Source organism: Lithobates pipiens, unplaced genomic scaffold, assembly GCF_037356315.1.
Source record: "Lithobates pipiens isolate NorthernLeopardFrog02 unplaced genomic scaffold, aLitPip1_a1.2 Scaffold_22, whole genome shotgun sequence".
Lineage (NCBI taxonomy): Eukaryota > Metazoa > Chordata > Amphibia > Anura > Ranidae > Lithobates > Lithobates pipiens.
The window spans coordinates 301,113,104-301,183,721 of record NW_027507784.1 but is presented as its reverse complement, the minus strand read 5'-3'; the positions used below and the strand labels follow the sequence as shown (position 1 = coordinate 301,183,721).

The window sequence follows — 70,618 nt, the reverse complement described above, 5'->3', positions numbered from 1 at the left end:
GGGGGTCGAAGTAAGACCACAGAATTGCATATATAGCAACCAATCAAAATTAATCTTTTAAAGTGGGTCTAAAATCATTAAATGAAGATTTACTATCTTATAGAAGAGGTTAATTTGTGTCTGGGTTGTGCATTGTGACATTAATGCAGACTTATAAAGTCCACCTTTTAAAGTGGTTCTGCACCAAAAAAAAAAATATTAAAAGCCAGCAGCTACTAATATTGCAGCTGCTGACTTTTAATAAAATGACACTTACCTGTCCCAGGGTCTAGCGAAGTCGGCGGCAGATGACGAGCGATCGCTTGTCTCGCTGCTGCCCCCGCCGCCATCCTCTGTCAGGGAATCGGGAAGTGAAGCATCGCGGCTTCACTGCCCGGTTCCCTACTGCGCATGCGCAAGTCGCGCTGCGCGTCTCTTCTGGTCCCCCGCTGTGTCCTGGGAACTGTGTGTTTCCCAGAACACAACGGGGGGAGGGCGGGGGTCTGCGGTGGTCTGCCCGGAAGTGGGTGCAGATACCTGGATTATCAAGGTAACTGCACCCCCTCCCCCCTGAAAGGTGCCGATTGTGGCACCGGAGGAGGGGAGGGATCAGATTAGCGGAACTTCCCCTTTAGGGTGAAGAACCGCTTTAAAGGGTTTGTTCACCTAAATACTCTGTGCAGTCCATGAAAACGATTCCATCATTTTGACCTAATCTGATTTTGAAGAGGTCTATCTATGCTCCTCTCATATCTGTAGGCCATTTGTGTGTGCAGTGAGGCCCACCCCAATCACTTCTGATAGCTTTCAAAGCTTTGTCCTTTCCACTCTCTAATACAGACCAGCTTTTAGGAACGAGCGCCCTTGGCAGTACAGAATGGGGCACTGTTTTTCTTCCGAGCCCCACACATGCACAATGTGCTCTCAGCTGAGAAAATGAGCTCAGTGACTGCGACAAGCGAGGTAAAGTTGTAGCTGTTGATTTCATCTGGGGCGACGAGATGCGCTCAACAGGACGATGTTCGCTCCTGTACCACTAGGTGTCACCCATCCTAACGGCTGGTCTGTCCTAGAGAAGAAGACGGGGCGGAGCTGTGAAGATCGGCGGCAGGCTTCATTGTGCACAAATGGCCCACAGGTATGGGAGGGGCATAAATTGATATTTTTTTTTTTTACATTGGATTAGTTTAAAGTTATAGATTAATTTTCCTGGACTGCATAGTACAAGGTGAACTTGTGCTTTAAATGTCAGGAATTGTAACTAAAATACATTTAGAGCTTGAATAATGTGTTTAAAGTGGTATTAAACCCGAAAAACAAAAATGTACCATGTTGCAGCTTACCAATCAATACATGTTGTTGTGGCTGCTTTAGTTTTCTGTTTTTAGGCTTTTTCCCCTCCCAGTAACACACCTCTTCTATTAGAGTCCCCCCACTCTGGATGAAGGCGAGCAGGGGCAGCATTGTTATTCTGGGGGGGCAGTGTTAGATGTACTAGCAGATTTAGATACACTAACAGATTGATGCTTAACTCCAGCTAATACTTTATAAGCAGTTAATGCAAACGTTTTTTTTTCCCTTTTGGGATATAGGTTTTATATAAATAAAGGCTGGCCATTGTAAGTGCCCCTGTCAGTGGTAAATGGCTTGTCTTCAGCATTGTAAAGGCAGAAGGTTTTTTTTTTATCTTAATGCTTTCTATGCATTAACCACTTAAACCCCAGAAGGATTTGCCCCCTTAATGACAGGCCATTTTTTGCGATACAGCACTGCGTCTGTTTAACTGACAATTGCGCGGTCCTGCGCCGCTGTACCCAAACAAAATTGACATCCTTTTTTCCCACAAATAGAGCTTTCTTTTGGTGGTATTTTATCACTCCTGCGGTTTTTATTTTTTGCGATATAAACAAAAAGAGACCGACAATTTTGAGAAAAAATATTTTTTTCTTTTTGCTATAATAAATATCCCCCTCCCCAAAATAAAAAAACTGTATTTCTTCCTCAGTTTAGGCCGATATAGACTGCGGCGGAACTGATCGGACATGGTTGACACTTTTTGGGGCTAGTGACATTTATCCAGCGATCAGAGCTAAACAATAGCTACTGATTACTAGTAAAAATGTCACTGGCAGGGAAGGGGTTAACACTAGGGGGCAATCTAGGGGTTAAATGTGTGTCCTAGGGAGTGATTCTAACTGTGGGGGGGGGGGGTCAGACTGCCTGGAGGAGGAGACATATCGCTGTTCATACTTAGTATGAACAACAGATCTGTCTCCTCTCTCCTGACCGAACGATGGTCTGTCTGTTTGCATTGGCTCCGTCATCGCGCGCACCCCCTAGTGGTCTTAAAGCAGCCAACCTATAGCTACAGCGATTTGCCCAGGAGAGCCAACCTGCCACAGTATAACTGCGGCGGCTGGTTGTCTAGTGATTAAGATAAAAAGCCTTCTGTCTGTCCAACGATGTCCACGAATCCTTCGGCCATCCATGACCCTCCTCCTGGTTGGCTGAGACACAGCAGCAACGCCATTGGCTCCCACAGGTGTCAATCAAAGTCAGTTAGCCAATCAGGAGAGAGGGGGTGGGGCCGAATGGCAGCTCTGTGTCTGAATGGATATACAGAGCTGCAGCTTGGCTACGGTGCCCCCATAGCAAGCTGCTTGTTGTGGGGGCATTCGACAGGAGGGAGGGGCCAGGAGCACCGAAGAGGGACCTGAGAAGAGGAGGATCTGGGCTGCTCTGTGCAAAATCACTGCACAGAGCAGGTTAAAAAAATAAATAAATAAAAAAAAAACTTAAACAGAGACTTTACAATCACTTTAACCCTGTAACTGCTACATCTGCAGAAAAGCTTGTTCTGTTGAAAAACGGTTTACCTGGCAAGATCACCAGGTGAAAATAAGTGATTTGATCCAGGTTTCATTACCGGAATTCTTGTACATTATATTTATTAATAATTGTGGTGTGTTATAAACAAGCAATATACAAGTTTATTTTTTTATTTTTTTCATCAGGTTTTAAGTGATGAAATGAAACGCAAGCAATACGATGCATATGGTACTGCTGATTTTGCAGCAGGTGCCAGCGGAGGTGGACAGCAGTATTGGAGGGGCGGACCCACCGTAGATCCAGAAGAACTTTTCCGCAGGATCTTTGGAGAATTTACTGGCGGCAGCGGCGGCACTTCATTTGGTGATTTCAGCAATATTTTTGAACAACCCCAGGAGGTGAGTTTAGCTCTTTGGGCTGTAGATGAATTACCTACTCTGATGTGTTGTAGAGTTTTCTAACATGCTGCTGTAAAGGGCAGGGCATTGTATAAACCAGGTAATGTACAGTTCTGCAGAAAACTGAGATTCTGGTTTTACATACATGCTTGCAATTTAAATAACACACCGGTATTGTATACATCTTGGGGAATACAGTGGCTGAAGGATTATGAGAACTTCTGGTTAACACAACTGCTGTGACTGTAATTCTGTACTAGTATTGATCACACATGAGCAACTAAGCACTGCAATTTTACCTGGTCACATACAAGTTATTAGGCACTGCAGCTATACTACATTATGAGAGTCGTGAATAATGAGGGGGTCTGGTTTTACACTTTGGTTATTCATTTGAGTAGTAACCTGTCACTGCTATATATTGTGGTTTTATTGAATTTCTTCTATTATAGGAAAGTCATGTAGAATACATTTTCCTTTGTACAGTTAATTTGTATTTACCTTTTTCACTTCTTTTTGTCACGCAGTACATCATGGACCTCACCTTCATCCAGGCAGCCAAGGGAATCAACAAAGAGATATCAATTAACATCACAGACACTTGTCCAAGGTGCGATGGAAAAGGAAATGAGCCTGGCACAAAACTTCAGCACTGCCACTATTGCAATGGCACCGGCATGGTATGAACAGCAGATTGCAGTATTTATCACATGACCTCTTAAAAGCCCTTAGAGGAGAAACTGAAAAATTGAAGGAAAAATCCATTTTAGTTAGTGTTAAGCGTTTTTAAACTATTCAAAAGATTCTCTGATCAACTATGGGTTTAGTAAAGTAACAGTAAAATGTATGTTGCCTGCTTTGAGCCATAGCTTGTATGATTGAAACTGGTGATTGTGTAAACTTTAACTGTAAATTTCTCCATCAGCTTTTGCATTCTGTAAACAGGCTTTTTAGATCAAATAAACCATACCAAAGGGGCCTGAAGCTCCACCTGCTGGATCAAAATGAGATTGCAAAATGTCCATGTATATCATATTTACCTTTTTAACCACTTCCCGACCAGCGCACGACGATGTACGTCGACAGAATGGCACGGGCAGGCATATTGGCGTACAGGTACGTCCAATATTCAATGCCGCCCTGCCATCGGGAGCGCGCTGCTGGCGGCGCGCTCCCGCGCTGGTCGGGACCCCCGTGAGTCCGGTCGCGGGACCCGCGGACTCGATCGCCGCGGGCATCCCCGCGATCGTCTCACGGAGCGACCGAATGGAGGAAATGCCGTGTAAACAGCATTTCTCCATTCTGCCTAGCAACTAGTCCCAAGCCCAACCCCCCCACAGTTAGTAACACACCCCTAGGAACACTTAACCCCTACACTGCCACCCACTGGTTAACCCCTTCACTGCCAGTGTCATTTACACAGGAATCAATACATTTATATAGCAGTGATTACTGTATAAATGACAGGTCCCAAAAATGTGTCAAAAATGTCCGATGGGTCCCCCACAATGTTGCAGTCACAATAAAAATCGCTGATCTCTGCCATTACTAGTAAAAAAAAAAAATAATAAAAAATTATTAATAAAAATGCTATAAAACTATCCCTATTTTGTAAACGCTACAACCTTTGCGCAAACCAATCAATAATCGCTTATTGCGATTTTTTTTTTTTTTTTTTTTTTTTTTTTTACCAAAAATATGTAGAAGAATACGTATCGGCCTAAACTGAGGGAAAAAAATGTTTTTTTATATATTTTTGGGGGATATTTATTATAACAAAAAGTAAAAAATAATGAGTTTTTTTCAAAATTGTTGCTCTATTTTTGTTTATAGCGCAAAAAATAAAAACCGCAGGGGTGATCAAATACCACCAAAAGAGAGCTCTATTTGTGGGAAAAAAAGGACGTCAATTTTGTTTGGGAGCCACGTCGCACGACCGCGCAATTGTCAGTTAAAGCGACGCAGTGCCGAATCGCAAAAAGTGGTCTGGTCTTTGACCAGCAAAATGGTCCGGTCTGCAAGTGGTTAAAGTGGTTGTAAAGGCAGGTTTTTTTTAATCCTTATGCATTAAGATAAAAAGCCTTCTGTGTGCAGCAGCCCCAATAAGCCCCCCTAATACTTTCCTGAGCCCATCTAGATCCAGGGATGTTGCTGGAGTGCCTTGGCTGCCTGGGACTCCCCTCCTCATTGGCTGAGACAGCAGTGTGGCACCATTGACTCTTGCTGCTTTCAATCAAAGTCAGTCAGACAATGAGGAGAGAAAAGGGATGGGACCAGGTTGCGGCTCCATGTCTGAATGGACACAGGGAGCAGTGGCTCGGCTCAGGTGCCCCCATAGCAAGCTGCTTGCTAAGGGGGCATTCAACAGGAGGGAGGGGCCAGGAGCACCGAAGAGGGACCCAAGAAGAGGAGGATCTGAATAAAGTGAGGGAAAATCTGTTCTGTATGACCAATTTTATTCTGGCACTTGTAGTGCAGCTAGAAATGAATTACATTAACAATACTGTCTTTTTTTTTTTTTTTTTTTTTGTAGGAGACAATTAACACTGGCCCATTTGTCATGAGATCAACCTGTCGACGATGTGCCGGAAAGGGATCCACAATGACGAATCCATGTCTGTCCTGCAGGGGTAGTGGACAGACCAAACAGAAGAAGACAGTGACTGTGCCAGTTCCTGCTGGTTAGTGATATGACAATAGACCTCTTCAGTATAAGGGACTTGACAGAAAGCAGAATGATAGTGTGAGAAAACAAAGATGGAAGCTGTTGTTCTCTGACTGGGCTAAACCCTTATATAAGGATGGGGACATCACTCACAATCAAGCAGCTAAATTTAGAATTGCTACCCTGTGTCTAATATGCAGCCCAGGAGTTGGGGAGTCTAATGTAAAGCCAAACTTCATACACAACTTGTTGGCCATTATTAGTCCAGTATATGAAAACCGTGGCTTCTGTGGCGTAGGGCTTCCTTTATGGAACTTGTGCTATGTAAACCAGTAGTTTTGGATCAAGAGTTGTCCCAAGGACAAAAAAAAATTATTTGCATGGCCAAAACGAGGAACCAACTCCTTATCAAGAAAGTGATTAAAAGTGAGATTGGCTTATACCTTCTGTTTTCAGTTTTTTTCTATGTAAGTTTCACAGTGTGTTACCAGTATACAGACTTAATATATGCATTATTTCTGCCATTCAGGTGTGGAGGATGGGCAGACTGTTCGAATGCCAGTGGGGAAGAGAGAAATTTTCATTACGTTTCGGGTAGGTGCACTGCACTGGACTGGTTATTTAGACTGTATTTTGTAGTGACCGTATCTGTTTTGCACTTAAGAGAATATGTGATGGGCACTATAGCCAGCCATAGAGATGTCGACTATTGGCTAGTTATTCCATCCATCTATGGCCAGGCTGGTTGTACTGAAGTCAATTCCTCGACTGACCTTGGTACTTTCAGCCTGTCGGATTTTTTTTAATGCGATTACTGTGGAGGCTAGGAAAGGCTCCCTGCCAGCAGAACACAATAGCGCTGCGTGAGGGATTCCCACCCATCAACACTGACTGTGTTGATGGGTGGCAATGTTAATGGGTGGGAGTGTTTAAAATCAAGTGATTCTCTTTCCTGCAATCTGTGGTTGCATCCTATTTGCATTGCTTAAAGTGGAATTTCACTTTCTCAATCAACATTGACTAATTTTAATCCTTATGCTGCTAGCATCAGTAAATGGGAAAATCTATCCTATTTATTTATTTGTTTTAAACTTTTTTTTTTTTTTTTTTTTTAACCTTTTTTCAGTTGTTTCCTGGTTTCCAGGGCTAGGCAAATGTTTTCATACATCCCTGGAGTATCCTCCCTGCAGGCAGGCAGTATACATCCCTGCCTGCATGTCTGGGCTAAGGGCAGATGGATTCCAGGAAGTAAATGCTACATGAAACATCTGCCCTCACTTAAGAAGGCAATGGCCAGAAATGCTAGGGGGGTGTTTTTCAAAATGATTTGTCAGCAAAGTAAAGCATGGAGACATGGTTGGATGAGTGAGTTTGCTTTGAATATAGGAAAATAATTGAATAGCATTTTCGGTTTGTAGTGCTCAGATGCAGTGTAGGTCCGCATTAACACCCCTTTCACACCAGGGCGTTTTGCAGGCGCTATAGCGTTAGAAATGGCGCCTGCAATCCACCCTAAAGAAGCTGCACCATTGTGTGTAGTGTGAAAGCCCCGAGGGCTTTCACACTACACCGGTGCGCTGGCAGGACGTCAGAAAAAAGTCCTGCCAGCAGCTTCTTTGGAGCGGTGAAGGAGCTGTGTGTTTACCGCTCCTCCACCGCTGCTCCCCATTGAAATCAATGGGGCAGCGCTGTAATGCAGCCGGCAAAACGCCGCTATTGCGGCATATTGCCGGCGGTTTTGACCCTTTCGCGACCGCTAGCGGGGGGTAAAAGCACCCCGCTAGTGGCCAAAATGCACCGCAAATCCGGCGGTAAAACGCCGCTAAAAATAGCGGCGTTTTACCGCTGACGCAAAGGCCGGTGTGGTGTGAAAGGGGTCTAAGAAATTCCCGACCTTTAGCTTCAGCTCTGATATTTGGTCAGCAGAGGGCAGTAGTTCACATTGCAATTCTCTTTGCTTGCATAGTCTTGCATCATACTTCATATGCTTCGTTGAGCAACACAGAGTACCAAGTCCACCGAAGAGCTATTCTGTGCCAGTTTTTCAATCCAGTATTGAGAAATAACCGTTCCTGTAAAATTTTCCAAACAGTGATACATCAAACTGATCTAGTAATTGCATAGTTATGTAATATATATAGAAGTATAAGACAGCATGTTAACAGTTGGTGCCAGCAAAACTTTTAACACAATAACTAAAGGGAAAAAGTATAGAACAGTGAAAATTATGACCAACGCCAATGCCTTACAGTAACTGGAATGTGCCATAAGTTACAACAGAAACTTTGGGGGGGAGGGGGTAAAGGTCAGAAGAAACTTGCATAATATAATGGAATGTTGGTACAGTATTGACCCTTCAGTTACAAAATTTGGACACAGGAAAGACATTGATTTAGAATACAGTGAGGGGAAAAAGTAATTTGATCCTCTGCTGATTTTGTATGTTTGCCCACTGACAAATAAATGATCAGTCTATAATGGTAGGTTTATTTCAACAGTGAGAGACAAAATAACAAAAATATTCAGAAAAACACATTTCAAAAAAGTTATAAATTGATTTGCATTTTAATAAGTGAAATAAGTATTTGATCCCCTATCATTTAGCAAGATTTCTGGCTCTCAGGTGTCTTCTATACAGGTACCTAGATGAGATTAGGGGCAATCTCTTAAAGAGAGTGCTCCTAATCTCAGCTTGTTACCTGTATAAAAGACACCTGTCCAAAGAAGCAATCAGTCAATCGAATTCCAATCTCCCCACCATGGCCAAGACCAAAGAGATGTCCAAGGATGCCGGGGACAAGATTGTAGATCTACACAAGGCTGGAATGGTGAGAGGGTGACAGCAGTTGTTGCAATTATTCCCAAATGGAAGAAACGCAAAATAACAGTTAATCTCCCTTGGTCTGGGGCTCCATGCAAGATCTCACCTCGTGGCGCTTCAGTGATCATGAGAACAGTGAAGAATCAGCCCAGAACTACACGGGAGAATTTTGTCAATGATCTCAAGGCAGCTGGGACCATAGTCACCAAGAAAACAATTGGTAACACACCACGCCGTGAAGGACTGATATCCTGCAGCGCCCGCAAGGCCCCCCTGCTCAAGAAAGCACATGTACAGGCCCCATTGAAGTTTGCTAATGAACCTCTGACTGATTCAGAGGAGAACTGGTGAAAGTGTTGTGGTCAGATGAGACCAAAATCAAGCTCTTTGGCATCAACTCAACTTGCCGTGTTTGAAGGAGGAGTGCTGTCTATGACCCCAAGAACACCATCCCCACCATCAAACATGGAGGTGGAAACATTATGCTTTCGGGGTGTTTTTCTGCCAAGGGGACAGGACAACTTCACTGCATCAAAGGGACGATGGACGGGGCCATGTACTGTCAAATCTTGGGTGAGAACCTCCTTCCTCCAGCCAGGGTTTTTGAAAATGGGTAATAGATGGGTATTCCAGCATGACAATGACCCAAAACACACAGCCAAGGCGTGGCTCAAGAAGAAGCACATTTAGGTCCCGGTGTGGCCTAGCCCGTCTCCAGACCTTAATCCCCTAGAAAATGTGGATGGAGCTGAAGGTCCGAGTTACCAAACGTCAGCCTCGAAACCTTAACTTGGAGAGGATCTGCAAAGAGGAGTGGGACAAAATCCCTCCTGAGATGTGTGCAAACATGGTGACCACCTACAAGAAACTTCTGACCTCTGTGATTGCCAACAAGGGTTTTGCCACCAAGTACTAAGTCATGTTTTGTGAAGGTGTCAAATGCTTATTTCACTCATTAAAACGCAAATCAATTTATAACTTTTTTGAAATGCGTTTTTCTGGATATTTTTGAATTCTGTCTCTCACTGTTAAAATAAACCTACCATTAAAATTATAGACTGATCATTACTACGTAGGCAAATGTAGAAGATCAAATACTTTTTTTTCCCCCTCACTGTAGATGAACCTGGGCACTTATTACTTGCATTAGGATAATAAAAAAAGAAAGAGCTAATTCAGGGTTACAATAGAAGGAGCTTGAGTAGGCAAGTCTATCCTTATTGCCCACATTTTCTGGAATTTTTAAGAACATCCTTTTGTAAATGAGTTCCCTTTCCTGGAGTAGGTAATTGAGGTTTGTCATTGGTAACATGCGGGTTCAATTTGAGACGGACACTTTTGGTTGATTTATTTTTTGGACAATAAATAAAATCTTTTCAGAATTGACAGCTCGTTCTGCTTAAAATACCCATCTTGCAATCAAATTGGTAGGACATATGGAAAACCGCTTTTATGGGTGTAACATGTTCAGAAGTGTTCCTTTTTAACTTTCAAAAGAACAACGTTACAGGATGTGATTGGAGCAGCATATATTACTAATAATGTCAGTTTGATGTGTGTTCTGCACACTAAAACCTATAGCTGTGCCTTTGTGAATATTCTAAAATGAGGCAAGCTTCTTTCTCTGCTACAATGGCTTGATGCCGCTCTGCATTCACACCTTTTATGCCAAATAAGACCCCGTTTTACCCCCGCTAGCGGCCGAGAAAGGGTTAAAACCGCCAGCAATAGGCCACAATAGTGGCGTTTTGCCGGTGGTATTACAGCGCTGCCCCATTGATTTAAATGGGGAGCAGCGGTGGAGGAGCGGTAAACACACCGTTCCAAAGAAGCTTCTGGCAGGACTTTTCCCTGACGTCCTGCCAGCGCACCACCTCGGGCCTTCACGCTACAGACAATGGTGCAGCTTTTTTAGGGCGGATTGCAGGCGCTATAGCGCCTGGAAAACGCCCTGGTGTGAAAGGGATCTAAAGGATGTCCTGCAGCAAGTGGCATCACTTTTGTAGCACTTTCTTTTTTTTGTGTTCCATCCTTCTGTTGGAATTGAAGTCAACAACTGATTAGGGACACTGCAGCATGGAATATGATGCCATTCCTTTGGGACCATCAAAATAAATGCTAATTGGATGAATTGTATGTAAGCAAAAGTACAAAATGAGGTCCACTTTAAAGCCAGCCATAGATGAGATCATTTTCTTTCCTTCTGAAAGAAAATCACACAATTTCCCGTCAACACAGGCAGTGTTGATGGGGGAGCTCCTGCTGCAGAGCCATTAATTTCCCCTGGCGTGTGGGGCACGGGGAGCCATCCCTGCTTGGAGAACAGTGATTTATTGCTAGTGGCTATAGGCGCTGGCAGTGGCAGCCTGTGCATTGTGGGCACATGGCGCCGCCCTATCCATGCGCCCAGCCCCTTTCAGGATGCATGTACTCCTATGGCAGGGGTGTATTTTTTTTTTTTTTTTTTTCTTTAAGCACCTGATTAGAACCAGAGGATCTAATAGGCTTCAAAAAAAGGTAGGCTCGGGGTGCAGAGAGTGCACCCTGATCCCACCCAATTGTGTGACCATAGCGAATGAATATTCGCTATTTTCACACGGCTTTGCCTCTCCGCCAGTCTGGAGGCAGGTCAGTGAGACCTGTTTCCTGATTGGCCAGAGTGCCAGGCTTCCCTAAGTGATGCTCAGCACTTTGGCTGAAGTGGGATAGAGTGGAGGAAGCTGAAAAGAGGACAGGACATGCCGGAGAAGAGGACACCTTGGGCACAGTGGCAGCGTTTTATGGGATACCTGCCGCCACTGGCAATAATCCGCATGTAAAAATCCCAGCATTCTGGGTGTATGCAAGTCGATCGATGGATATACTTGGGTACAATCAGCCTGCCCATTCATGGTTCGAATCTTGGCCAGTCCTTGCTGAACGGGCCCAGATTCAGACAATGTCCGGCTTAAATGTGTTTAAAATGAATGGATTGTTGAATGGCAAAGGGTGAGATCTTGCATATACTGTGTACATCCTGGGCATTTGCCAGGACACCACAGCTGCACAGAAATTCATTTTTTAGACTAACACAGATACTTATAGGCACCATATGGTGCTTTTTCTCCAGCAGTTTTGTTAGACGGGTCCACTTTAGTTTTAGAATGAACTGTACAGTTTAACTTCGGCAGCAGCAAACCAATATTTACATGGGTTGAAAATTAAAAAACAGCTCTAAGCGCATTGAAAAGTCAACAGGTTTCTTGTACGTGCTTTCTTCCTTTCTTCTGTAAATTGAGACTTTAACATTTTATCACCTGATTTATCTGGGTGTACTCCGTTCAACCAGCAGATATAATCCCTATATCTTGGCCTGTCCTGCTGCCTTCTTCCAAATGGGTATAATTTACTATTAATATACAATATTTTTACAGGTGCAGAAAAGTCCGATCTTCAGACGGGATGGAGCAGACCTCCACTCAGACCTGTTTGTTACGATCGCACAAGCTGTCCTTGGAGGCACTTCCAGAACACAAGGCCTTTATGAATCCATCAATGTTGTTGTAAGTTTTTCCCTATTCAGCTGTTGGGTTTAAATACTGTTAACTTAAATTTCTTCTTGATCCGAAATTTGGCTATATGTGTGTAATTGTGGTTATCATTTGCATATTTTCAGATCCCAGCTGGTACACAGCCAGATCAGAGAATTAGAATCAGCGGCAAAGGCATACCGAGAGTGAACAGTTATGGCTTTGGAGATCACTATATTCACATTAAGCTCAAGATTCCAAGGTCAGTGGGTCAGGGATGGGGCTATAACAATCTTAACCACTTCCCACCCGTCCAATGCATATATACGGCTGGGTGGGAGCCGTCTACTTCTGATAGGACGTTCAGAAACGTCCTTCAGAAGGAACGGGATCGCGCGCGCGCAGCGGCGCTATCCCGATGTGCTCGTGTCACCCGGACACGGCGCATCTCAGATCGGCAGGAGGGCTCTGTGATTGGCCCTCCTGATCACATGACGGCCGTGTCCAATCACGGCCGTCATGTGATGTAAACAAACAGCCGGTTGCTAGGCAATCGGCTCCTCCTCTCCTCACACAGAAGTCATCGCTGAGGAGAGGAGAGCAGAACGCTGCAGCCGGCTGATGATCAGTGAGTATGAGCTGCTTTTTACAGCTTTTTACTCACTGATCATCAGTCTAGTGTAAACACACAACACACCACACAGTATAAATACAATGTCCCCACACAATGTCCCCAAAACACACATGTCCCCAATAATAAAAACATGTCCCCCACATATGTCCCACTAAAATCACATGTCCCAATGATTATCTGCACACATATGTACATGATCACCTGCACACATATGTGCATGATCATTTGCGTACATATGTCCCTGATCACACAAACCAATTATTATACACTTAACGGAATTTTTTTTACCAAAAACATGTAGCAGAATACATTTTGGCTTACATTTATGACAAAATTTGATTTTATTGGATTTCTTTTAAAATAGAAAAAAGAAAATATTGTTTTTTTTTCCAAATTTCCGCTTTTTTTGCGCTTATATCGCAAAAAATAAAAAACGGAGTCGTGAATAAATACAACCAAAATAAAGCTCTATTTGTGCGAACAAAATGATAAAAATGTAATTTGGGTACAGTGTAGCATGACCGCGCAATTGTCACTGAAAGCACTAGAGCGATGAAAGCTGAAAATTGGGCTGGGAAGGAAGGGGGCGAAAGTGCCCTGTATTGAAGTGGTTAAAGTAAAACTGAAGCTTCCACAATGGCAGATGATAATTTGATCTAATGTTAAAGTGTGTGCAGTATACTTGCACATTATGGCATGCTTATGTTTTCTACCTTGTTGTTCTGTTTCCAAAGCTGACATCCCTACCCAGTCATCTTCCAGGTCCGTTGTCTTTCTCCATCTTGATTGGCCAGTTCAGGATAACTTAACCCCCTCTCGTGCACATAGGAGTTAATGCGGCATTAAAGTGATTGTAAAGGCTTTTTAAAAAAAATAAGAAACCTGTTATACTTGCCTCCTCTGTGCAGTTGGTTTTGCACAGAGCAGCCTGGATCCTCATCTTCTTGGGTCCCTCTTTACTGCTCCTTGTCCCTTCCTCCTGTGAGTGCCCCTCAGCCAGCAACTTGCTACAGGGGACACCCAAGCCGAGTCAGCGCTCCGTGTATGCATTCAGACACGGAGCCCCGACCTGGCCCTGCCCCCTCTCCCCCAATTGGCTGACTGACTTTGATTAATAGACAGCCGCGGGAGCCAGTAGCGCCACTGCTCTGTCTCAGCCAATCAGAAGGAGTGTACCGATGGCTGAGGGGATCGTGGACATCGCTGGAGACAGAAGGAGCTCGGGTATTTAATTGGGGGGGCGGGGGCTGCTACACACAGAAGTTTTTTTATCTTAATGCATAGAATGCATTAAGATAAAAAAAAAAAACCTTCTGCCTTTACAACTAAACCTAAATAAAAAAATATAATCTATTGCAGCTTAGTAAGCCATTCAACTTGGTGGCTGCATTTGTTTTTGTTTATTTTGGCTTTTTTTCTCTCTGATTTCATCTGATGATCTGCCCAGTGACACAACTCTGGGGGAATGAGAACAGGAGAGACAGCAGACGGCAGCATTTTCAGTCTGGGAGGGAGGGGAGTATTAAAGGTATTTTCAGACATAGAACCACTAACAATATGTTAGTGTGTGTGTGTGTGTGTGTGTGTGTGTGTGTGTGTGTGTATGTATATATATGTATATATGTATATGTATATATATATATATATATATATATATATATATATATATATATTAGTAATGGCGATCTGGGATTTTTATCGAGACTGCGACATTATGGCAGGCTTATTTTTGGGACGATTGACAATTATACAGCGATCAGTGCTATAAAAATTCACTGATTACTTTATAAGTGTCACTGCCAGGGGAGGGGTTAACACTAGGGGACGATCAAGTAGTTAACTGTGTTCCCTATCTGTGTGTGTTCTAACTGTGGGGGATAGGACTGACTAAGAGAGAGTGGTTCTCAGCTTGTAGGAGCTCACAATCTCTCTCTCCTCACAGAACTGGGATGTATGTGTCTACACACACACACATGTCCCTGTTTTTCCTCTCGTGGCCAGCGGTCATTGCGACCGCCGGTCACGAGCATCGGCACCCCCCGCTGTGCAGCAGGCGTGCGCACGCCTGGTATCCCGCTTAAAGGGACCGACTTATAGCTACGACGGTTCGGGATTGTGACGACCTGCCGCTGTATAATGATGGCAGCTGGTCGGCATGCGCTTAAACATACAAAAATTGACCACGCAGGGGCAGGACAAAGTGGTTCCTGTGTACAAAAAATAGCATTTAAAGCATAAGAAAAAAAAAAAAAAACTGATAATCTTAACTACTACCCCATCAAGTGGAATGGGGCCTCATCGTGTACGTCAAGGCTCAACCAGTATTGAAGGAGAGAAAGGGTAAAGTGACAGTACTATGACTTTCTATCAATTTTTTCATTTACAACACTTTTTACTTCTGCTTTAATCCAACCTTAAAAATCACGTAAACTTTTAAAAATAGATTCCATTTGCATGGATACTTGGTTTTTCTAAGAACCAGGTGTTTCCGACGTACCTTCAGGCTGAAGACAGTGGGGTTCATTTACTAAAACTGGAAAGTGCAGAGTCTGGTGCCGCTGTGCATGGGAACCGATCGGCTTGTAACTTCAGCTTGTTTAATGTTTGACAACAAAAAAAATGGAAATTGATTGGTTCTCATGCACAGCTGCACCAGATTTTACACTCTGCAGTCTTTGTAAATCAATGACAGAATGTTTACATCTTCTTCCAGCAACTGCTTCTGACCACCACTAGAGGGAACTCAGAGGAAGACAAGACATGGACTGCTCATGTTTCCTACTAGAATATAACCCCCTCTGTGTCTAGCAACCCCCCCTCCATTCCATAGCTCTCCCTCTGTCTTATCTCACTAACTCTTCTCTTATCTTTATTGCCATTGATTTGTATGTGTTTTTTTTTTTTTGTTGTTTTTTTTCTTTTTTTTTCTCTTCTTTCCCTCCAGAGGTTTTTTTGTTTTGTTTTTTGTTTTGTTTTTTTTACATTCTGCTTAAAAATTTGTAAATCAGTACTGCTTGGACCTTGAAGAAGGGGACATACCTGAAAGCTTGTCCTAAAAAATTGTATGTTAGTGCAAATAAAAAAAACTATCACGGACAGTACTCAATTTTCTCTGTCACAATTGCACTAATACGGCTACAATCACATTAAGTACTACTAGAATATAAAATCCATCTCTTGTCTTCTCTTTAGCTCCCTCTAGTGCTGCAGGAGAATAAGTAACATCGACCTTGAAAATATCCTGAAACCATCATATTTGACAAAAAGTTGCCTCACTGTACTGATCTTTGATTAACATTTCTTTCCTAATCCATAGAAAACTGTCAGACAGACAGCGGACGCTGATGCAGAGCTTTGCTGAGGATGAAGTGGACGTGGAAGGCACAGTGAATGGCTTAACCAACACAACAACGGGTAAAGTGAAGCTATATGAATCTTGACGGTTTTTGGAATCTCGAGTACTGATGGAATGTTTTAAAATGCTGTGGAACTCAAAATGTACCCACAATTTTGGTTAAATCTTTTTACATTCTGCCCTATAAACTGCCTATGATTATGGGTGTGTTTTTGTTACTAATATCATCATTTTCCTTTAAGCTATCCATATGGCTTTCAAAAAAAAGCTCCTTGCAGCTATGAAGGGCAAGCAGGTGTTTTATCCATACCTTTGGCAGATTTCAGCCCTACCTCAATACTTAAAAGCCTGGAAGTTTTGAAAAAGTTTTAGAAAAAAGCTGACACTTCTGATAGCGCTGAAGCGTGCTTAATGCCTCCTGGTCCCCATAGGTTCTTATTCATCCATCACTTTGATGGGCTGTCCCATTGGACAAAAATGTTGGATGTGGAAGGTGAGAGACAAGTTTCAGCACTAAGAAGAACTAGAAGAACTAGAGCTGTATCCAGTGTCTGGCATTTGGACAGAGTTGGGGTGCTGAAATCTCTGGGTGCCTGTATGTCATACCTGCTGGAAGATTTATCTTTTTTTATATTATCATAGTGTGAGAAATGGTTAGGAGTGGCAAGTCTTGTATTCTAAATAAAACAATGTTTTACTTAGCAACCACATTCATTTTTCTGATTGCTAAATGTGCATTGGAAAAAAATTGAAATCTGAGCAGTAGACTTAGAGTGTCTGAAATTAGAACTGTTTGTATTACTGTACAGCCATCACATCTTGTCAGTTCCGCAGTGCACAATAAAATTCAGATTTATGGGTAGGGTAATGCAGAGATCTTCTATTAGTATATAAGTGCTAGTTTGCATTGACTCGCATTGTACTGGGCTTATACCTGTTCTACTCTTTCTGCCCACTAGGCAGTACCCGACAGAACTCTGCAGCTGGGAAGGAGAGTCCTGAGGCTGAGCAGGCAGGGGAAAACGAGGAGGGATTCCTAAGCAAACTAAAGAAAATGTTTAGTTCATGACGGTAGGAGCGCCCTGTTTGTTTCGATGCACAAGGCCAGTTCTCCTTTATCTTACTATATTTTAATCTGCTCCTCGTCTTTGATTAATGAACTTGTATTTTGTTCTAAATTGGCACCATGTGGGGAAACCCATCTAGTGTATGGGGGTACACTACAGATATATGTAATATTTTATGCTCCTGGTTTTATTCAATGCCTGACTACTTGTCAGTGATGTTCTCTCTTACCAGCTGCAGCTTTAGTTAGTGCCCATTGGAAAGGGATAAAATCTTTCTAAGATATTTGTGTAGTGTATCATGTCAATTTCTCCTGATCTTCATCTGTACACTGCCATTGTGTCATTCTTGCAACTTGTGTAGTTTTTGGAAGTTGAGCAGGCAATAAAGTGAGGCAACGTTTGACTCTGGGTTATAACCTCAGCTGTGATGCTTTAAAACCCCACTACAGGCTGATGTTAAATGTACGCATGCAGATGCTTGTGTTAGTATGGTGATCTGTAAGTTGTGGTATTTATTTATTTTTGTTCAGCCCGCTGGATTGAACAAAAAAACTTGGTGTGTACCCCGCATAAGAGCAGGCACCACCTTTTGGAAATGTCTTTCTTCCTTGATTGAGCATTGAGGGGATAGGATGTTGCTTATTGTAGTCTGGATGTGACTTGTTGGCTGCCATTTCCATGTCTGTTATCACATTCTACACTGATCAGTATGGTGGATGAAGCTTTCATCTGCAGTTTGGATAAGTACCATAGACTGCTGATTGCTGCTGGAGTGAAGACCGATGCTGTATATTATGCCAGGATTTCGTTTTCTAATCAATGGGGTCTGTTTAACAAAAAAAAAGTGAAAAAAAAAAAAAAGTTTTTAGTTGTGGTATACCCTGATTTCATATAGTCATTACTGTGAAAAAAAATTGTAATGGCTGGCGTAAATGTCCAATAATCCTTGCTGCTTCCAGATTTGAAAGGAAACCTATAGAGCGAAAATATGGAGGCTTCCATTGCTTTACCCCCTCTGAAAGTACTTGTTCCCTGTCTGTCTCTGGCCTCCATACTTTGAGTCACTTACCAGGAAAAAGCATCAATCTATTGAAGTCAAAGAAAAATTAGCATTGGATGATCTTGGGAAAATTCGCACTTCTCTATGATAGTCAAGCTTGAGGTTTTCAAGTGCCGGAAAGCAACCTGTAATTAAACTTGCTTGTTTTCTGATAAGCTTGATTTTATCAATATTACAGCTAGCACACACTGTGCAGGATCAACATAAATCTTCCCCATTGACCTTTACTAAGGGTTTCTTTTTGGAATCTTTGGTCAATCTCTATACTACCAATACTCTACTACTAATACTTGTTCTGGGTCAGTGACTTAGAACTGAAGACAGAATGAAAATAACTATATATATATATATATATATATATAATATATATATACACATACACACACACACACACACACAATATTTTATATATATATAATATTGTGTGTGTGTGTGTATATATATGTATGTGTGTGTGTGTATAGATATAGAGAGAGAGAGATAACATACTTGCCTTTCTTGCTGATGATACTCCACCACAATGATAGGAAATTGTTTGCCAAAGTCTGCACTGAAACTGATACTTCTGGGAATGTCAGGCTCTGTGGTCCCCCGCAGCTCCCACTGGCTCCTCCTGTGGACCAGATCACCACCGGATCCTTTAAAGGAGGGAGGTCAAAGGGAAGAATTGGTGGGAGATGTTGGCAGCCATCAAGATTGACTCTCTGGGTTTCCCTTCAGACTTCTGGAAAAGATTTCTTAGCATCGGAGTAGGGTGCATTGGTGTGGGCCAAGGCGGGTAATATTTTCTCAGTGTATAAAGTTATTACTAATAAATATACCTACTATGCCGACTAAATCCAATTTTTATCTGTGTGCTGCAGGAAAGAGATCAACTGGAAACTAGAAATGAGAAAAAATGTGGACTCTACTTAATATGGAGAAATGTCACTACGTTAAGATACTGAAAACATCTTCTCTGACTGAAGCCCTTGGTTTACTGTAGCTACCCCTGGCAATACATAACACCACATAAGACTGTAAATGAAGGAGACTTTCAAGGACCGCCCAAGTTTTTTTTTTTTTTTTTTCTTCCTTTTAAATATTTCTTTTGAAATTCTGTAGTGCAATTTATTTGTCTCAATTTGTCACACAAGCTGTAAAGATTGTTACCCAATGAAAATACATGGAAGTTTGTCCCCCTTTTTTCCAGAAGCTCTTTCTGCACTCAGTTATAGTATATTTGACTTTATATTCTATGCCGTGCATCCTCTCATGGGGGGCTTACTTGTTGTCACAGCCAATGGTACATACAGTAAAATAAGTAATTGTGAGAATATCAAATGTGCATAGACACCTTAGCTTATAAAGGTTTTGTGTTCTAGGACAGCGTTTCCCAACTCTTGGAAACCACCAGCAGCACATGATCTACATACTTTAGTTGGGAGGATAGGTGTATTTTAGCTTCATTTGTCAATGTCTAATGGGAGAAGTGCCTGTCTGTGTTGCTTATAGCAGCCAATCGGATCCTTCATTTGAATAATCAAGTAAAGTACTGAAGTAAAGAGAAAACAGTGGTTTCAAATGTGCCATATTAATTTTTACCTAAATCGGAACTTCAACTAAAATGGGAAATTCCACTTATCCTCCTCCTCCTCCTCCTCCCCCATTTCCTCCTTGGCCATTATTATATGTTTTTTTTTTTTTTTTTTCCTGGGAGCAGTTACCTATTTCTAACAGGTACCCGCTCACACTTCCACTTTTCTTGCCTAGACAATAAGAGTGAAAGTTTGGCCCCCTCCTTGACTGCAAACTTCTGTGACATGTCCAGGAGGCTGCGGGACCAGTTTGCGAGTGCAACACATCTCATACATGCACAGTGGGAATCTGGTTGTAAAACAGCAGAAAGTCAAAGCTGGGTTCCCACAGCAAAGATGGTGGCACCAGGGACCCTCAGACCAGTGAAGAACCAGCTCGAGTACAGAAAGCAGTGGCTGGTAAGTGCATGTTTAATAAAAATCAGCAGCTATTATATGCTGTAAACTGCCATTATCTTCACAAATAAAAAGTTTTATTGTTGTAAAAAAAAAAAAAAAATCAGCAGCTACAGTATAGGTAGCTGCTGACTTTTTTTTTTTTTTTTTTTTTTTTTATAAATGAAGTTGCTCTTTTTTGGACAAGGCATTAAAAAAGTACAAAGACTTTGGCAAACCTAATGATTACTGAGAGCTATCAATTTGTGATCCGTATATGTTGACTGCGCCAAGAAACATATGTTAAAAAAAAAAAAATACATTATAGCTTAATGCACAGGAAGGCCTCTACTTTGCTTTCTGCTGCTCTGTATTGAATGTATAGTAGCAGACCTTGTTTCAGTGGGTCATGCTGAGAGTACACCTAGAGATAACCTACCAATAGAGGCAGCCCCTGTTTGGTTCTTCCCCATGGATCCTGCTGAACGCACACCTAAAGATAACCTATGTTGTAGCATGAGAGGTATTTTTCCTATCAAAGAAGTAACTCCTGTAGAATGCTAGAAGCTTTCGGCAGTGCTCAATCCCTGGAAAAGATGTCAGGTTTCATGCCAATTCAGATTTCAAGTATTTTATTTTTTTTTATTTTATTTTTTTAGTGCAGATATTAAAATGTGCAAAAGAAACAAATTGTGGTTATGACTAGTCTCTTACACTCTTTTGTACAAGTAAAGGTGCCTTCGTATGTCTGAGGGGATCTGAGCTGAGGACCTGTTTAGGAAGCACTGTTACAGAGCAAGGGTGCAGACATTAACCACTTCAATACAGGGCACTTAAACACCTTCCTGCCCAGACCAATTTTGAGCTTTCAGCGCTGTCGCACTTTGAATGACTATTGCGCGGTCATGCTACACTGTACCCAAATGAAATTTTTATCATTTTTTCCCCACAAATAGAGCTTTCTTTTGGTGGTATTTGATCACCTCTACGGTTTTTATTTTTTTCCCTACAAATAAATACCGTTTCAGTTTCAAAACTTTGTAAATAAGTACATTTTCTCCTTTACTGATGGGCACTGATGGGGCTACACTGATGGGCACTGATAAGGTGGCACTGATGGGCACCAATGAAGTGGCACTGATGAGGTGGCATTGATGGACACTGATAGGCGGCACGGATGGACACTGATAGGTGGCACAAATTGGCACTGATAGCTGTCACGGATTGGCATGGATGGGCGGCACAGATGGGCATGGATAGGCGGCACAGATGGGCACGGGTGGGCACTCATAGGCGGCACAGGTGGGCACTCATAGGCGGCACAGGTGGGCACTCATAGGCGGCATTGGTGTTATACTGTACTAATGGATGCCAATCAGTGCCAAACAATAATGCATGCCAATCAGTGATGCCCATTGTGGGCTCTGATTGGCATCCATTATGGGCACTGATTGGCATCCATTGTGCTGACCATTGGCATCCCTGGTGGTCTAGGGAGGATTACCTGTTCCCTGGTGGTCTGGTGGCGTCCCTGGTGGTCCAGTGTGGGCATCCTCGGGGGGGGGGGTAATCGATCAGCACAGACCCCCCCTGTCAGAGGAGCAGCCGATCGGCTCTCCTCTACTTGCGTCTGACAGACGCGAGTGAGGAAAAGCCGATCACCGGCTCTTCCCATTTACACTGTGATCAGCCGTGATTGGAAACGGCTGATCACGTGGTAAAGAGTCTCTGTAGGAGACTCTTTACCGAGATCGTAGTTGCCGGGTGTCAGACTGACACCCCGCAACAACGATCGCCGCGATGCGCGCCCCCGGGGGCACGCAGCGGCTCATAATCCTGAGGACGTCATATGACGTCCGGTCAGGATTATGAAACCACTTTGCCGCCGTCTATTTGTAATAGGGCGGGCGGCAAGTGGTTAAAGTATATATCAACCCAATCACTAATGTCATAGAAGCTTTAACATGACAATGTAATTTTCAAAATTTTTTATAAGAATTTTGCTTTTGAGTTGTCGCTCTGTTGCGTGCACCCCTGCTGGAGACTACACATGTCCATGCTGACGCACATTTTCAAAGGCGTGGTTCACTGTTATCGGGAAGCTAATTACGAGCGATGGTGTGCGGCAAAGCTGGAGAGCGCACATGTGAGACAAAAAAAGACTGAAGGAAATCGGCAACACTGAGATGGGAGGGGATAAAAGAGTAAAAACATGTATTTTATAATAAAAATAAAATAAAACATGACAGTGCGCAGAGTGATTGCAATGTCATCCATTGAGGGTGCACTGCTACCTAAAGGCACCCAAACCCTTGCCTAATCCGTATATTAAAAGTCAAACTACAAATGTTTTATTAACATTTACCGGTATATTATTTAGGTATTTGTACTTTGTGACTGGGAAACGATGGCTATGCAGTTTGTAATAATATGAAGGTCTGATGGAAAATAATAGTTTTCATGCTCAAATTATTAGCATTACACCAGGTGTAAGCATACACCTGGAGAAAAAAAAAAGTGGGCGCTATTTTCAGCTGCGTCCAATAACATTTGAAAGTTATCACATAATTGGAAAGGCAAAAAAAAAAGACATACTTAGCCAAGTGTTAAAGCTTTGTGAATTGAACTTATTGTATGCTCCCTGTTGTCAGGCTGTTTTAAAAAAAAAAAAAAAAAAAAAAATCCCAGTTTTAAACCCTAACTTTCAGCGACATGGCTTTCCAAAAACATGTCTACAATACAACTTGCAGTATTCATTTTTATCGCAATGAATATTCTACAATGTGAAGAACAGAGATATTGGTTTAATTTGACAAAAAAAAAAGGATAAATGGGTAAACCTACTAAATGGCCTTCTTGCACACTTTAGGAAATGCCATAATTTGTTGCATTCATTGTCTGTAATATTTTCTTTATGCACATGAAGTTTGTTTTGCTGCTGATTAAGATTTAAATACCTTATAAAACCTCTGCCACTCAGTAATTTCTTGTGTGATTTTATATATATATATATATATATATATATATATATATATATATATATATATATATATATATATATATAAATATAATTTAATTTTTTTCTATTTTAGACAATCCATCATTCAAAAAATGGTTTTGCTGTTTTACTTACAACATAAGTATTGTCTGTTTTAAAACTCAAACAAGTATATTACTATATGGTCAAAGAGGACTTGAATTCTATTCATAACACATATTTACATATGCATAATATCTAGATTTATAATATAGCTACAATAAAATGTGCTAGTGCTACTTGATACCTTTTTGCATTCCTTGCTGTTCTTGTATAAATAGTATTGTGGAGCTGCTCTGTCACTGTTCTAGAGCAGGACACACAAACCGCTTTGTGTGATCTCTGAATTCTGTGCTGTAATTCACATTATAGGCGGCGACCAACATTTTACCGCTTTGTAAAATGTCTGTCCCATTCACACAGCAGTACCGCTTTGCGTTGCAGCGTACAGGTAAGTATAACATGTTTGTTATTTTAATAAAACAAAAAAATCTAGACTTGTCAATCCAGTCTAAGGCTGGGTTCACACCGCTGCGGGGGGAGAACCGGATGTGATTCGCACAGCAAATCACATCCGATCTCCGTAGCACTGCGAGTTCAGCCATACAGATAGTATGGCTGAACTCGCAGCTGTCCCGCAGCAAACTCGCACAGGACCCTTTTTTGGGTCCGCAACGGAATCGGATCGCATGGGGGTTCACACCATGCGATCCGATTCCTGTGCGAGTCGGCAGATCGCACTGCGATATGCCGACAGATCTGGGGGTGTCATTAACATAACATTGACACCCCCAGCCGTCCGCATAGGGCAGTGTGAACTGCCGGCGGGAGGTGAGCGATGCGGGAAAACGCCGCGGATTCGCGGCGTTCCCGCATCGCAATAGTGTGAACCTAGCCTAATGGACCAAATCATGGCATTATTTGTTTTGAGGGCAGAGACCACTAGCTTGCTCTCGTGCCTCCTCATAAAAAAATTTGTCTTTACCCAGGGCCTTGTTGGCTTTTGAGTTATTAGGTTGCAGGCAGGTGCTGTCTGAACTGCAGGTGGTGCTCAACTGCAGCAGCAATGTAAAGGGAGAGGAAGCCTTGAGGAACCTGGTTCCTCTATGGTTTCCTGGGTCACTCTGGCAGCGATCAGATTAGATGCTGGCTGCCCATGTGCATCTGGTGGCTATCTTAAGTGTGCTTTATGCCATTGGTTAGGGAAAGGTACCCTATCTGTGCAGGACTGTACTAGTGATAGGGAACGGTTTATAACAAAGCGGACAACCGTAGGGTTACATCTTTCTGGATACCTTCCTGATTGGGCACGAGATGGCCAGGATCCATTCTGCCCCCCTCTCAACAGATGCTATTGGTTCGGTTGGAACCTGCTTCTCCTGGTTATTGGAACTGTGAATACACCCAGCTGAGTAGCTGTCCCACTGGGTTTGTTGTGACCTGTTGCTGTATTACTTCAATACAAGATTTCCCTTGCACCTGACTTTGTACTATTGCCGCTGCACCCCACCTGCAAGCTACTTGGGGCTCTGATCTTGAGTTGCTACAGTCTTTGAGCTTGCCCCTGGGAAGTCACAGCCCACTGCTATTGGTGGCAAATTAAGAGACCATTTTGATTCTTACTGATGCAATACACACCACTCTAAAATTAGAGAATCAGCCTGTTTTTTTTACCAGTGCATTTTTCCAGTCTTGGGTCACTTAGACACACTAAGACTGCAAGGACTTTTCCATTGTACCCACCTATGGAAGAATCTTGACCAGCTGTTTGCTTCCCCAAGTGCTTATTAATTTGGGCAGAATAATGTACAAAAGTAGTCTACCTCCACTGTGGGGCTGTCTCCTTTTAATCTGCATAGCCTGTAAGGGACATCTCTTTGGATCTACTCTGATACCATTATCATGTATGCTACTAGTAGCAAGAGCATCCATCCTCTGTGGAAGAAGTCTAAAGAACAGACTGCAAAGTCTTAATAAAAATTGTCTCTTCCATTCCTCCGCTACCATGCCCTCCACATTATGACCCCAAAGCTTGGCTCCCAGTCCATGAGCAAGGTCTGAGGCTCCAAACTCTGTCAAATCCTCACACAATCCTTCCTTGGCAGAAAGGTGTGCCTCCTCATTCCAGAGTTGGGGATATTTGGAATCCACTAGATCTGTCTTTGCTTTCTTTGACCGAAGAGACTTTCTGGCTTCTGTGAAAATAATATACAAATGTACCTATATACACTAATGGAAGTGTACCTACATGTCCCAATTTTCCAGCACATCTTTTCCTAGGCTTTGCTGTGGAGTCCCTACACCAGTGGCTCTCAACCCCGTCCTCAAATACTACAGGCCATGCTTTCAGGTTTTCCTTAATCTTGCACAGGTGCTTTAAATCAAAGTCAATGGCTTGGTATTTTGGACCGCTATTTTATCCAAGAGAAATTCACAAAACAAGGCTTGTTGGTACTTGAGGACAGGGTTGCGAAACCACTGCCCTACACTACCAGTTTATGGCCCTGTCGTTTGGTCTTTCATCTACGCCACAGGTGTTTACCAAGGTGCTGGTCCCAGTATTGGCCCTACTGCACTCTCATAGCATCCCCATTTTAATATACTTAGATGATTTCCTGTTGAGGGAACAGTTGGCGCAGGTTCTGTTGGAAAAAGTAGCTTTGACTGTCCAGACTTTCCCCTGGTTTGGATAGATCCTGTGCCCCTCAGTAGACGCCAACATTTTTTACAGTGAGTATTAAAAATAAATCCTATTTTGCTAGTTACACACAGACTCTGCTTCCTACTTTGCAGTACTACATGACACGTGTGCTTTCTAACAACTGATAATGCACTTATTGGATGATATCTCAACAGTTAGAGGTAAATATGTATTTTATTTGTTTTCATCACATAAGGCAATACAACCATAGGTTATACCCAATTAACACTGAGTGGACAATGAGAGTGCATATCATGCAAGCAAGTAAACAGATTACTGAGTAAGCATTATGTGATAAAACAGACAAGGTATAAGATCGTGTATGGTTAAAGGAAGAGGGGAGAGGAAAATATAATCTAGAAAGAGAAAGAATGAAAGGAATCAAGGCCTAGAGCTGCCCCATGGCTAGACAATGATGAGGTAGAGATACATTTTTTAATACTTAGGAATATATTCTAATAGATTGATTATAACATGTCTTTCAGTGCAGTAGAGGTAGAGCAGTCAAGCCACACAAGCTATAAGGTTTTGAACTTCTCGATATCTCAATAGTTAAAGGACAACTATTGTGTCATAACTTATTCATTTTGTGTAGAATAGAATATAGATGGTTGATATTGCCTTCAGCTGCTCCTTGCATATTCTCTGTGTCCCCATTGCAGGCTAAGATTATGTAGACCAGCTTGTTCCCTTTTTGGAGCATGCCCAGTTTCAGTCTCCTTCTAAGCTCTTCATTTATTGCTTTTTCTGTGCAGCCCCCGTGACTATAGAGCAGTGGTCTCCAGACCGTGGCCCTTTGCTTGCTTTTATCTGGCCCTTGGGGCACTATTTCATCTACTAATACTAACAATGGTAAATATAGCTGAGACCAATAAGTGGGGCACAATTCCTCATGCTGACACAAAAGATGGGGCAGTTCCACCCAATGACATCAGTAATGGGGTACGATTTTGCCCACTGACCCCAACGATGGCGTACAATGCCTCCCACTCATATCAAAGATGGGGCGTTGTTTTTTCCTGTGACATCAGGACCTTTTCTATTCCCAAAGGTCACAGTCTGGCCCCTCTAAAGTCTGAAGGACAGTGAGCTGGCCCCCTGTTTAGAAAGTTTGGAGACCCTTGCTATAGGCTTGTGCAATTCGTTTCGTAACGAATCGAAATTCGGCCGAATTTTGCATCGAATAAAAAAATAACAAATTACAACGAATACGAAAGAAATATAACGAATGAATTCGAATGAATTGGACATGATTCGAAATTATTTCAACCCCATTCGAAATTATTTCAACATGATTCGACATTATTTCAACCGCTCTCGAAAATATTTTGTGACCCGATTTTAGGGCCATGTATCTCGGGGTCACTTGGTGCTAGAAACTTCAAATTTGGATATGTTGTATTGCTAGTATAATTTTGCATACCAAATTTGGGGTTTCTAGCTATAAGTGACCCCGAGATATGTGGCCCCAAAATCGGGTCGCAAAATGTTATTAGTTATTAGAGCAGAGAATGGTATGCAAACACAATAGTACTAGCACTACAATATATCCAAATTTGGAGTTTCTAGCACCAAGTGACCCCGAGACACATGGCCCTAAAGTCGGGTCACAAAATATTTTCGAATGTGGTTGAAATAATGTCGAATCATGTTGAAATCATTTAGAATCCGGTAGAAATATTTTCGAATTTCGTTGAAATATTTTCGAATGTGGCCGATTTTTCGAATTCAATAGAAAACTAAACAAAATCCGAAAACTAATTTAAGGAAGTTAACGAATATAACTAAACGAAATTAATGAATTAACGAATTAAAACTAAACAAATTTTTTCCTTTTGCACATGTCTACCTTGCTATAGATTCACACATATGGGCTTCTACACAGTGGTAAATTACACTCACCCCCCCTTCCCTCCTTCCTCCTCCTCCATGTCCTCATATTGCTAAACACTATGAGGACAAGTTATAGTATGCTGATTGGTTACATTCACTAAGTAACTCCCAAAAAAGCTTAGTTTTGGTATAAATCATTATTAAATATATCAAATGTAATACCTGTAAAGTAAAAAAAAAAAAAAGCCTGGAAGCTAGTGTCCGTCATCTCTGACTCTGCCTACACCTTATTAATTCACAAAAAAACACAACTGATGTTCAATAAAGATTTCTAAGGAGCGATAAAACTGTTATTTGATATTTAAAATCGAATTTGAATTGCTCTTCTGAAACAGTTTTTTAGTCATGTGACTGGCACAGCACCAATCAGGGCTGTGCAGACAGACTCAGAGAGCATACATCAGCAGCGTAATAGAAGCCCCTTTAAGGATCTTTCCCTGCAGATGCCACAGAACAAGGAAAGATCATGTGACTAAACAGTGCTGCAGGAATAAGGTACTTAGGATAGGATTTAAAAAAAAAAAAACACAGTGCCATGATATGCAGTATCTCACAAAAGTGAGTACACCCCTCACATTTTTGTAAATATTTTATTATATCTTTTCATGTGACAACACTGAAAAAATTACACTTTGCTACAATGTAAAGTATTGAGTGTACAGCTTGTATAACAGTGTAAATTTTCTGTCCCCTCAAAATAACTCAACACGCAGTCATTATTCTCTAAACCGCTGGCAACAAAAGTGAGTGCACCCCTAAGTGAAAATGTCCAAATTGGGCCCAAAGTGTCATTATTTTGTGTGGCCACCATTATTTTCCAGCACTGCCTTAATTCTCTTGGGCATGGAGTTCACTAGAGCTTCACAGATTGTCACCGGAGTCCTCTTTCACTCCTCCGTGACGACATCACAGAGCTGGTAGATGTAGAGCAACAATTCTTTTTTTCAGATCCTCAGAGAGTTCTTTGTTCTCCCCATTCACACCTGAGACCATGTAACACTAATGAGTCACATGACACCGGGGAGGTAAAATGGCTAATTGGGCCCCATTTGGACATTTTCACTTAGGGGGTGTACTCACTTTTGTTGCCAGCAGTTTAGACATTAATGGCTGTGTGTTGAGTTATTTTGAGGGGACAGCAAATTTACACTGTTATACAAGCTGTACACTCACTACTTTACATTGTAGCAAAGTGCTATTTCTTCAGTGTTGTCACATGAAAAGATATAATAAAATATTTACAAAAATGTGAGGGGTACACTGTTTACTATACTATCACTGTAATGTCAGATCCAGCCATTTTTGGATAGTGGTTACAAAGGAAAGGTCAGCTGAATTTGTTATGTTTATGCAGCCAGTTATAAATTGTCTAAAACAATTTCAAGGCCCTGCGATTGCAGTACATTTGAGATCCGTATAAAAAATGTATTTCAAATTTATTTTTATTTTTTGAAATACACGTGTTTTGTATTTCAGGCCATAGAAAAGCAAGAAGTATGCATTTTTGAAATGCGCTAAAGACTATTTTGCTATACTCAAACCCAGAAAAATCAAAGATAAAACCATTAAATATGATAGAACTGACTTTTCCTTGCAATTTATGGGTGGTTTGATTGTATCCCAGGCAGACCAGTACTGTGGTAAGGCACCTCAAGAGGACCAGCCTCTCCATATACTTAATACTGTAAGCCAGGGGTGTCCAAACTTTTTTCAAAGAGGGCCGGATTTGATGAAGTGAACATGCGCGAGGGCCGACCATTTTGCCTGACATTCTTTGAATCGTTAAAATTCGGTCTAAGTGTGTTTGTTCAAGCTCTAATACACTGCCCAACAAGAATTCTCTTGCCTTTGTGGCTGTGTGTGGGAAGAAATGAGCTTGGGCGTATTTGTACATACTGTATTAATTGGCGTATAACACACACCTACACTTTAAGAGGGAAGTTTCAGGAAAAAAAAAAAGTTGAAATAAAGAACTGTGAAGCAAAATAATGGTCAGTGCCCACCAATGCAGCCTAATCAGTGCACATCTGCAGACCCACCTTTGCCAGGAACACACCCACCACAGCCAGGAATGCACTCACCATAGCCAAGAATGCCCCCACCATAGCAAGGAATGCCCCACCATAGCCAGGAATGCCCCCACCATAGCAAGGAATGCCCCCACCATAGCCAAGAATGCCCCCACCATAGCCAGGAATGCCCCCACCATAGTCAGGAATTCCCCCACCATAGCCAGGAATGCAGCACCATTGCCAGGGACGCAGCACCATTGCCAGGGACGCAGCACCATTGCCAGGGACGCAGCATCATTGCCAGGAATGCCTCCCCAAATGCCTCACCATTGCCAGGAATGCCTCCCCAAATGCCTCACCATTGCCAGGAATGCAGCACCATTGCCAGGGACGCAGCACCATTGCCAGGGATGCAGCACCATTGCCAGGGACGCAGCACCATTGCCTGGGACGCAGCACCATTGCCAGGAATGCCTCACCATTGCCAGGAATGCCTCCCCAAATGCCTCACCATTGCCAGGAATGCAGCACCATTGCCAGGAATGCAGCACCATTGCCAGGAATGACTCACCATTGCCAGGAATGCAGCACCATTGCCAGGAATGCAGGACCATTGCCAGGAATGACTCACCATTGCCAGGAACGCAGCACCATTGCCAGGGACGCAGCACCATTGCCAGGGACGCAGCACCATTGCCAGGGACGCAGCCCTGGGACGCAGCACCATTGCCAGGAATGCCTCCCCAAATGCCTCACCATTGCCAGGAATGCCTCCCCAAATGCCTCACCATTGCCAGGAATGCAGCACCATTGCCAGGAACGCAGCACCATTGCCAGGAACGCAGCACCATTGCCAGGAACGCAGCACCATTGCCAGGAATGCACTGACGAGCGCCAAAGGAGAATCTCCTGTTTACACGGCGGCTTCTTTAATAGAAAGTCCCGCCTCCTTTGATGGACAGAACAGTCGTCCAATGGCAGTGCAGAAGAAGGACTTCCTATTACAGAGGCCGCCCGTAAACAGGAAATTCTCCTGTGTACGGCGCTCGGTCCTGTCCTCCCTGTACCTTCCGAAGCATATATATCTTTTGTGGCCCCGGCGCTGGGAGATCGTCGGGGGCCACAAAAGATATGTATGTCCAAATAACCAGGCGGGCCGTTCAAAACCGGGCCGCGGGCCGCGATTGGCCCGCGGGCCGGACTTTGGACATGCCTGCTGTAAGCAATCAAATATGTGCTATTTTTCTGTTCTCCTTCGTGGAAAGGCATAGTCTTGAGCAGGTCGCGTTGCTAGGTCTACAAAAGATTTGGGGCTAAAGTCCATAGCAGCGAAGTAAAAAAAGTCATACGCTTGGGCGGGCAAACACATGAATATAATATACGTACGTGTGTGTGTGTGTGTGTGTATATATCCCCAGAGAGCACACTTACATCAGGGTCCCCAGAGAGCCCTGCAGAGACTTGGGGCTATGGGCCTCAGATTCGGGGCTATAGCCCCAAAAGCCACCCCCTAGCAACTCCATTGGTCTTGAGAAAGACAATGAATAATAAAGATTAGTGAACTGAACTTTATGGTATTCGCTTGTTTTGATCCCAACATGTCTACTTTGTTAAAAAATAAAAACAACAAGTGTCCACAAGGTGTCACCCTTGTCTTCTGGATTCTATAGGTTGCTACGTTCCTTGACATTCACCTGTCAATTTTGGTCTCTGTGCATCAACTTTATTCTAACAAATGATGCAAGACCCTTATGTTTTTTTTTTTTTTGTGGCTAACCAAGCAGCTGAAAATAAGAACCTTTTTGATCAGTTTCTATAATTGTTTCAGTGATAGTTGGAAACAAACATTATTATTTAAGCGACAAAAAAATTGTCAGGATTCACCTTGGATGCATGTATGTTTCTGATGCAATCTGAGAAGGATGGAGGTCTGGGGTGGTGAATGTCCCCATTACATGCCCTTGAATAAAATTTTAGCTAACACGATTTTTCTTGATCCGGTTGTGAACTGTTTACAGCAGGGATATGCAATTAGCGGACCTCCAGCTGTTGCAAAACTACAAGTCCCATCATGCCTCTGCCTCTTGGTGTCATACTTGTGGCTGTCAGAGACTTGCTATGCCTCATGGGAGTTGTAGTTGGCAGAGGCATGGTGGGACTTGTAGTTTTGCAACAGCTGGAGGTCCGCTAATTGCATATCCCTGGTTTACAGTAACTGATTTTTAATTTTTTTTTACGTTACATCCTGTGTAGAACATCTAGAAGAGTTTACAGACATTGCAAAGACAAACTGAATTATGCTTGTAGAGTTGTACCAGGCTGCCATTCTAAGGCCTCGTTCATATGGGTGTAATTAAGCGTATGCCCGTGCAAAGGCCATCTTTGCTCACACGATTTGCAAACGTTTGCATGCAGGCAGTCCCATTAAGGTCGATTGGGATGCAGCAGCTGCTCCCAATATGATGTGGGTATGTGTGTCTGAACTCACACAATCTGCACTTGGGGACCTGCACCGACACAGATGTCAAATTGGGAGCAGCGGCTGTATGTGTGCCAACTAACTTTAACATTGACACCTGTACATCCCATGCAGGCACAAGGCCCTTGCATGGTCTGTATGCCTAAAGAAGATCTTCACTCCACCTTCCAAAAAAAAAAAAAGAAAGGTCAGCTTCTACAAATACCGTAGCTGCTCACTTTTAATAAAAGGACACTTACTTGTCCAGGGATCCAGTGGCATCCTTACCCAGGCCGGTTGTTTGCTGGTCTTTGTGTCCGTGGCACCAACATGTTTACTTTGGAAGGCTGGCTGTGACTTCTTGTGGCTTCACAGCCAACCTCCCGCTGTGCATACGCGAGCCATGCTGTGCTTTGTGAATGGTCCCACAGCCTCCTGTGAGCTGTGACATGTCCCAGAAGGCTGTGGGCAAGGGCAGGGCAAACTTTTGCTAGGATTGCTGTTTTATCAGGGTTACGTTTTTGGGGTTATATTTGGGATGTGCAGAGAGAGAGAGATCACACAAATGCTTATAAGTATAACATTTAATTAAAGCGGTAGTAAACCCGCAAATTTTTTATTTTATTTTTTAAACCTGCAAAGCAAAAGGCATAATGAGCTAGTATGCACCGCATACTAGCTCATTATGAAATACTTACCTTAGAACGAGGCCCCGACATCTGGCCCGGGTATCGCGGCTCCGGCGCTGTGAGTGGCCGGAGCCGCGATATCGCATATCGCGATATCGCATTTCAGTCCGGCCGGACGAGCGCTGCCGGATTTTCACGGCGAGAACCCCCTTGTGCGCATGCACCGCTGCAGTCAGCGGCGCATACCGAGGGGAATATCTCCTAAACCGTACAGGTTTAGGAGATATTTTTTTTACCTACAGGTAAGCCTTATTATAGGCTTTCCTGTAGGTAAAAGTTAAAAAATTGACCATACAACCACTTTAAGAAATGACAGCTACATATAACAAATGTAATATGAATACATAACTAAAGATGCTGTTTTGCCACAGAGTCCTGCCTGCTTTTGTGGCGTGGCATAGGTGATGAGATCAGAGGCTTGCATGATAGCAGCTCTGAGGCAAGACTGAATATTCCAAGTTTTTAGCTGTGTTATATACAGGACTTGTGTGTAAGGAAATGACCAAACCCCCTTGCAAGCAACATGACCTTTTAAGGACTTGGTCAGTTTGTAATGACAATTCTTTGGTATGAAGTCAGCCCAGGTAACCAGGCTTGGGAGGCTTTATTAGATATTGGGAGATAACTTTATTAAATAGGAGTTTCCATTAAAAAAATAAAATAAAAGTCAGCAGCTACAAATACTGCAGCTGCTGACTTTTAATAATCGGACACTTACCTGTTTTAGAGTCCAGCGATGCGGGGGAACGAAGCCCCGCTCGTCCCCCCCCCCTCCACTTGGCCATGCCGGCATTGTAACTGTGAAGCCACAGCTGAGCACCCACTGCGCATGCGCAAGCGGCGCCGTGATTGGCCACGCAGACATCTGGGACCTTTCACGTGTCCCAGATGACTGACAGGAGGGAGGGGGCAGAGCTGAGCTCTTCCTGCGCTGAGGGGAAGTAATGTCACCAGCCCAGGCACTGATGGAGGCAGACTATGAGGGACCCCCTAGCAACAGGCATTTAGACGTGAGTTAAAAGAAAAAAAAAACTTTTTTTTTATATATTTTTTATGAATTTTAATGATTTGTTGTTTTTTTTTTTTTTTTGGTGTGCAACCCCACTTTAAGGAAATATGAAATGTCCTCATCATACGCCTAGGTGATCTAAGCAGACGTAGGAGCTGGTACCTATCAAAACTAGGGACTCCCCCTTAAAAAAAAAACTGTATCAAGTTCTGCTTTAAGCATGCTCCGTGTGCACAAGGTTCTACATTTTAATCTTGTAGTTGATGAAGAGATGCTGCACATCAAACCAATTAAAATGCATCTCAAATAAAGGAAACTTGTACACAGAGAATATGTAGGTTGCCACTGCTAACCTCCCCCTGAAAAAAAAAATTCCCTGCCTGCCAAACTGATCCATGGTATTTAAGACTTTCTGAGCTGCTGACTAAGAACAAGTGTTCAGTACAAGATTTCTGACTTCACCTACTGCATACTTGTTCTGGCTCTGTGGCTCAAATTATTAAAGCTGAAGACAGCCGGGTAACTAGCAATTTCCTTTTGCATGGATGAAGAAAAAAACCTTGACAAATTGTAATCCTTAAGTAAACCGGTCATGAGAAAAATGGGTTTGCCATTGCTGACCTGTTCTGAAGAGTCTAGAGAAGTGGTCTCCAAACTGCTGCCTGAGGGCCAGATGTGGCCCCTTGTTTGTCTCACTCTGGCCCTTGGGCGCTATTTCTCCCACTGTGATACAAGGCACTCTTACCCCCACTGACACCAATGATGGGGCACTATCCCCCCAACCCCCTCCCCTCTCCACTGACACCAATGAAGGAGCACTATTTCTCCAACTAATGCCAGTGATGGGACAATGATTACTTCCACTGACACCGGGGCAATTTCTACTCCTACTGACCACAGTCTGGCCTGTCTAAAGGACAGTTAATTGGCCCTTTGTTTAAAAAGATTGGAGACCCTTGGTCTAGACTCTGAAGATGCTCGTCTGTCCTGCGAATTTTCTGGCATAAATACTTTTTGGGTCACTGATCTGAAACAGGTATGAAGATCAGGGAAATCAAGGAAAGGTCAATAGTCCTCTCATACTTATTCAAGGTCAGTGACTGAAAGTAATAAAGCGAGAAGGACAGCAGGACAACAGGCAATTACACTGGATTCACACCTATGCATTTTTAGTGCTTTTTGCATTTTGCAAATTTGCACTACAGTCCATTTAAAGCGGGAGTCCACCGGGACTCCGCGTTTTTTTTTTTTTTTTAAAAGCCAGCAGCTACAAATACTGCAGCTGCTGACTTTTAAAATAGTGACACTTACCTGTCCAGCGCGCCGGCGATGTCGGCACCCGAAGCCGATCTCTAGATCGTCTGTAAGGTGCTGCCGCCGCCATCTTGGGTATGGGAATCAGGAAATGGAGCCTTTCGGCTTCATTTCCCGGTTCCCTACTGCGCATGCGCGAATCGCGCTGCGCAATAAGGACGGTCCCCGCTGCCTCTGGGATCTGTGTGTTTCCCAGCAGGCAGCAGGGCACTTGCGGAAAGGGGTGTAATCTACGCCCCTTTCCGCAGAGAGCTATCCTGGAAGTGGGTGCAGAATACCTGTACTGTACAGGTATCTGAACCCCCCTCCCCCCTGAAAGGTGCCAATTGTGGCGCCGGAGGGGGGGAGGGTTTCCGATGAGCGGAGGTCCACTTTAGGGTGGACCTCCGCTTTAACATGGTTTCCTATGGAACACGTTCTGTAGTGCAAATCTGCAAAATGCAAAAAGCACTAAAACTGCATAGGTGTGAATCCACCCTGAGGCTCGATTCACATCTATGCATGTTGCTTTTGAGCGTTTTTGCAGTGCTTTTTGCGGTGCTTGTCGCCTTTTTGGACACGCGTTTTTACCGTGATTTTGCCCTGTTTCGTGCGTTTGTTTTTTTTGTTTTTACACTGTGGTTGCTTAGAAACCAGCTATATACATTGAAAAAAAAAAACGCAAATCACGGCAAAAACGCTGTAAAACGCGGTACTTGCGTTTTTGATGCAGGTCCATTGACTTCTATTACATGCAAAACGCTGCATTTTGCATGAAAAAAAGTCCCCGACCCTTTCCAAAAACGCAGAGGCACAAAAATGCATTGATGTGAACATGTTCCATAGGAACCCATGTTAAAAAATTTCCCTGCATTTCTGCAAAATGCATCAAAAAACGTGTTAGTGTGAATCAAGCCTAATGGTGCTCCAACACCATGCAGTTTGGTGCAGCGCGTTTTTTGGAATGAATGGGCTGCCCTACACACGGGAATATGAGACAAAAACACACAGGAACCTGCGGTAGCTTTAGGTGTGATCCTGTGTTCAGGCTGGAAACGTCGCTGTCGGGATGTATATATTTACATTGGAAAGTTTAAGTCGCTGTCTTTTGAATAAAAGCTGTTTCTGTATAATCTTATTGAAGCCCTTGCGGTGGGTAAGCCTTTAGGCCTCATGCCCATGCGCTTAGCAGCTCCTGTATGCTGGGGCATAAAATCCCCGGTGCTTTCTTGTGCCCGCAACCAAAACAAGTAAATGGCTATACACAGCAATGGCAATGGCTTCTGCCTTAGCGACTACCTGTACATGGGTGAATGGAGTTCCCCCCTGAACACAAAATTTTAGAAAGAAGCACCATACACACATTCATTGGCAAGCGCCAATGCAGAAGCTATTCACCTGTATTGGCAGCTGTACACAGCACAGGCAGCTACCCAGGTGCCAGGGATTTTATAGCTCAGGAGGTATTAAGCTTCCATGTCAACAAGGGCCTTATTCCAAGGACTGGGAGCCCAGTGCATACTGACAAGCAGGACATCACTGTACAAGGCCCTCTTTGTGACTATTATAGCAGTGTGCATCCTACACATTAAATATATTTATTTCTTCCTGCGACTCCATTGGGGAGATTTTCCCTCTTGTACTGTCCCTGTGACACCAGGACAAGAAATGCTTCCTTCTCAGGGACAGACTACAGTAAGGCCTTGTTCACACGTGGCATATCAATGTGTAGTATTACGCTTATTGGGATTTTTTGCAGCTGCGGGCATCATCCCGGTATAACCCCCGAAAGCAGAGTACGCACATCTGCGTACGCTCGTCGCGAACGGGTTAAATATACCTATATAGACCAGACCTAAATGAAGGGCTTTGTTCCAAATCAGGGACAGTCCCTCAAAATCAGGGACAGTTGGGGATATGCTCACATGAGTGTACATTATAGTACCTCCATGTGATTGAAGCGTTTAGCAGTGTGCACCCTACATGGCACTCACACTGGCAGGGTTGCCACCTGTCCAGGATTCACCCAGACAGTTCAGGTTTTGAATCATGTGTACGGATTTCAGTTCACCTGAAACCCAGACATTATTCAGACCAGACTGTCATACGCAAATCTGTTGCCACTGTGGGCGGCTGTTTGGGGGCAGATTTGGCATCACTGAAGGGTGGGGTGATGATGTCAGTGAGAGCAATTTGGCTACACCCACTGGCGCACTCTGTGCACTACAGTGCTACTTTCCTTGGGGCACCCAAATGTGTCACAGGTCTTTTATAATCCTATAGTCTTTACTGCAAAAATAAATAAGAACTTGCCCTGTGCCGCAAAAGTGTTTGGGTTTGGCTTGAAGAAAAGGTAGCAACCCTACACACAGGTATACGTTATAGTACGCCCATGTGGGGTGAAGCCTTAGCAGCGTACACCCTACACCGCCCTCACACAGGTGTATAGTACGCCCATGTGGGGTGAAGCCTTAGCAGCATGCACCCTACACGGCCCTCACACAGGTGTATAGTACGCCCATGTGGGGTGAAGCCTTAGCAGCGTGCACCCTACACGGCCCTCACATGGATGTATAGTACACCCATGTGGGGTGAAGCCTTAGCAGCGTGCACCCTACACGGCCCTCACACAGGTGTATAGTACGCCCATGTGGGGTGAAGCCTTAGCAGCGTGCACCCTACACGGCCCTCACACAGGTGTATAGTACGCCCATGTGGGGTGAAGCCTTAGCAGCGTGCACCCTACACGGCCCTCACACGGATGTATAGTACACCCATGTGGGGTGAAGCCTTAGCAGCGTGCACCCTACACGGCCCTCACACAGGTGTATAGTACGCCCATGTGTGGTGAAGCCTTAGCAGCGTGCACCCTACACGGCCCTCACACAGGTGTATAGTACGCCCATGTGGTGTGAAGCCTTAGCAGCGTGCACCCTACACGGCCCTCACACGGATGTATAGTACGCCCATGTGGGGTGAAGCCTTAGCAGCGTGCACCCTACATAGGTGTATAGTACGCCCATGTGGGGTGAAGCCTTAGCAGCGTGCACCCTACATAGGTGTATAGTACGCCCATGTGGGGTGAAGCCTTAGCAGCGTGCACCCTACACGGCCCTCACACGGGTGTATAGTACGCACATGTGGGGTGAAGCTTTAGCAACGTGCATAGGGTTGCCACCTGTCCAGGATTCACCCGGACAGTTCGGGTTTGGAATCATGCGTTCGGGTTTCAGACTGCCTGAAACCCGGGCACATTGTTTAGACTGGACTGTGGCTTCCCAGCAGGGTTGCTGGCTGCAGTTGTCTAAGCTGAAAGTGTCTGTTACACTCTTTCACACTGCTTAAAGCCAGCACTAACCCCCCCCCGAAACACACACACAGATGGGAGAGGAGAGAGGGCTTGATCAGCACCTCTTCCCCCCCACCCCTACGTGTCTGCCCACACTCCAATCCCCGGCGCTGTGACTCAGAAAAGGAAAGTTGGGGCCGGAAAAAATTTAATTCAGCAGCCTCAGATACATCTGGATGAGAGATGCTGACTGCCAAGGGGTGAGTGAGCTCACCATCCATACCTGTCTGTGACTGAAGTCTTCCCCCTTCTCTCTCCTGCCTCTGAGTGAGTACACTAAGGTAAATCAGGGTTCTCAGAGCACCCCTTACATCAGATTTCCCCTTTAAACCAGAGGCCACAGTGTTCCCCCTTACATTAGAGTCCTCTCCGTACATCAGAGTTCTCAGTGTTCCCCCTTACATCAGGTTTCCCAGAGCATCCCTTATGTTAGAGTCCCCAGAGTTCTCCCTTACATCAGAGTCTGCAGAGTCCCCCCTTACATTGAAAGGGAACTCAGCGAGTTCAGATGTAAAAAGGGGAACTCTGTGGGCTCTGATGTAAAGGGGGACTCTTGTTATTAACTTCATATGATTAGAAATGTCATTTAATAGCAAAATATATGTATAGTTTAAACTATAAAAAAAAAAAATTGGCGTGCTCCGCTAAAGTGTTCGGGTTTGACTTGAACAAAAGGTGGCAACCCTAAACGTGCACCCTGCACGGCCCTCACACAGGTGTATAGTATGCCCATGTGGGGTGAAGCCTTAGCAGCGTGCACCCTACACGGCCCTCACACAGGTGTATAGTATGCCCATGTGGGGTGAAGCCTTAGCAGCGTGCACCCTACACGGCCCTCACACAGGTGTATAGTACGCCCATGTGGGGTGAAGCCTTAGCAGCGTGCACCCTACACGGCCCTCACACAGGTGTATAGTATGCCCATGTGGGGTGAAGCCTTAGCAGCGTGCACCCTACACGGCCCTCACACAGGTGTATAGTATGCCCATGTGGGGTGAAGCCTTAGCAGCGTGCACCCTACACGGCCCTCACACAGGTGTATAGTATGCCCATGTGGGGTGAAGCCTTAGCAGCGTGCACCCTACACGGCCCTCACACAGGTGTATAGTACGCCCATGTGGGGTGAAGCCTTAGCAGCGTGCACCCTACACGGCCCTCACACAGGTGTATAGTATGCCCATGTGGGGTGAAGCCTTAGCAGCGTGCACCCTACACGGCCCTCACACAGGTGTATAGTATGCCCATGTGGGGTGAAGCCTTAGCAGCGTGCACCCTACACAACCCTCACACAGGTGTATAGTATGCCCATGTGTGTGAAGCCTTAGCAGCGTGCACCCTACACATTCAGTGTATTTATGTCTTCCTGTGACTCCATTTGGAACAGTTTCTTTCCTTTCCTGTGACAATAAGAAATAGAAACACTTCCTTCTCGAAGCGAGAATGCCATAGACAATATGTGGATAGAGCGTGTTAGGTGTGTCTGTGTCCCTATAGAGATTTCCTAAAACTCCATGAGGAGAAAATGTTTGTATGGCTCCCCATAGAGATCACTGCACCCTTTATTTCTGGGGTCGCAGAGTCAGGAAGTGAGAGGAAATCCTATGTTACCAGAATAAGGCAGGTTTAGGATTTTTTTTTGCTGGAGTTGGGCTTTACTTCTTTCACGTGGTTTGTTGTGTGAAAATAAGTGACAGGCTCTCTTATAGAGCCCAGTCAGGAGCAGCTGTTCTCTGAACTCCCGCCAGGTGTCACCACCCTCTTGAGGCCCAGCGCTGAGAGAACAGGTCTAACAGCCCGACCAGATCCTCTTCATTCACTGCGTCGCCGCTCGGGGAAAGGTCACTCAAGATGGCGGCGCTGGCTGTGCTGAGAAGGTCGGCTCCCGCCCGGCTTCTATCAGGTGCGTGACGAGTTCCCGCCCCAAACACCCGCCACTGCCCGCGCGTCCGCTTCCCGCTCTGGTGGCGCGAGGCGGCTGGGCGGTGTCTTTTCTCCCCCCTCTGCTCATTTTCCCGCGCAGACAGGCGCTGCTGTCCTCTGTGAGGGAGTCATGTGAGGACGTCGGGAAAGGACGTGTCCCCCCTCCTCAGTGTGGGGTCTCCTCCTCCTCACAGCAGCACTGTCAATGAAGTCTCTGTGTAACATATTATATACATCTAATCTCTCCAGTTATTCATATATCACCTTTACTTACAACCCCCATTAGACTGAGGTGTAATAATTTGATTGAAGTGGAATCATTCCCTCACACCCCTTCCTTTAGACTGAGGTGTATTTACCTAGTGGGGCATTCTTGGAATTTTTCACACTTTTCTTTTTATTTTTTGCTCAAATTACTTACTCCCAACATGATATTTTCTGAAAGGGCATAAAATTGTCTGTTGTAATTTTTTCCACTTTGTTTAGCATTTATTAAACGCACGTTTACAGGTTAAAAATACACTTTTTTTTCTTTCTTTAAATTTGTGCAGCGTTTATCACAATTTTTGATAATTAAAAAAATAAATACATATATATATATATATATATATATATATATATATATATATATAATTTGTGGAGCATTTATCAAATGTACATTTTCCGGAAAAAATACACTTTTTAGTGCCCACAAACTATAATACCCACTTTTTTGGTAAAATATAAAAGCGGATGTTGTGTCAAGTAAATAAATACCAAACATGATCAAGATTTTCAATTTTGCACGTCCGTAAAATGGCAACGAACCACAGTATTTAAAATGTTGTTCTCTAAAAGCCTTCACAGGTTATCAGTTTAGAGTTCATCATTAACTAGGCCCTAGAATTAATACTCCCACTCCGACCTTCATGGCGATGCCTCACGTGTGGTGGAATCATCATTTTTCATATGTGTGCCTAACCTGTGTGTGTGGGCACAAGCGGATAAGTCGTTACATCTGACTGAAAATTATATTGTACTTCACTTTTTTTGTTTTTTATCTGTTCGATAAAATGGTCGTATCGTTGAGGCTAGGACAAATATAAATCTATAGACTAGACAGGAGAGTGACAACAGACGTATAAATGGCATGGTTCCTTACAGACATCACAGTGGAAAGAGAATTAGTGTGGTATATAAATCCAACCATTGCATAATATGACATCAGCTCTGTTCACCCAATATTCAGTAAATATGTGTATAAAGCTTAGGAACGTAAAAGTGTCCAAAGCTGTGGAAAGCTCTGCCAACCATTTAGCCCAAACCTTCTCATATTTGCGAGGGCAGCCTCCATTAGACCCCTTTCAAACTGGGGCGGTGCTGGTGTTAGCGGTACTTTACTTCTGTTTATAGCGGCGCTTTTAACCCCACTAGCGGGCGAAGATAGGGTCAAAAGTGCCCGTGTTGTGGCACTGCCCATTAATTTCAATAGGCAGGGCGTTTTGGGAGCGGTGTATACACCGCTCCCGCACCACCTCAAAGATGCTAATTGCAAGATTTCACACTGGGGAGACATGAGAGGTGCTATTTTTAGCGCTAAAACGCCTGAAAAGCTTTCCATTGTGAAAGGGCCATTGGCTCGCGCCACTGTTAATCAGATCCAATGACCTGAGGCCGAGTCCGGGATTCTGTGTCTATAAGACCCCTTTCACGCCGAAGGCGTTTTGCAGGCGCTATAGCGTTAGCTATAGCGCTTGCAGAACCGCCCTCAAACTGCTGCTCTGTTGTCTCCAGTGTGAAAGCCCTCAGGCTTGCGCACTGGAGTGGTGCGCTGGCAGGACGTCAGGAAAAGTCCTGCCAGCAGCTTCTTTGGAGCGGTGTGCTTACCTCTCCTCCACCGCTGCTCCCCATTGAAATCAATGGGGCAGTGTGGCTATACTGCCGGCAAAATGCTGCTATTGCGGGTGGTTTTAACCCTTTTTCGGCTGCTAGCGGGGGGTAAAAGCGCCCCGATAGTGGCCGAAATGCGGCACAAATCCGATGGTAAAACGCTGCTATTCGCGCGGCAGTGTGAAAGCCATCTAAATGCACATGCTGGACTCGGGAGCACGTCTGCACGGTAACCCCCCCCCCCCCCCCACCCCGGGATAGGAGGTTTTCCAATGTGGGGAGGAGCCACGAGCGCCATTCGGGGACCCCAGAATTTGAGGATCGGGGCCACTCTGCAAAACTAACTGCACAGTGGAGGTAAGTATATGTTTGTTTAAAAAAAAAAAGAGGGTTTACAACCCCTTTAACTCTAATCATCTAAGCATTGAATTTACACAAAATTCTTCATCCAGGTAGTATAGAGCAGTGATGGTAAACCTTGGCACCCCTGATGTTTGGGAACTACATTTCCTATGATTCTCATGCCATTTGCAGTGTAGGAAAACAAAGGAACGCCGCGCTTGACAAAAGAAATTAAACAAAAAAACTAAAAAGAGAAGCAGCAACCCAAATGTTATACTACATTTGGCATAAGAGAAAAAAAGGAGTGGGTTGCGCTACAGAAAATAACTAAACTAAGAAAATATACCCATGTGAAACAACTCACAAAAAAGTTTGAACTTAGTGGTGTATTTGTCGCATACTAAAGAGGGATTAGAATGCGACAAAAAATAGACTATCTAATAAAGATAGAAAATCCTAAGTCAGTAAAAATAGCAGATACTTCTTAGTGTGGTTATACAAAGAATACCCTTAATAGGAGTGAATAATCAAATGAATATGGAATAATGCAAGCAAAACTCTGCTAACAAAACCCAAACGCATAAAAATAAATGAAAAAAATATATTACACCAATGATACCTAAAGATTGAAATCGTATTGGGTATCAGAAAATATATATAGTGAAAATAAAAAATACCTTAAGTAATATTCATATAAAGTGAACCTGCAAAAAAACAATATAACATCCAAAGGTCTGTTGTCTTAGAACAATAGTGAAACAATGTAACATCCAATGGTCCGTTATCTTATAACATTAGTGAAACATGAATATGGAAATTGTTTGAGAACATAATGAAAATGGAACAATGTTCAAAAAGTCCATATACAGTCTCTATTTGCAAGGTTTCCCACAGTGAAGTAGTGACAGTAGAAATATCCAACACGAACGTGACTTGTGCTCAGCCTCCACCAATGATATTATTGTCGCTTACCAGAAACGAATGGTTCCTTATTACAGAGAACCATATAGAGCAGTTGACTGATTCCCCCAGTCCAGGGTCTACACGAATGAAATGTAAGGGACTTCAGAGCCCGCTCGTCTCTCGATACACTCCCGTTCGTGGGTTTACATAAAAGGCAATGAGACTCACAATAGTGTAAAACCCAAATATAACTTTAATTGAACGTAAAAGACAAAAGTTTAGGTGAGCAGCATGGGAAATGTAGTTCCAAAATATCTAGGGTGCCAAGGTTCGCCATCACTGCCATAGAGTATTTAGATATGATCCTGACAGCTAATGTGGAGGATGTTCTAGTTTCCACTAAAATGTATAGAAAATCATGTGCTGAAAACTTTTACTGGCTTCCAGCTGCCATCCCTCACACGCTGTTGGGGATCTGCCTGTGGGGGAGTTTGTCAGAGCAAAGAGAAATTGTTCTTCACAGCATAACTATATACAAGAACGCAACATTGTTTCATATAGATTAAAAGAAGGTAAATATAGTGAGCTTTTGATACAGAGAGCTGATACAAAAGATCATGACACTCTGATTCAGGATTCCTCCACTTCTAGCTTTAAAGCGGAGTTCCACCCAGAAATGGAACGTCCACTTATCGGATTTTGCCCTCCATGGCGTCACAATTGGCACCTTTCAGGAGGGATCAGATACCTGTCAAATCCAGGTATTTGCTCCCACTTCTGGGCATAGATCGCCAGACTTTCTGCAAAGAACTACACCATGTCCAGCCCCTCACAGGTCCCCAGGGACTATTTAGAACGCAAAGCGTGACTCGTGCATGCGCAGTAGGGAACCAGGAGTGAAGTTGAAAGTCTTCACTTCCTGGTTTCCTTACCAGGAATGGCAGCGGCGGCACCCGTGAGACGGTGACCTGAAGATCGCATAGGGTGCCGACATCGCGGGCTCCCTGGACAGGTAAGTGTCCATCTATTAAAAGTCAGCAGCTGCAATATTTGTAGCTGCTGACTTTTATTTATTTTTTTCCCCCCAGGCTGGAACTCCGCTTTAATAAGCGATACCCTTGTAGAAAAGGGAAAGCCATACATTTTGTCACCACTTATTTGACACAATATGATCGAGTGATGAAGATTATAAAACGTTGCCTGCTCATATTATATGCAGATAAAACACTTTATGAGATTCTGCAACAAGGTTGCCTTTTCTCTAGTAGGAAAGCCCCCATTCTAGGCACTATTTTGTCCCCATCGCATTTTCGTTCCCAAAGACATGTGATGCAGGAACCCGAACTGGAATCGCACTGGTTCCCACATCGCAATAGGGTGACCCTAGCCTTACATATACTGTGTTTTGCTTACATTTAGGGCTGGGTCACATCGCAGAAACGCACTCCAGATCTGCATTTTTGAAGCATTCTGGTGTGTTTTTGATGCGTTTTCGGATGCATTCCAGATCACTGTACTGGGGTCTGGTGCATTTTTGATGTGTTCCGTTTTTAGGCATCTTCACCACGTCTAGAGGCCTAAATGCATTAAGTTGCAGCCATGCGATTTGGCTGATTAGGGCATTGTGTTACCAAGCGATTGAACAGGCGTACCTAATAAAGTGGCCGATCAGTGTATGTTTGCAGAAAAAATTATCATAAAAACTGTGTGCAAAAAGTTGCGCACAACTATTCATGTCTGTGGGCAGTTTGGGGGGTGTCAGGAGCTTCAGACTCTGACCATGTTTCACTCTAAATATAGGTATAACAAGTGGTTTTAAACCAAAAATGTAATGTGTTGCAGCTAGCCAAGCATTCAATGTCATGGCTGCTTTAGCTTTCTTTTTTTAAGGCTGTTTTCACCTGGTGATCTGGCCAGTGATGCACGTCCTGTATTGGTGGAGCACAGGGGCACCGCTGGACAGTAGCATTGTCAGTCGGGGGGGGGGGGGAGGGAGTGTTAGATGTACTAGCAGATTTAGGTACACTAAAGCCCCATACACACGATCAGATTTTCTGCTGATTTTGACCTTCAGATTTACCAAAACCATATAATATGAGGTCAAACCTTAGGAGTTTCAATTTGTATGCAATCAGGCAGGCCCTTGTACTACATTGGTTTTGGTAAATCTGAAGAAAAAAATCTGCAAAAAAACAGAAAATCTGATAGTGTGAGTGTATGGAGCTTAAGACTATTGAAGCCAAAGTCCAGCTAACACTTTATAAGCAGTCCCTTTTTGGGATAAAAAGTAGATAAAAGCTGATCATTTGAAGCACCCCTGTTAGTCTTAAATGGTTTGTCTCAACTCTGTACATGAAACACCTTGCAGGGAAGCTTGTTCTTTTGAAAAACAGACTTACCGGCCAGATCATCAGATGAAAATAGCAGAAGGCCTGAAAAAAAAAAAAAAAAAAAGACTGCAGACCTCCTAATATAAGAATTGGTAAGCTGTAATATAATGTTTGCTTTCAGGCTTAATACTACTTTAAGCCAGCAATTCACAACCTTTTATCCTAGAGGAAATCCTACAATAATTTTCATGTTAACCCTTCCTAAGGTTTTGTTCACATGGTGCCATTACATGCAGGGCCTTGTTTTACCGGCACAAGAATGCACAAGTTTGGGGACCCACACAATTGTCATATTGAGGCACAGCGGCTGTGTCCATGCAGCCACCGTGTTCCAATGAACAACAAAAGGCCTGCCGACACAGAGATGAATGCCACACCTGTGTATTCCTGTGCCAGTAAAACACGGCCCTGCACAGCACACATAGAATCACCCCATGTGAATGTGGCCTAAAACACTTCTCAATTGGGGGCAATGGATAAATGCCCTTTACGTGAGTGATCGTTGGGAAGAATGCCCCCTTGCGGGGCTGGCCAGAATTGCACTCTAAGCTCCCTGTTTACACGCGTGCCAAATTGCAGGACGAGTCGCATCCCATTATCGGCAATAGAACTGTTCAAATTGCTGCGACTCAGAAAAAGGTTCCTGCACTACTTTTTGCTGGTTTTATTGCGACTTTCATAGACTTCTGTTAAAATAAGTCACAAGCTGCAATAAAATCAGAGGTGCAAATTCCACTGATCTGCGGCTTTGAAATTGCACTGAAGTAGCGTGATTCCAAATGCACCAGTGTGAACCAGGGCTAAGGGCTCATTTATACTTTCTTCAACTTTACCACATTAAAGCGCCTACCTCTTCAACATGCTGTGGTGATTTTTTTTTAACCTTGGGTAATGCCGGGTGTGTGTGACTTTCAATTTGTTTTAAAGGGTCACAGTAGTACCCCCCACTCAGCAGATCCCCAGCTAATTGAGGCCCTTGTTCAGCAGATCCTCAGCTCATTGATACCCCTTTTCAGCAGATCCCCCAACTCATTGATGCCCTCGTTGAGCAGATATCCGGCTTATTTGTACTCTCATTCTAATGAGACATTGTTAATTTCTCGTGCTCCGGTCCCCCAGCTCTGCTGCTCATTTCTTTCTCTCCGGTCCCTGTTTTACCTTCCCCATAGCCCTCCCATATTGCACACCATGTGTGCCATCTGCATATCTCCCAACTGTCCCCGATTTTTGACGGGCTGTCCCTGATTTGAAACAAAGTCCTTCTTTCCTCCTGATTTGTCTTTTATTTTGGTCTGATCTATATAGTTGTATATAAAATGCACTACTTCTCTATCAAAACGTGTTTCCTGGTGCAAAACCTTTCCTCCAATTTCTAAATTGCTGCATTTGTAAATTCCAAAAGCCAATATAAAGGAATAGTAGTGGTAAAAAAGCAAGTTTAACCAATCCATTATTTTTTTTTGTACAATTTTCCTTTAAAGGAGGTGTGGCAGGGGGTGTGTCCTATGCCTATGAACTTTTGCTAATAGGTGTCCCTCATTCCATCTCAGAAAGATGGGAGTTATGCATCCGCTAGTTGCTCTACTCCGGTCAGCACCCCGCTCACCTTCCTGCTGCCCACCAGATGTGATGCCTGCACCAGACACTTCCAGAATATATACACATGAACTGGAAATGACTGCTGATGTCTTTCTGGTTCACTTGGTTTCCCAGTGCATCCTGGGATATCTCATACCTGCTATACCTTCAAAACAAAGCAAATCTAAAGCTGAATAACAGCCTTTCAAAAGCTGCAGGTGCAGCTTTTGTCATAGACTTCTGTGGAGTCTTTTGAAGTGACATGGGGTATAAGGCTGCATTCACACCTGAGCGTAGCGTTTTCAAGCGTTTTTTGCGGCGTTTTTTTTTTACCGCGATTTTGTGCAGGGCAAAAGGTCACCAATGTTAAAAGAAGAAAAACGCACAAATCTGCTCAATTTGAGCAACAAAAAAGGGTCCGGAACTTGTTTGAGCTTCAGGCGACATGTAGTGGAGATGTGAACCATCTCCATTGAGAATAATTGAATTTTTCCCCTCTAGCGTTTTGTAGCTTCAGGCTTCAAGCTACAAAACGCTCAGGTTTGAATGGGGTCTAAGTTTTATATAATCAATATTGAGACAGTGATTGCTGTATAACATGTCATCCACGCAAACTTGTGAATAGTTACATTTAAAGATTGAGCATACACACATTATACAGTGTTTTATATTAGAGACACTATTAGTGTATCGTAAGATTTTATTTTTTATTTAATTTTTTTTTGAGATTTGTCTTACATTTTTGCACTAGAAAAGCTGACCTCTGTAGTAATGGAACTGATATTTTAAACTGAGATAATTTTATTCTGCAGGTATTCTGTGTGTCCATAGCAGGGTTCTGGCACCATGGAGGCAGCATCAAAGTAACCGGCATTTCAGTAATGATAAGATCCTGGTGGAGATGGATGAATCTACTGGTAAGAGAAACAGAAATATATGCCACGCATTGTACAGGCTTTTGATTTGTGATCAAGTGGCAATTGCATTTAATCTCTGCCTGCTTCATTTTCCTAATGGAAAATCACCAAAAATATGTGAAAATTTTTTTTTTCAGAATGTAGGACTACCAAAGGGTGTTCTTCGTGAGAGCCATCAGTGCAGATTTAATAATTAGAAGCCACCTGTCTCATGACTTTGGAGCCATGCTGCACTCCTGTCAGTAGTTGTGACAAAAACAACAAAGTGCCAATAATGGCTGACTATTTTAATACAACTTCGTTAAAGTGTTGTAAAGTCATGTGTATTAATTACTTTGATTCTCTCTGTTTTAGGTACCTGTTCAGTACAGATGGGGGTGTGTGTGTGTTTGTTTTTCAAAAATTATAATTATAAATACCTTATTTCCAGAGCCCTGCTGTCCTGTCATGTGACCTCCCTCTGCTTCCCTTCCTGAATAAAGCCTATTACATATGGGCTGAATGGCAGGCAGCATTTGGCCCGTGTGTATGGCAGCCAGTCCAACAGGAAGGTCATACCCGAAAAAGGTCTGCCAATTGGTGTTGCCCGAATATTCTGGTGGGGGGGAGGGGAGATACTATGTGCTATTGTGTGTCAGAACACAATGGCACAGCGGAGAAGAGCAGGGGAAACCCGCATCCAATTTGCACATATGTGAGCCCAGCCTAAAACTACCCTATCATTGGTGTCAGTGGCAGTACAAAATGCCCAGTCAGTGGAATGGAAGCAACAAATGACTTCTTATTGATTATCAATGGGAGTAAAAAATGTCCCATCATTGGCATTGATGGCAGCATAAAACACCCCATCATTGGTGTCTGTGGGAGTAAAAAATGCCCCAGTCAGTGGCAGAGGTATAAATGCTCTGTCATTGGTATTTGCCGGGCAGTAAAATGCCCTTTGATGTTGGTAAGAGTAAAAAAACGCCTCGCCATTGGTTTTAATAGTAGTATAAAATACCCCATCATTGATGTTGGCAGGAGTATAAAATTCCTGTTCATTGGTGTCTGTGGGAGGAAGAAATGTCCCATCATTGGTGTCGATGGAAGATCTAAATTCCTCATCATTGAAGTTAGTGGGAATAGGGACCACCATACCCCAGCCTTGACATTATTGATGTTCAGTGGCACTTACCTTTTTTTGAAGGCTCCCTGTCCCACGTCGCCCCTCATCATAGTGTCATACCTGGGACTATACAAGCACCATTAAATAGGAACTGCAGTCTCCTCACATAAGTTGTAATAAAAACATCTTTTGCCATTCTGACGCTTCCCTCCAACCACTTTGCATATTCTTTCATATATACTGTGATTCTGTACTTGCCAAATATGCTGCAGAAATCTCCCTTCACTGAGTCTGGCTGCATCCGTTTTCACTGTGGTTAGATGAAGCTGCTGCCTAGTCACTTCCTGGACACAGAGACACACCTGCAGCTCTCATTGGCCCTCTTATGACTCATCGACACCTCCCGGCAAACTTTCATGAGAGAGAACTGTGCATGATGTCATAAGCCTAGGCTTTTTACCAGACAAGAAACTGGAAGTGGGCTGTATATGGTATTTACTGGTAGAAATTTTTTTTTACTATCCAAGGTTAAAACAACAAGGGCAGAAGATTTAATGGATGGAGATATAAAGAAATGACTGACGGTCCACTTTAAGCGGGAAATCACTTTGTCTGATAGTGCCTTTGGTAAATTCCCGGGTGCTGGCACTCTACATTCAGCAGCCTTCTCAGCTTGCAAAAGAAAGCCCTGCACATGGCTTTCTCATTGCAGGGGCGTGCTTTACAGCAACCAGCAGACTGCAAACTTTCCATGGGAGATAGTTTGAGGACCGCTGTTATAGATCATTTCATGGTTAGTGTTCTCTTCTCAAGCATCTAAACATTAAAATCTATGAAGTAACATAAAGGAATTATTTATTTGTAAACCTTCTAGGATTAAAGGATAGCCTCATATTTTATAAACATTTTGTTAACTGTCCTTCCATATATAAGGCCCACTACAGACCTTTAGAAAAGTGCCATTCTTTATGGAAGGGCCATGGCGTACCCAGCCTACTCCATCTGTAACTGGCCTGCAAGTATTTGGTTTCTGTATTACAATCCAGGGAGAAAAGGCAACACATACAAAGTACAACACACATTCTGGTGTCTAAAAGAGGTTTACAGATGAGTAAAAAAAAAGAAAAATAACACATTGTGTGTGATTGTTAGCTGGTGTCAAGAACCTCCACAAAGAGGACATTGTTAGAAGAGGTTTCTTTTCTTTTCTTTTTTTTTTTTCTTCCTTGTTCCACAAGTCTGACACAATAAATATGATTTTAAATTCTATGTTTAATGGTGAATTTGTGTTTTTTCTTGGAGTTCTTATTGAAACGAAGTTTACTGCATTGAATTTTTTTCCTCTAACCGCCATTTAAGTTGTCTTCATTGAATTAAGCATGGCTCATTTCTACTTGAGTCAGGGAATATAGGCCACAGAAGAGCTTGTGGGTGTATTCAGATCACATTGCTGGGAAAGGTGCCATGCTTTTTTGATCAAAGGCCCCAGTCAAAGCCTCATGTTACTGATAACGAGAAATAATGGAGCTTTGTCTCTTTTCCCAGGGGTGGCCATCATGAAAATGAAAAATCCTCCCGTGAACAGCCTTAGCTTGGAGCTCCTGACAGAATTCTCTATCAGCCTGGAAAAGCTGGAGATCGACCGAGGCTGCCGTGGGCTTATCCTGACCTCCGTACGTGATCATATTTACTACACCCATAACACATTGTGATTGTACTCATTGTTCCACAACAAGGAACACAATTGCATCAAATTGTATTTATTACTGAAGCGTATTATGTTTTCTTGGCAATCTCTGAGCCACTGTTGGACATTTAGCCCAAGTTCACATTGCGCCGATTTGACATGTCAAATCGCATGGCAAATCTGAGCCCATTGCCGGCAACGGCACCATCTGAATCAGTGCGACTCTGACTTTTCAGTGCCACACCGATTGCCTAAAGTAGTTCCTGCACTACTTTTGGTGACTTCAGGGGCAATTTCAATAGACATCTGTGCATGAACAGATGTCTCTCAAATCGCCACCGAATTTGGACTGAAATGCTGGTTTGAAATTGTGCATGTTCAGCTGAACTTGCACAATTTCAAACCCGCATTCAGTGTGAACCTAGGCTTAATGCCTGTGCTGACTTCATGGTGCCATAAATCTCAGCCCTTGTCTTCTAAATGACACCCTTTTTTGCATGAAATTCTGCAGGGGGTGAAATAACTTCTCTGACCCATTAGGCACAGCTCATCGTTTTTTGACAAGCAAAGGAAGGAAGGGGTAGCAAGTGCTTTAAACTTGTTTCTATATTTTCGGCATTTGACAATTTTATTTTAATGGTTTCCATTACTGGCAGAAAGGCGATACTTTGGTTGTAGGTAATGGCTTTTATTTACAGAAGTGAAATATGAATGCAGCAGTTGCCTACAGCAGACAGTTAGTGCAGCGTTCTCCATAAAACCTGTAACTTTAACAAATACTGCAGGTGTCCTGACAAAATGTCGAACCTGGCAGAATGACAACCTGCGTCCCTTCCGTTTTTCTTTAAACCATTGTGAATTGCAGATTTTGACGAATTGCTGTTTATTTTCAAATGGTATCCAAACACCAATTCGTCCAAATCAGCAATTACTGTATATACTCGAGTATAGGCCGACCCGAATATAAGCTGAGGCACCTAATTTTACCACAAAATACAGGGAAAACGTTTTGACTCGTGTATAACGCTTAGGGTGGGAAACACAGCAGCTACTGGGTAAACGGTGCCCATTTCCAGCCTCGCTGTGCCCAGCTGTATCATCAGTGCCCATCTGCAGCCTCACACTGTTCTGTGATAGACAGAACACTGATACAGTTTCCCAGCATTGTATCAGTGTTCCATCTATCGTGTACAAGGAGGAGGGCGGGGCTTTGTTACAATTGACGGCCGCCGAACAGACTGCATGACACAGCGGGGGACACCCGCTGTTTTAGTTATGAAAGGTACAGCTGCCGATGGGCACAGTGAGGCTGCACCCTCACTCGAGTATAAGCCGAGGGGGGAGGTTTCAACCTAAAAAATGTGCTGGAAAACTCTGCTTATACTCTAGTATATATGGGTATTGATGCTTTAAAGAAAGCGGTAGTGACGTGGTTTGATTTTCTGCCGTGTTGCTTATTTTGTCAGGACACAGGCAATACCTCGGCTTTTCTATTCTTTCCAGCTTTCATTAGTCAAGTCTCGTGTGTCTGCTACCTCCTGATAAGCACCCAGGACAGCGTTGAATAGACAGCAGTGGGAGGTTACCAAAAGCATTATCTTGTGAAATATGTGATCAGGTTATTTTATTTAATCATTTCTCATGTTCTGCTATGCATTACAGATTACACAGTATATTCACATCAATCCCTGGAGCTTGCAGCTTGTCCCTACCACTGTCATACAGAGGCACCTACTATGACCCATTTGCAAATTTAACCCATTCAGGGATCGCACAAATTCGATGGGTATGGTGTCCTTGGTGAGAATTGAATCCAGGCCTTCTGTGCTGCAGGATACCTTATCCATTCCCCAGTATACTTCAACCGAAGGTTGATTAGTGCTATGGCATTTTGTGCTGGAGGGGAGGGGGTGATTATAAGCCCTGTAACCGAGTTCTCAGAATTATATGCAGTTCATGGAAAGCCAGGTTTTAATCCAGTCTTATGATGGCTACACAGGAGCAGCCTATATTTGTTACACTGGGGTTGATTTACTAAAACTGAAAATTGCAAAATCTGGTGCAGCTCTGCATAAACACCAACCAGCTTTCAGGTTTTATTGTTAAAGTTTAGGCTCGGTTTACATTACAGTACAGAGCGTCTCGCAGCAGCGGTCTGGTGCGTCCCCATTCACCACTTCAGGTCCGATTGCAGGCCGAATTTTCGGCTGAATTCCAACCTATAACAGACCAGAAGACGCACAGGACTCCTGTACAATTTGCACCGGAGCTGCTCCGGAGCTGTGTGAACCGGCTCCATAGAGAGCCGGTCACAATTTCCTGATGTGCAAATTGGATGTGAGAAAATCCACATCCAATTCGCACTAGTGTGAACCCATTCTAAAGTGTTACTAAACCCACAACAGTAAAATCAGATATATATGCATTAAAGCATGCTTATTATACTCACTGTGGAACCTAAGGGGCTAATCCTCTACATTGTGTATAAAGGCTGTTTGATCCTGTCTACTCTTACCCCCCCCCCCCCTTCTTCCACTGTTCCCAATCCATCTCCTGATAAGACAAAGCCTTTGGAGTCACTCTTCACATGCTCAGTTTGGTGGGCATTTCTAGAGCCTTTTTTTTTTTTTGAAGAGTGCATGTGATCAGCACAGGGACAATCAGCACTGTCCAGACAGAGGGTCAGGGGTCCTGCAGCCTCATAGGACAGTCAGGGTAGAATGAAAACGTCTCCCACGATATATACTATATACTGCTGATAAGAAAATGTATTTAGCAGTTTATATTTACTAAAATAATTCGCATTTCCATGCTCTTTGTACTGCGGATGTCCACATATAGTGAATGCTGGGACTTGTGTTTAGTAACACTAATTGAACAAGGTGAAGTTGCAGATTGCCTACCGTGCACAGCTGTACCAGATTTAGCACTCTTCACATTTAGTAACTCGGCCCCACAGTGTGGTTGATATACTAAAACTGGAGAGCGCAAAATCTGGTACAGCTGTGCATGGTAGCCAAGCAACTTCTACCTTCAGCTTGTTCAATTAAACTTTGACAAAAAAACCTGGAAGCTGATTGATTTCTGTGCAGAGCTGAAACTGATTTTGCACTCCCCAATTTTATTAAATCAACCCCGGTGTGAATGTTTTCTGCACATTTCTATCTGGTTTCTTTATATACTCAGAAGTTTAGAGCCTGACATCAGCAAGCTGGAATTTATTATTGATTAAGTGGAACCAAACAGCGGTAACCCAGCACTGCATATGACCATACATGAAGCGTGTGCCTATTGAGTTAGGGAGCCCAGGTTTACATATTCCTTTACGGGAGAAAAAAGCAGTTCAATAACGAAGAACAATCACTTGTTTTGTCTACCTTTTTTATGCCACCTCATGAGATTCGTTTGAGTTTTGCATGCTTTTATCATATTTTGTTCTGTACACAGGCTTCTCCGAAGGTTTTTTCTGCTGGGCTGGACATCACAGAGATGTGTGGAAAGAGTGCTGAGCACTATGCAGCTTTCTGGAGAGCTGTGCAGGAAATGTGGCTGAAACTGTTCGGATCCAATATGGTGACAATCGCAGCTATCAATGCAAGTGTTTCCTGTTTTTGCTTAACTTTATTGTATTTTGTAAAGTACATATTTTTTGTCAAGATATGCAAAATAACAAAAAACACATTTATTAGTTGTTTTGGAGAAGCTTTAGAGCAGTTAAAAAGATTTGTCTGAGGTGTTGGTAAAATGCTGATTTTTATTTTCTTAGGGATGACAGTTCAGTTGCCCACAAATGAAGTTCCTGTCATGTATCTAAGCAATTGGATGCATTGCACTCCTACCAAATGATTGGTTGATAAGACAATTGCATAACTAAGCAAATGTTCTGGTTTTCCTTCTAAATTTCTTTATGAATGTAGATTATGTAGGTTCTGCTCATCTTCAAGCATATAGGAGGCACGCGTGGCTCCTTGTGTTAGGACAAATATATGTACCAAACACTCAATGCTTGGAGACTAATTATTCATTTTCCCACCACAATCTCCTGTGGCGATGTACATGCTATATGTACAGACTATCCAATTACATAATAACATTACAGATGGCAAGTGCATACAATTGTTTAGCAATATGTATACAAACCTACACAGCTGAGTAGGGTAGGCAAACCTGTAAAATTAGACATCTACCTGAACACATGGAAGAGGTCAAAGATCCCCAAGGTACAGCATCTTTTTTAAGAAGATAATCTAGCAAGTCCCTATTAACGTATGGAAGGTTAGAAGAGGTCAGTATTACATGCAGAGTTCAGGGGTTAGTAGTAACAGAATGCAGGTGTATGTAATGCAGAGTTCAGAGGACGGCAATGAGGAGTGCAGGAACGAGGAACAATAATGCAGAGGTCAGTAGTAAGTAGGGATGAGTTCGCACACTCCATGTGCAGAGCCCACCAGGGAGATGGCGCAGCGCTGTGATAATCACAGGCAGTGAGACAGTGGCCCCATGCGCTGCTGCAGAGATCAGGAAATATCTCACTGCCTGTGATTAGCGCAGTGTTGCGCCGACTTCCTGGCGGGCTCTGCATGTGGAGTGTGCGAACATGCCAGAGCTCGTCCCTAGTAGTAATGCAGATTGCAGACGTCGGAAATAAGTAATGCAGAGTGCAGGAGCGAGGGATAAGTAATGCAGAATTCAGTAATATGTATTGTAGAGTTCAGGGGTCACAAGCAGGGTTGGTTTGATTTAAATCAAGTTGATTTAAATCGCTAGTAAAAAGACTTGATTTTTAAATCCTAATTTTTAAAGAGCAACTGTCATCTCTGTCCCACTTCGGCTCCTCCACTGACCCCCTGTTGACTCACTGATAGTCCCATTCACTTTAATGGGACTGCTGGTGATGCGGCAGTGACACGACAATGTGAGGGGCCTGGCGGCAGCAGCAGGTGAGTGGATGCCCACTAACGGGCGCTACCATCATGGATCTGAAATGACAGGTGTTCTTTAAATGTAAGGGCTTATTCTTGCTGGTTAGAATCTTTAATATCTTCAAACAAAATAAAGGTTTCCTATTTAGAATAATAAGCTGTCAGGTTAGTAAAACAGATATCAGAACCAATTCAATCATACAGTTTGTAGTGTACATATGTTTGCAAAACAATGGGATAAAGGAATATTCCTGAACTTTTATTTCATGGGTACTGTGAAATTGTGTGAATACATCAATACAGTGCATGTAATCTCCGCTTGGATTCATTGAATGAGACTACCAAAAATGTAAATATTGCAAAATATACAGCCTCATGCCACACAACTAAGCTCAATTTCATGCTGTATAAACTAAATGAATGTATCTTAAATAGAAAACTATCCTTAGATTCGATTTTTTTTTTTTTTTTTTTTTTTTTACTTAAATCTGATTTTTTCTTTTTGTCAAATTTTCTTTTAAGAAAATGCTTTTAGAGGAAAAAAATATTTTTTATTTTATATCATTATATATATATATATATATATATATATATATATATATAATATATATTTTTATCCACCATGGTCAGAAGTATGTAACATAGAGTTCAGGGGTCTGAAATGCGTGACTCAGAGGTCAGTAGTATGTAATTCAGAGTCTGGAAGTCAGTGTGCAATTTGTTGCTTTTTACTACTGCTTATAAAATGAGATTTAATTGGATTTCAAGAGCTTCCTTATTGTATTCTGCAGCCGAAGCCATTAAGCCTTTACGGCTTTTAGGAAGCTACCACTATAATACAGAATAAATGCTGATAACTATGGCAGGTACACAAATGCATTTGCATTGTAGGCAGCAGAAAACTGTTGCTTTCTCTTATAACGCTGCCAGCCTGGAACTAAGGACCTGTCAAAACAGCCAGCACCCTAATGCCCATCTGTCATTCCATTCACTGTCAACTCTTGCTGCTCTTTTACTCACTTCTAGCCAGCAGGCACATACTCTGCAGCAAGTGTCTCCCTTCCCCCAGCCATCCGGACTTTCCCATCTAAGCTTTGATACATCTGCATCTAGTGGTTTGGCAGGGGCTATCCTCATGCTGCTGAGTAACGGCAGCTCTCTAGTTCCTGAAGTCCATCTTTTTACCCCTGGCCTGGTGACTTCCTCACCTCTGTTCTGAGAGGAGATGTGGCAAGGTTGAAATGTACCTGTCAGATGGCCATGATTGATCAGTTGACAACCACAGATCTAGAGGAATAAATGTCTGAATCATGAAAAAAGAGGCTGATTGAAAAGAAGACTTCACTTAATACTTTGCTTTCTTTTTTTGTTTTGGTTTTTCCTTCTTATTGGAAATTCAGTAAAAAAAAAAATAAACAACAAAAACATTGTGTCAGATATTCATGACATCCATAGTGACAGCATAGAAAGGTGTTTGTTATTTCACTTCCTCCTTTTCATTTTTCTACATAGGGTTCCAGTCCTGCTGGTGGGTGCCTTATGGCCACGTGCTGTGATTACAGGATCATGGCGGACAGCCCAAAATATGCCATTGGCCTGAACGAGACGCAGCTGGGCATAGTTGCTCCTTTCTGGTAATGTAGAAAATGCTACATAATCTGTTTTTTGTTTTTCTTCACTTCTTTTCCAGCTGATCAACAGTCAAGGTGTGCCAGAAATTCTACCTAACCCTTTGTTCACGTACTGTAATTAACAGGTGTGCTTGTACTCTGTGTCTCATTGTGTTTAGCTATGAGACAAACAATTATTTCATTCTGTATACTGAATAGTTTCAGATAATGCATTGATGAAGAAATGTTTTCCATACTCAGGCATAAATAGGTATAAAGTACACATTTTTTCCTGTGGTTGGGGAGCCTCAGGTGGAGTGTACAACTAACCATAGAAGTGAATGGCTGTATGCCCTTGTACTTGTGTAAACACCAATGCTTCTTACCCGCATGTGTGTACGGAGTCATATCTTGAATGCAACACTTGCTGATGTAATAAAATGCCTCATGCATGCAGGGAAAATACTGATGCAGAGAAGCATCATCGTTTACACAAGTACAGGGGCGTACAGCCAGTCACTTCTATGGCCGAGTGTACGACCCATCCGTAACTCCCTGGTTATGGCAAATGTGTTTTTCATGTTAGACATATTTATACCGAATTACGTCCATGCAGATGTGATCTTGTCAAGGAAACAGAGCCACATGCATCAATGGGCAGATGCTAAATGGTTGGGTTACCATTAAAGTGACCTTGCTTTATATGTATTTTTTTCATAAGTGCATGAATGCTAAGTTAATGTGTAAACAGTTGCAGATATTTTACACAAAAAAACAATCCACCTATGCTTATTGTATTGTGCCTATACTCTTCCTGTTGCTACTGCTCATACCACGTTTAAATATTTAAACCACAAACCACAGCGCAAACAGTTACAAATTAAAGTGCAAATTGCTTAAAGTGCAATTAGTGCAAATGGCATATACATAATACAATCAAAAAAACATAGTCCAAAGTGAATGGTTAAGTAGGTAGCCAGTGAAAATCTGTGTTTTAGAAATGTTATACACAATTTCTTTCCAAAAGTGCTTCTGTGCAAAATTATTCTAAAGTGATGGGGTGCTCCAATAGCATCAAACGGTGATCTGTGCTCCACACCCCCTTGTGCTTTAACTCACCAGATGGTACGGACCCCTTAGCAATACTGCATGTGGGTCTATCAGGCTTAGGCTGGTGAGCGGGGAAATGGAACTTCCTATGTACTTCCGACTCGTGCATAAATGGAGAGAGAGTCCATATAGTATAGTATGTCTTGTTTATTGTAAGAAAGGATTAAAAAACGCACTTACAATGTTCCAGATTAAAATCACCTGTTACAAACATCGTAAATAGGGCAGTCCGCTCACTCCGGGAACTCGCTTGGTTCTCACAACCTCGCGTGTGTTCCACCGCTCGCCGGACGTGGCCTTGCTGAGGAACCGCAATCTGAGTCAAGTGACTTAGCTTTAGATGTATTTTTTTCATAAGTGCAGATATTTATTACCTTTTTGTAAGATTTTCAGTATTTTCCCTGACAATGCCTTTATATGCTATGGTCTCTATAGTCCCAGATTCATCTATGTTTAGACATTATCCATTTATTTAGGGTTAGCTTCTACTTTCTGGACAAAAATGCTGGTTCAGAGAGGACACAATCATGTAAATCCTGAGACCCCTATACATTTTGGCTATGTTTAATGCCTGATACGACTGAGGAAATGCCTCCCCCTGCCTGCAGCAGGATAATGGTAAAATTGCAGCCTAGGCAAAGTCGCTGACTGGAGCTCAAAGGCTATTTCCCTAATCGTCTTTCAGGACAGCCACTATGAGAGATAGACTCCTCCTCTTCCTCTGGAAACACTGCGCCAGCCCATAAATTCTTACTTCCCCTGCCGGACCTCAGTTATTAGTGTTTCCTCCGGCGGGGAGACACTGTGCAAGGAACCAGGCCGATCAGTCGGGGAGGCTGTGGCCGTTTCGTCGTTAAAAGAACCCAGTTGAAAGAAGCAGGGGCTTAGTTTGGAGAAAGCTGGGTTCAAACCGTTCGAAACCAACGTCCGCGTGTCGGACGGGTCGAACGGTTTACTTACCTCACCAGGTACTGCCACCCCTTCCGAGTCGAGCGCGGCTTCAGGTCGTGGGGGACTTCTATCGCGTCTACAGGGACGCAGCTGGCAAGCCGTTCGGAAGATTTCCCTGTACATGGGTACAGTCCGCCCCTTTTTTTTCTTTGAACCGAGCGGGCCGAACGACGGGCGACGTCGTATCCGGCGGAAACGAAGGCTTGACCTCGAATACGATCGACTTCCGGGTCGTGGAGCTGATAGGAGGGCCGGGCACAAGCTGGAGATGAGTTCAGAACGCGCACAGGCAGCGTGGAACTCTGTAGTAAGCAGCCACCTGCAGTCATGTCGGAAGCTGAGGCTCAAACGACAGACTCTATCTCCAGCATTCCTAAGGTAAGAGCACCCTGGGGAGGGGTACTCTCTATCTAGGTTCCCCCCACCCCAATGTATGGTTCTATCATGGGGGGGGGACAGACCCCCCTGGGTGGCCAGGGGGGAGGGGAGGCTCAGATCCCTTCGTTTAAAAAAGGGTCTAATGCACTCCCAGGGTTGTATCCCGAGCTTTTGATTGACTTTGTCTTTTTCTGTTTTTTCTTTTTTTTTTTTTGAAAGCTATGGAAAAAACTAGGTCTACGCATAGCTCTAAAAAGAAGTGTGCCTCCTGTAGGGACATTTTAGGGGAATCTTGGACCAAAGTGTTGTGCAAGGGGTGTATTGACTCCCTCGTTAGGGAAAGGGAATCTGAGCAGGAGTCAGGACTAGCAGCTTCAGTTAAAGAGCTCTCGTCCACCTTCTCTTCTTTTAGGTCCCTTTTTGAAAAATTTCAGCTTCCCACGGGTCCATCTCCCCAGGATACAACCCCACCTCTAGCACAGAGCTCTGCTCTGGTCCAACCTGCTAGTACAGGGGGGACAGAGGTTGCAGGCCCTTCAGGGACAGGTAGGGAACTTCCAGACAGTTCCTCTTCCGATTCCCAGGAGGGTTCCGAGGGGGAGGACCAGGACGGGTCCAGGAAAGACTCCAGATATAAATTATCCCTTGATGAGGTAGAGGACCTCTTAAAGGCAATTTATGCAACCCTCGGTATCCAGACGGATAAAAAGCCCCTAACCCTGCATGACCAAATGTATTCAGGTTTGGGGGAGCCAAAAAGAAGGGTGTTTCCAGTGCACAAAGTTTTAATGGAAACAGTTAAAAAGGAGTGGCAGGATCCGGAGAGAAAACCCTTTTTATCTAGATCCCTCAAAAGAAGGTTCCCATTTTCAGAGGACCCGGCATGCCTTTGGAATAAAAGTCCCAAATTGGATGCCGCTTTCTCCCAGGTCTCCAGACACACAGATTTGGCGTTTGAAGACATGGGGGCCTTGGCAGATGTCATGGACAAAAGGATTGACTCTCTGCTTAAAAAAACGTGGGACTCGGCTATCGGCAATCTTAAGCCTGAAATGGCAGTTACAGTTGTGGCTCGCAATTTAGAGCACTGGCTCTCACAGATCCAACAACATATTGAGGCAGGCACAGATAAGGAAACCATTCTGTCATCCTTCCCTACTATGCTGCGAGGGATCACTTACATAGCAGATGCCTCTGCTGAGTCCGTCCGCATGTCGGGCAGAACGGCGGCTCTAGCCAATTCGGCCAGAAGGGCCCTCTGGTTAAAAACATGGCCAGGGGATAATGCTTCCAAGATAAAGCTATGTGGGATACCCCTCACGGGGGACCTCCTTTTTGGCCCAGGGCTAGAGACGGTTCTAGACCGGACAGCGGACAGGAAAAAGTCCTTTCCTCTCAAACGGAAAACCCCCGTACCAACAAAAAAGGGGTTTCGTCCGCAGGGGCGTAGGGAAACCTCTAAACCAGAGGGGAAAAAAAAACCTGGCCCCAAAAAGGCAGGGGCAGAGGAGGGGCGATTTTTCGCCCTCCTATCCAGCCCCGTAAAACCTAGTGACATTCCAGCTACAGTGGGAGGAAGACTGGGGGCCTTTCTTCCACAGTGGGAGACAATATCCCCCAATCAATTTATTTTAGGGGTAATAAGAAGGGGGTACCTCTTGGAATTCCTAAGACCACCCCCTCAAAGGCTCCTTGTCACGCATCTACCCAGGTACATGGTAAAGGCCGAGGCCTTGCTAGAAGCTCTGAGGGAATTGGAGAATCAGGATGTTATTCTCAGGGTCCCAAAAGCAGAAGAGGGAAGGGGTTTTTATTCTCACATCTTCATAGTGAAAAAACCCTCAGGGAAGTTCAGGTTGATTCTGAACTTAAAGCCCCTGAACGCTTCAGTGACATACAAAAGATTCCGCATGGAATCGATCTTTTCAGTAAAGGCGCTTCTGCCCCACAACTGTTTCATGGTATCTCTGGACCTAAGGGACGCGTATTTACACATCCCTATAGCGGAAGCCTCGCAGAGGTTTCTACGCCTTGCCATAGATCTGGGCGGAGAAACAGTACACTTTCAGTTTCAGGCCCTGCCATTCGGGCTATCCTCTGCACCCCGCATTTTTACCAAGGTCCTGGCAGAAGCCATGGCCTTTCTTCAGCTCCAGGGGATATGTATAATTGCCTACCTGGACGACCTGCTTTTATTTGCAGCATCCCCAACACAGTTGGTCAAGGATCTCGATCTAACCAAGGGGGTCCTTACAGACCTGGGGTGGCTTCTGAACTTGGAAAAGTCCAGCCTGATCCCCTCACAACAGATCTCCTATCTAGGTTTCCTGTTGGACTCAACACTGTTGAGAGTTTTTCTACCAAGAGAAAAGGTACAAAAACTGGACAGTGCGGTGGCCTCTCTTCAGAGCAACCAGCTGGTTTCCATAAGGGTTCTGATGTCAGTACTGGGTCTCCTTACATCCACCCTTCCAGCAGTGCAGTGGGCAGGGCTACACTTTCGTCCCCTACAAACCTTCATCCTAGGGGTGTGGGACCACAGTCAGGAGGCCCTAGACACCCTAGTACATATTCCACACCAGGTAAAGAGATCCCTCTGGTGGTGGAGGAAAGTGACAAATCTGTCGCAAGGTCGTCTGTGGCTCATCCCGATTTCTCGGGTAGTAACCACAGACGCAAGTGGAAAAGGTTGGGGGGCACATTTGGGTTCCCTTCTAGCCCAGGGCACTTGGGAGGACGGCGAGTTGACTCGATCGTCCAACTGGAAAGAATTAAGGGCAGTGGGACTAGCCCTCAAATTCTTCAAAAAAGAGCTCCGGGGTCACCACATTCAGGTGCGGTCGGACAACTCTTCCGTAGTGGCCTATTTGAACAAACAGGGTAGCACGAGAAGCGGAGCCCTGTTGTCTTTAGCGACAGAGATCCTGTCCTGGGCCGAAACCCACACCCTTTCGCTCTCAGCAGTTTTTCTGAGGGGAGAGAAAAACGTGGTAGCAGACTTTCTCAGCCGAAAGAGGCTGAGGGAGGGCGATTGGGTTCTCAACCAGGTCTTCAATCTCATAATAAAGAGATGGGGGTCTCCGGAGGTGGACCTGTTCGCGTCCAGAAACAATGCAAAAACCCCCTGTTTTTTTCTCCCTAAAAAGGGGAGAAGGAGCCTTAGGGGTGGATGCTTTGAGCCAGAATTGGCACTTCAGAACTTGCTATGCCTTCCCACCTCCAGCGTTGTTGCCAGCAGTTCTGAGAAAGTTTCAGATGGAAAGCACATCTCTGATTCTGGTGGCTCCACATTGGCCCAAGAGAGCATGGTTCTCAATGCTAAAGCAGTTGGCGGTAGAACCTCCCTTACTCTTGCCCCCTCGGGACGATCTCCTCTCTCAGGGGCCAGTCCTCTGCCCACAGGTACGCCAGTGGAAGTTAGCGGCCTGGCTACTGAGGAGGGTTTATTAAAATCTAAGGGATTTTCACAGAGACTAGTTTCTACCCTCCTGGACAGTAGGAAAAAGGAAACTCGCCAGATCTATGAAAAGGTCTGGTTGCGTTTCAACAAGTGGTGCACAGAGAGCTCTTTCCCAGTACGGAGCTCCTCCGCAGTGTTGGAATTTTTACAATGTGGGGCAGATAAGGGCTTATCCATTAGTACCCTTAGGGGTCAAGTATCAGCCCTCAGTGTTTTTTTAGAAGATCATTTGGCTGCCAACCCATGGGTAGTCAGGTTCTTTAGGGCCCTGTCCAGACAGAGACCGGTCCAGGGTCTGTCCTTTCCCAGATGGGATTTATCTTTAGTTTTGCAGAGCTTAACTGGACCCCCCTTTGAGCCTTTAAAGGAGTGTTTTCTGAGAGAGCTTACTCTGAAGACAGTGTTTCTGGTAGCAGTAACAACTGCCAGGAGGGTCAGTGAGATGGAGGCCTTATCAGTCAGGGCTCCCTTTTGCGTTATTTTTCCGGATCGGATAGTTTTAAAGACCGATCCAGCCTTTTTGCCGAAAGTGGCATCCAGCTTTCATAGAAGCCAGGAAATAGTTTTGCCCTCTTTTTGTCCCAATCCCTCCGGTGAGAAGGAACTAAAATTCCATTATTTGGATGTTAGGAGATGTACCCTACACTATCTGGAACTGACCAAGTCATTTAGAAGGTCAGATTCCTTATTTGTTTTGTTTTCCGGGGCCAGGAAAGGTTGTAAGGCGTCCCGGCGTACTATTGCTAGGTGGCTCAGAGTAGCCATCGAGCAGGCTTATTTAGTGTCAGGGAAAGAAATCCCAGTGGGTATTAAAGCACACTCCACTAGAGCTATGGCGGCCTCCCAGGCAGAAAGAGCGGGAGCAACGCCAGAGCAGATTTGCAGAGCAGCAACATGGTCCAGCTATTCCACTTTTGTAAAACACTACAGAGTGGATCTGGTGTCGGCAGGTGAGCAGACCTTTGGGCGAAAGGTTTTGCAAGCTGTAGTCCCACCCTAACTGGTAAGTGCTCGCTTATCCTCTCATAGTGGCTGTCCTGAAAGACGATTAGGGAAAATTAGAGTTACGCTTACCGGTAACGTCTTTTCCAGTAGTCTTTCAGGACAGCCCTAGTTCCCACCCGAAAATTGGGGGGAGTCTTACAAAAGACCAGAGCGCAGCAAGATAATGGTATTTGATAAATATGTTATTAATGTGTTCTTGTGTCTCCCCAGCTGGCCGGAGGTATTCTCGATATAAACTGAGGTCCGGCAGAGAAAGTAAGAATTTATGGGCTGGCGCAGTGTTTCCAGAGGAGGAGGAGGAGTCTATCTCTCATAGTGGCTGTCCTGAAAGACTACTGGAAAAGACGTTACCGGTAAGCGTAACTCTAATTTTTTACATGTCAGGAATGTATTCATGCAGACTTGTAAAGTTATGTGTTTGTTATATCCTGTGAAAGGAATATGTAGGTAGACATGAAGTCAGATATGGTGTAGAGTGAACTGAGGTCAGTTAAACCATACATATAAATACTATACAAGTGTTTAATGTTGTTTTTCTATATTTTGGATAGAGTTGGTAATTTTACCTTTTATGTTTTATTGCTGTCTCTTCTAGAGGGGTGCCATTCCCCCCCAACTTCCTGTAGGGTCAGTAAAACGTGACAGAGGTCCTTATTCCGCTTAAAATGGAACCTTATGAAAAAAAATGAGGCGAACAGGCAGGATTTTAAATGCAGAAGAGACGTGCTATGTCTCTTCTGCTTAAAAATTGCTTATGTTCCTGTGCATCCTGTACAGTGAGACGCCCAGCTGATTGTAGAAGTTTGGCAATGTTGAGATGTCTGAACTCATGCCCATGTGTGGGCGGGAATGACATCCTCTCAGCCGGCCAATGAAAGCAGTCAGCAGTTGATACCTGGAAGCCAATCAGGTCGGCGGGGAGCTACAGGATGTCATGTCGTTTGATTGAAAGTAAGTATAGCTTTGCTTTAAGAAGGGAGTTTTTTTTTGTTGCTGCCTTTTCCAGTTCTTGTGACCATATTGGTAGGTAAGGGAGTTTTTCCCAACCGCAAAAAAAACCTAAAGTCCTAACCCTTCCACACTATCCAGATAAATTCTACTTTCCACTGCAGTGTCGTTTCAGGATTTTGATTCTTTTGTTTGGTGTCTGAACTGCACAAGTACTAATCTCATTTAGGCCCCTATAAACTTTGTAGAAGTGTTGAAGTACATGACAATTTTTAGTTGTCTTATTTGGACAGCGATGAATCTGCTGTTATGTAACTTTCTAAGGCAGGAGTTGGCTGATACCAAAAAAGGCTTTGTTAGTGTTCATGTTCTTGCAACTGGCAGTTTTTACCCCGAGAGGAATTCATTTTAAAAACAGAACATTAATGTGTTGTGCTCATGTTACGTTTGCTTTTAAATGCAGTCACTGTTCTTGATTTATACTTTTTTTTTTTTTTTTTTTTTTTTTTTTTTTGTATGTAATGTGCACATTTTCATTTAATTAATTTTAACAAGTGTGTCGTATAGACTGTTCCTGAACAAGTCTTTGTATCCTTTTTCAGGTTCAAGGACACGATGACACACATCGTAGGGAGCCGTGTGACAGAGCAATCCCTCCAGCTGGGACAAATGTATCCTGCCCCCGCTGCTCTTAAAATTGGTCTTGTGGATCAGTTGGTTCCAGAGGATAAGGTACAGAGCACAGCAGCAGCCGCCATGACTCAATGGCTGTCTGTCCCAGGTAAGAACACCACTACAAGCAGAGTCCAAGAATTCACCCTGCAGAAATAGATGCATTTCTATTGTTTTTCTTAAAGGATAAGTTCACCTTTGGGGAACATGTTACATGGTTTTTAGGGTGGAATATGTAACGTGTTCCAGTGCTGCAGTCAGTGCTTGCTGCTCCCTCTCCCTGTGGTAGCAGTACAGAGAGAAGTTTTTTGAAAGCTTACACGGCCGCATCATTCATACACAGACCTCTGGGGGGAACTGTTTCACTTGCTGAAGGATTTTAACTCCTTGGCGCAGTGCCTCCTGGCCCTTTAGTGGTTTAAGATGCCAGGAGGCGGGGTTTATGATCATGTGACGCCCGTGAATTGCTGTCACGGTGCTCACATGATTGTACTCCGTTAGCTGGCGGGGGTGCACAAGGCGCACCCTCTGGGCAGAGATTTGTTTGCAATATTGCACGTAAATATGCAGCCACTCTGCTTCAAAGCCCACCCTCCGACAGGCCGCATATTTGCACTAACCGGCGAAAAAAAAAATCTGTGCAGTTTTGAGATCTCTGCTTGCTTTCCAGGAAGCGGGTCCAGCAAAGCCTTATTGAGACCATATCCCCAGTCTGCTGCCTGAACAGTGAAAGCAGAAGCCACACACTAATAAAGTCCTCCCTCTATACACTCTGCTTTCTCCTCCTGTCACTGTATTACCTACCAGCTGTTTAGCACTGAATACTGCTGTATATAGGGGTTTACAGATGTTGTGTGTTTTTTTTTTTTTTTTTTTTTTTTTTTTTATATATTATTTCTGATTTGTTACATAGTTAGTTAGTAAGGTTGAATAAAGACACCAGTCCATCCAGTTCAACCTGAGTGAGTGTCTACAATTGTCCCTATCCCTGTACATTGCACACTCACATTGATCCCTACCCTCAAGGAGCCCCCATTCCAAGGTTCCCATTCATATACTAGGGCCAATTTTGGACAGAAGACAATTAACCTACCTGCATGTGTTTGGAGTGTGGGAGGAAACCCACGCAGGCACAGAGAGAACATGCAAACTCCAGGCAGGTAGTTTCATGGTTGGGATTCAAACCAGTGACCCTTCTTACTGCTAGGCGAGCGTGCTATTCACTACACCACTGTGCCTTTGTCTCCAACTTTAAAAGCATCTTTTTTAATTATTTTATAAATGTAACTTCAGCCTTCATTTATTTACTATTTAAAATGCCAAATCCCTTATTAATGCACTTGCAGCATAGACAGGAGCTCTATTAACCCTTTCTTGTCCTGGGTAGTTCTAAGAAGAAAGTAAATTTTACTATTGCTGTGTGTGTATATGTATGTATGTTAACAAGTGAGGCTCCATACTCACTAGTGGTGTGTGTGTGTGTGTGTGTGTGTGTGTGTGTGTGTGTGTGTGTGTGTTTTTCTTTTTTTTTTTTTTTTTTTTTTTTTTAGCGGCTGTTTGCATTTTTTAGACTCTAAACAGTGTTATCGTATGTGTCTGTGCACACTACTTTAGGCTGTTAGCGTTTTGTAGTTTTTTGGGGGGTTTTTGGAGCGTATGTTCAGCAGAAAAACACTAAACACTACTAAAAGGCTCCCAAGCTTTTTTCGTACTTTTTTTTTTTTTTTTTTTTTTTTTTTTTCCTCTTTGTACTATAAAAACGCAAATAAAATGCTAATGCTTCTAAAACACTAATACAAGTCGGCACAAAAAAGGCTATTATCAGCGTCTTTCATACTGCGGTTTTTTTTTCCAGCATCTTTTGAGCTTATAAAAATGCTAGTGTGAATAAAGCCTGAATGAAGATCGGCAACTCTGACTGTGTCATACATGGCTTACAGAAAAGCAACTAATCCATGGAAACAGACAATGCAGTGTTTTTTACAGGAAGACGGCGTCTTTAAATTATGTGTAATGCAGAAAGTCCCTACTGCAAGGATATAATATTGTTACTGCTGTAACTTGAAAGGGAGCCAAAAGTTAAATTTTGTTACGTAAAGGGGAACTGTCATATTTATTTTAGTATGCACTTGTTTTATGTGTTTGGAAGTTTACCAAAGCGTCATTTTACTGTTACATACTACAAAAATGTATATAATTTTTATATGCTCCGTTTGTCATATTTATTTGTCCTATACAAATCAGTAGGCTCTCACTCTAATGGAATGTCTGTGCAGAGAGTATAAAATCAGCAGTATACTAAAATCCTTGTGCTGCTCTCCTAACTGGGAAGTGCAGATCACTTATCTAATCAGTAAGTATGGCTGCCCCATATACTTATTACTTGTTTCTAAATTTTAAATCGGTTTAAAACCTCACACATGAATAAAATGGTTTACTTTGGAAGAAACCTGAGAGCAACACAGAGGCTACCATTGCTTATCATTCCTTTTGTAAAATAATAGTTGCCTGGCTGTCATGCTCGCCCTACTGCTTCACTACTTTGAACTGTTAATCCAGAGTAAAGCTGGCCAAGTGGCCATAGATGGCTGACTTATAAAAAAAAATAAGTCACCCCCCCCATCTACACATTCGTAGTGGATGAAGGAATTTTCTTTGCTGCTTTTTTGATGTATTCTGACAGCAGGGACTCCTCCACTGTCAGAATACACTGATTAGAGCTGCAGCTGATTGGCTGCAGGTCACTAATCGGGTGAACATTTCTTTTTTTTTTACATTGTTTCAATGTTTTCAGGAGCTGATGATATGTTTTCAGGAAGCTATATACAGCCCTTCCCATCAGCCATGATCTGCCTGCATTGCATAGAGAAATAGAGTCCCACAGTGAAATAAGATGTATAACGAAAAGAGATTTTATTAAAAAAACTTTCATGAGCATGGTGATTGAAGGGGGCGGCAAACAAGGGAAGGCAAAATATAAGCAGACTAAGTGAAGTGTAGGTAACACTACATTTGACATTGCACTCTGTAACAATAGCTCTAAAAAGAAGGTATATCTCCCCACAGACACAAACAGGAAAAAAAAATCTGACAGACATTCTGGCCTTCTTCTCACTCAGTCCAAAATTACAAAACACTTTTTGACTGGAGTTCCACTTTAAAACTATAGATTTAATTTTTTTTTAAATGTGTGTATATATATTTTTTTTTTTACAGATCATGCCCGTCAGATCACCAAGTCTATGATACGTAGGCCTATCCTAGACCGGCTAGTCAAACAGCGAGAGGCTGATATCGATAATTTCGTCCGTTTCATCTCCAAGGAATCCATCCAGAAGTCTTTGCAGGTCTATATGGATAGGTTGAAGCAGAAGAAGCAATAACATGCCGAGTAAATGTTGAAATATATATGAAAGCCATAAACAACTGTAATTCACAAAGCCTATAGTATTCAAGAAGATGGGACCTGGACTTGTGTGGTAATCTGGAGGAAGCTCTGACAAGAGCTGCCTTTGTACATTCTCAGCGTTCTTGCTAATCTTTCTGCAGCGGTATTGCAGGGTAGCTATGTTTTTGTATAGATTTTTTCCTAATCAGATGGTATTTGAAATTCAATCCATGTTTTCTCTTTACCAACCTAATAAAATATTTTGTGAAGAAACTTGGATTACTGTATAAGATTTTTGTATTGAATATGAACATCACTTTGAAGGTGTAATCTGTGCAAAGTAAATATTGCCTAAATACAAGACCGGTGTTTGATCTTAGTCTTGGTGTGCATTTTGTATTTCTTCTAGATCTAGGCAGTATTTCAGCATTTGAGGGATTCCACCAAAAAAAAAAAAAAATATTAAAAGCCAGCAGCTATAAATACTACAGCTGCTGACTTTTAATAAATGGACACTCACCTGTCCCGGGTTCCAGCGATGCCGAGGCCGATCGATCGCTCGGCTCTCGGCTGCTGTCGCCACCATTCTAGGTGAGGGAATCAGGAAGTGAAGCGAATCGGCTTCACTTCCCGGTTCCCTACTGCGCATGCGCGAGCCGCGCCGCGCAATAGGAAATCTCCGCGCTGTCACTGGGACCCGTGTGTGTCCCAGCAGACAGCGCGGCAGGGCAGGAAATGGCGTAGACTCCCACG

General features: G+C 43.4%; 2 protein-coding genes across 4 annotated transcripts in view; both read left to right on the top strand.

Moving 5' to 3' along the window:
- Positions 1 to 23,550, top strand: part of DNAJA3 (DnaJ heat shock protein family (Hsp40) member A3) — a 32,114-nt gene extending 8,564 nt beyond the window's left edge. The window contains exons 4-12 of one of the 3 annotated variants that reach the window (XM_077449250.1): positions 2,994 to 3,206; positions 3,734 to 3,886; positions 5,740 to 5,887; positions 6,401 to 6,465; positions 12,106 to 12,234; positions 12,348 to 12,463; positions 16,152 to 16,249; positions 17,150 to 17,261; positions 19,181 to 23,550. In XM_077449250.1, coding sequence (XP_077305376.1) covers positions 2,994 to 3,206; positions 3,734 to 3,886; positions 5,740 to 5,887; positions 6,401 to 6,465; positions 12,106 to 12,234; positions 12,348 to 12,463; positions 16,152 to 16,249; positions 17,150 to 17,259 — 1,032 coding nt within the window. In that variant the 3' untranslated portion in view covers positions 17,260 to 17,261; positions 19,181 to 23,550. Of the gene's footprint in view, positions 1 to 2,993; positions 3,207 to 3,733; positions 3,887 to 5,739; positions 5,888 to 6,400; positions 6,466 to 12,105; positions 12,235 to 12,347; positions 12,464 to 16,151; positions 16,250 to 17,149; positions 17,294 to 19,180 lie in introns of all 3 variants that reach the window. The other 2 variants (XM_077449249.1, XM_077449251.1) reach the window with 2 other exon arrangements.
- A 16,907-nt stretch (positions 23,551 to 40,457) lies between these two features.
- Positions 40,458 to 70,244, top strand: ECI1 (enoyl-CoA delta isomerase 1). Its single transcript, XM_077449248.1, has 7 exons — positions 40,458 to 40,610; positions 48,525 to 48,629; positions 51,280 to 51,407; positions 54,869 to 55,015; positions 57,856 to 57,977; positions 66,408 to 66,586; positions 69,694 to 70,244. Exons 1-7 carry the CDS (start codon positions 40,559 to 40,561, stop codon positions 69,858 to 69,860), a joined length of 900 nt encoding a protein of 299 aa, XP_077305374.1. The 5' UTR covers positions 40,458 to 40,558; the 3' UTR covers positions 69,861 to 70,244.
- The last annotated feature ends 374 nt before the right edge of the window (positions 70,245 to 70,618 follow it).

Coding starts and splice junctions, on each gene's coding strand:
- ECI1 (XM_077449248.1), top strand. CDS start 40,559: ATGGCGGCGCTGGCTGTGCTGAGAAGGTCGGCTCCCGCCCGGCTTCTA. Junction 51,408..54,868: donor GTGGGCTTATCCTGACCTCC/GTACGTGATCAT, acceptor TTCTGTACACAG/GCTTCTCCGAAGGTTTTTTC. Junction 55,016..57,855: donor TGACAATCGCAGCTATCAAT/GCAAGTGTTTCC, acceptor TTTTCTACATAG/GGTTCCAGTCCTGCTGGTGG.